Raw genomic sequence first — 72,089 nt, forward strand, 5'->3', positions numbered from 1 at the left:
GCCTTTTCTGATGAGCGCTGCCGCGAATTAAAAAACTGACAATAAGAGTCGCTGCCGAGACAAATGCCTCTTCCGCAACTCTCATTATTGTACAAGCAGCGGCCGCCGCTGCATGTATGTGCCGCTGCCACTGAGTGCCGCGCCAGAGTATTAAAGTAAAGCAATTAGTTCTGATCAATGATGTATCGGTGGCTGAGTCTGGCCGCCGTCACTCACGGCAAAGAACAAAGAGATGGAAAGCCGTGAGTTCTGCTGCTGCTCAGCGACCCTGACCAACTGCTGGTTCAACCGCTAGCCTCAAATTACAGCCAGTCTCTTCACACTGGAGTCGGTCCAGTCCAGTCTAGTCTAGTCCAGTTCAGTCTCGTCCAGTGCAATACAGTCTAGTCTAGTCCATTAGAATCTAGCCTGTTCTAGTCTAGTCCAGTCTCGTGTAGTCGAGTACGGTCTTGCCTAGTCGAGTACGGTCTTGTCTAGTCTAGTCCAATCCAGTCCAGTCCAGTCAAATCCGGTCAAATCTAATCTATTCTCGTCTAGTCCACTCTTCTCTAGTGTAGTCCAGTTCAGTACAGTCTAATCAAATGTTGTCTAGTCTAGTCTAGTCAAGTGCAGTCCAGTCTAGTCTAATCTTGTGGAATCTAGTTTATTCTAGTCTCATCCAGTCTCGTCTAATCTAATCTAGTCTATTACAGTCCAGTCTATTCTAGTCCAATCCAATCCAGTCTAGTCCGGTCCAGTCTAGTCTAGTGCATTTTAGTCCAGTCTAGTGCAGTCTAGTCCCATCTAGTGCAGTCTAGTCCGATGCAGTCTAATCTTGTCTATTCTAGTCTAGAAGAAACCTTGATTGACGTGAGGAGCGAAGCCAGTGGAGGTGAGAGAACTTGAACTAATCTGAGCTGGGGAGGAAGGATCATCTGTCTGTCTGTCTGTCTGTCTGTCTGACATTCTGTCTGTCTGTCTGTCTATCTAAAAGCAAAAACGACCAACAATTTTGACCGCTTTTTAAAAATTAATTTAAAGGCATTGTTTTCACTTCCCTCTTGATCGATTATGACACTTTTGTTGACCTTCACTAAAGCACTTGCGAGGAAACAGGGCCGACATCAGCGTCCCTGCTTAGAGTCAAGTTAAAATTTCCATGGCTGACTTTCAAACACAGAAAACCAGAAAACATGAACATAACGGAACAAACACACAAAGGAGTTCCAGTGTTTGTCTGCAGCAGGAGATGTTCAGGCTCCCAAACTTCCTCTAATATGATGGGTTTCTGTCGGCTTTTATCAGCCACTGCATGTGTTCTGGTCCCTCACCTTCACTAGTGGGAACATCAGACCAATCAGGTTTGTGCTCCAAGATGTTTTTCTTAGAAAACTTTTGCGGCACTTTAAGATTCATAAAAGCTAAAAAGCTAAAACCAGGCTGTAAAAATGCCAGCCAGCCAGCAGATATTCCAGGATGTAGAGGATGGAGAAGGAGCCGCCGACTATCTTCTCGCCTTAACAGCGTCCATAACTCTGTGATCTAATTAACTTGTTGGTTCCTATTTTGTTTTGTCGTCATTTTGTGCTTCGATGAGAGTGTTGGAGTCACCGCGAGTTCACGCTGGCTGCAGGCGGCCGTTGCTTTGGAGGGAATCAGGCAAAATGCCACATTTGCAATTGTCTTCTTTTTCATGAGTCAGAACTTAAAACAGGAAGCAAAAGGAAGTGACAGTAAGTGACACAGAAACAGCGAGCAGAGCGGCTGGGAGATTCACGTCGCAGCTGCCCAATGAAATCTTTCAATACTGTAACAAAAACTATTTTTTGTTGATTTTTTTGTTTTGTTTTTTTATTTTTTCACCATTTCGTTCTTCCAAAGTCTCAAAATAGGAAAAATAGACGTGAGTTGGTCTGGAGGACGTCAGTCCACCGGTGGTTTCAGAAAAACAGTGTGAAGAAAAGTCGAACCTCTGGAGGCGCCGGTGGTGAGGACGTGTCAGACACATTGTTATCACCTCCATCTGAGGCTTCCGGCCAGCAAGGGAGGAGCCAAACATCAAACGCTGCTGCCTTATGCACATTTTTATATTTTTTTATTTTTCTGTTTTTTGTGTGCTGGGAAGCAAAGACTTTGAGAAACCGCAGCTAATCAATGTCACATCTGCAGTGGGGCTATCTATCTATCTATCGAGCTATCTATCCATCTATTTATGTATTTATCTAGATACAGTGGGGCAAAAATGTAATTGGCAGCAACCGATTTTGCATGTTGTCCCACTTAAAACGATGAGAGAGGTCTGTAATGCGCATCAAAGGTACACTTCAACTGTGACAGACTGAATATAAAAAAAGAAAAAAAAAGAAAGAAAAATCCAGGAAATCACATTGTATGATTTTCAAAGTATTTAGCCCCTAAAAACATACTGTTACTTCTTCATTAAGAAGCTCTTCTATCCTCCACTCGTTACTTGCATTTATGGCACCTGTTTGAACTCGTTATCTTCATAAACAACACCTGTCCACACCCTTAAACAGACAGACTGCAACCTTTCCACCATGGCCAAGACCAAAGAGTTTTCTAAGGATACCAGAGACAAGATTGTACACCTGCGCAAGACTGGGATGAACCAGTCTACCATAGGCTAGCAGGTTGGTGAGAAGAGAGCTACTGTTGGAGCAATTATTAGAAAATGAAATAAATACAAGATCACTATACATATATATATATATATATATATATATATATATATATATATATATATATATATATATATACATGTATACATATATATATATATATATATATATATATATATATATACATATATATATATATACATATATATAATATTTATTATTATTATTATTATTATTTATTATTTAAGAAACACTTTTTTTCCTTTTTCTTTTTTTTTTAAAACTTTGTTTTTTTAAATCACACTGAGCCGCAATGAGAAGAACCCCACAGAGAACTTTGTTATGAAAACTAGGCCTGTCCGTTGTACACAAACACACACACACACACACACACACACACACACACACAGAAAGAGAGAGAGAGACTTCACAGAACTCATTTGATGTGGCCTTCGGCAGATTTAACGATAGCACAACATTGACATGGCCAATAGGTCGAAGAGAAATGCCACCACCTTCCATTTCGTCTCCTTTGTTCGCTGTATTGAGCTATTATAGCATCAAAACGACAATCAGAAAAAAGAATTCAGTGCTACAAAATGTCAATTTTTTTTAAGGGGGCAGAGCTCCAAAGACCATCTTTCGTTCGTTCGTTCTGCTCTCGGATGCTCTGGGATGCGGAGAGCAGAGAGCCAATCAGAGGAGGACGTAATCTGAGCCGCCAGTAGAAAGCTTACAAGACATGTTATGCATACATTGCCCATTTTATGAATGGGTTAACTGACTGGATTAAACATATTCATATCAATGATTATATGATTATGCATATTTATATCAGTGAGTATATGATTATGCTCAAGCATCTACATTAAAACATAATGTTACCTTCAGCCCCCAGCGCTTTTTTGAAAGGGACTGAGTGACTCGGTGGAAAAAAATGTGTTTGTGAACGCATCGTTTTCTTGGAAGATGTCCTCTACCAGGGGACGGCAACATTTCCAGATGGATAGAAAGGATCCATCCAGAGGTCTGGCAGGCTGACACAGACACACGCACACACACACACACACACACACACACACACACACACACACACACACACACACACACACACAAACACATTAAAAAAAAAAAAAAAAAAAAAAAATTAAAGCTTAAGCTTAAAGCTCACATCTCAAATGTTATTTCACAAGACCAATCAAACACTTCAATCTAAAACATATCGGTATATCACGTGTGTGCGTGTGTCTGTCTGTCTGTCTGTTTTCTGGGAAATACTAACATTTGTGACAGAGAAATGTCTTAACAGATCAGTGACATCCATCCATCTCTGCTGCAAATAACTTGGACTGGGATTTTTAAACGTGTTTTGCGTGAAGGTTCTATTGTCGACGTGTGAATCAAAAGGATCCGGACTGTCTTTTCGCTTTCAGGTCAACCATGGATTTTTGTCTTATTATCAGCTTTTATACAATATCATATTTTACTGCATACAGAAATCAGTAATACACTGCCATAAAATTTTAAGGGTCTTTTTTAGGATTAAGGGTCCAAAATAAAATAAAAAAAACATGGAAAACGGGTGTTTTTTTTTTTTTTTTTAACAATTGAGTTTAGAAAAGTGACAAGATTTTCCTTTTCCAAGCTCATAACTCCGAACAAGAGGCTGAGGATGACCAGTAACATAGAAGGACTTACTTTTACCAGCGGACTGCTGCCTCATTGTCTGGTGTGACACACAGTTCCCCAGTCGCTTAGCAACAGTCGCTAACAAATCATTTTATTGAGCACCGGCTGTTCAGGTGTGAGAGGTTGCGTTTGATCTTCAAACTTTCAGCTCTTGAAGTATGTTTTATACAGTATATCCTGAACATATACCTCCCGATACAGATTTTCAGTTGAATGAAACAATGAAAACACAAATGTGTGTTGTGTCCTTGCCTAAACTACCACTTCACACCAGGAAGGAAGAAAATAACATTTATAACACGAGTTATAGTTTTAAAGCTCCGTATGAGACTGTTGAGCTGGTTGTTCAATTTTTAATGAAAATATTAATAAAGAACAACAAGATTTTGTTGATTGTTTTACTCATAGCCAATCTTGGTTAGCCATTTAAACACATTGGTGTGATAATATTTCACACTTAAAGTATTTGCAAATTAAGTTGTTCTTTGTAATCTTACAGGAGCTTTTGTTCAAATTGGGGCCACATCTGTCCCAGATCTGGACCACATCTGTCCCTGATCCGTGCCAGATATGGGTTGTAAACAGTTGGTCAAGATCTGTTCCGGATCTGTTACAGAACTGTAAAGAGGATCCACAGCGGATCTGGGTCAGGGTGCAAAAGATATCTGGAGCAGATCCAATTTTAGGACTAGTACCGGATGTTGAACTACATCTGTCGCAGATCCGTCGCGGATCCATTTGCTGTCTGTGGCGCTAGCAAACACCAGAACAACACTCCAGAACAATGTTTGCCAAGCAGAAGGGTTAGTTGATTCTTCAACCGGTCATTGTTGGGCTTGTAGTCAGAGCCAAACTACAAACTACCAAACTACAAACTGTCCAGTCAGCCAATCAGCAGTAGGTTAAAAAACAACAACAACAACAACCTTCAGTGCTGTCAGTTATTTGCTCTTCTACTCAAGTAAACGTTGTCCAGTTGTGATCAGACCGACCACCCAACCACAGCTTACTGTTGCCTGTCAACAGGCTCCGCCCCCGGCTATGGCCCCGCCCCCTTCGTACCCTTAAAGGACACTGTCTCCTTTGGTCCCGTCTGACTCTGATCGACTGACGCTTTTCGTAAAGAATTCCGTGCTAAAATCTCAACCGGTTTGCAGCTGCGTCGGAAGGGCTCCAGGCTCCACGCTTCCACACCCGCGCTGAAAGGAGCGGCAGCCAAAAACAGGAAGTGGCGCCCGCTCAGGCAGGAAATAACCGCCATTCTTCTCAAAGTGTGCTGTGGTGGGACGAGGAGCCGCAGCTGGAGGAGTCACAATGTTCACCTGCGGTGCAAAGTGACGCTTACAGCCAGATTATCTCACGCAGACACAAACACACGCACGCACGCACACGCACACACACACGCACACACACACTGCTCTCTCCTCTTATGTGAACAAAAACGCCACATGCTGATGATGAATCTGTGCAATAAGGGAACTAATTATCTTCCGTCAGCCGAGGCATTTTGGTCCCTGAACGCGTCAGACGTCACTAGCACCAAACAAACCGTTGGTGCCATCAGTTTGTCACCGTGACCACACCCACCCCACCATCTCCACATCCGGCAGGATGGACGCTGTACATCCAGCCAACACAAAAATGGTCTTTTTTTTGTTAAAGTTTTGGGCAGGACTCAAATACAGGAAAACACAAAACACGATGGAGGTGCAGCAGAGATCCGTTTGTTCGTCAAACTTTAAATCTGGACTTGAAGGTGGTTTAAACAAAAAGTAAAAAAGAAAAAAAAAGGTTCTAAAAAAAGGCAGACAAAGGGAGATGATATGAGTTTATACTGGGAGGTCAGAGGTCACAGATGAGCAAGAGGAAATGCACGATGAAGCCTGGACCAACACGACACGACGAAAGGAAAAAATACTAAATACTAACCATCAATAAAACAAACTAAACCTGTTGAGATGAAGCGAGCGACTGATCCAAAAAATGAGAACATCCAAGAAAAAGAAAAAAAAACATACAAGAGACAAGACAGAGCGAACAAGAAACAGGTGTCAAAACAAGACATACGGTGGAAATATGGCAAAATTTTGTGTTTTATTGTTTCCCCTTTTAGAACAAAAATATTGAAGGTTTGAGAGACTGAGGGACGAGTCAGCAAGGTACGACAGGAGTCCTTGTCTGTGTGTGTGTGTGTGTGTGTGTGTGTGTGTACGAATACATATACAGTATATATATATATATATATATATATATATATATATGTGTGTGTGTGTGTGTGCGCGTGTGTATGTGCACCCTGCTGCCATGCCTTGTTCTGTCACCGCCCTCTTCATAATTCATCAGTGCGGCTCTCCGGCCAGCTGATGAATAAGACATGGCTCCGCTCTCATTATTGGTCTGGACCAGGAGACACGTGTCAGAGTCGAGGCCCCGCAGGGCTCAGAAACTGGAGAAAAAAAAAAATAGAAAGAAATAAACGCGTTGACCATGAACTACGTCTCCCACAATGCATGCTGATGATCCAGCAATCCGATGACCAGATGGTCTGACCGTCAACGGGCCTCGTCACAGTTTGCAAGTGAAACAATAAAGAATTTTAGCGTAAAAGCCGTCTTGATGTTAATCGGATTCTAAGAGCAGCAAAAAAAAAATCCCAAACTGTTATTTCTAAAATCTTGACTCAGCCGAGTCCACTGTGTGAACGTAAACACACAATAAGGCCGTCAAAGAGATGCAATACATTGAGTCACCTGCAGGGGGCAACGTGCACGATGTTTTCAGAGGTAAAAACGTGTTTTTACATCCTTTTTTACCTCCACCTCTGGCTCCGCCTCCTCTAACTCTGCCTCCACCTCTGGCTCCTCCACTGACTTTAGCTATGCCTCCACCTCTAGCTCCACCTCCATCTCTGGCTCCGCCTCCTCTAACTCTGCCTCCACCTCTGGCTCCTCCACTGACATTAGCTACACCTCAACCTCTTGGTCGACCGCCACCTCTGGCCGTGCCTCCAACTTTAGCTCCACCTCTAGCTCCACCTCCTCCTCTGGCTCCGCCTTCACCTCTAGCTCCGCCTCCAACTTTCACTCCGCTTCAGCCGTGCCAGAAGCCTCCCGGCTGCTGGGTTTCCCGCCAGGTCGCCGCCACAACAGGAAATGAACAATGATCGGCAGATTTCTTGCACGTTTATATTAATAACTTTATCAGCTCTCGCAAATCAAAGCCACCATTGCTCAATTTCTTTAGGAAATACATAAATGAATAAAGAGTGTCGTCTTCAGCAAGAATGTGCGCTGCTGACTAAACTTTTAGTTTGTTTGATTAAACAAATAAGAAACTGTTTGTTTTTTAAAAAAATAAATCAACAAATCTGCCGCAGTACACTCTTACTGCAATGCATTGCAGTGGATTGAGTGCCACCAGCTGCGAGTTCATCATTAGTTTATGTTTCATGCTTGATGCTCACTCGGTCCACTGGTCCGGCGCCCCCCAGTGGGAGTCCCGTCACACTTCCTGTTATTATTGAAGAGAAGGCTGTCTGGAAAAAAAAAAAATACTACGCAAAACAACACTAGCACAACGTGTAATCTCTGTCTGTCAACACAACTGTCAAGACTTCCATGTCTGCCGAGAGAAAATTCCCGGTCTTGTTGCCGGGCAGAATTTTCCCCATGTGAAAACGCTGAGTGGGGAATTTACCAGCTAGCGTAATGACATTGAGTTCACTGCATCAAAAACATAAGTGCCACCTACGCGCCCTTCCGCATCGTTCTGTGTCCGGAATTCTTGTTTTTCTTTTGTTGTGTGACTTAAGCTGTTCGAGAAATACATTTGTTTGAAAAGAAACACGCTGGAAATGTTGTGACAACAACGCAATTTCTCGGCGCATACGTTTCATTTCCTGTTTTTCTGTGTTTGCATGATTACCGCTATGAAGGAGGAGGACGAGAAAGTGGAAGAGGTGGAGGAGGAAGACGAGGAGGATGGGTTAGACAAAAAGGAGGAGAACATGGTGGGAGGAAGAGGAGGAGAAGGAAGAGGTGGAGGGTATGGAGGAGAAGGAAGAAGAAGTAGAGGTGGAGGAGAAAGAGGAGGAGAAGGAGGCGGAGGAGGAGCATTAGGAGGAATAGGAGGAGGAGGAGAAGAAGGAAGAGAAGAAAGAAGTGGAGGAGGTGGAGGAAGAAGCAGAGGAAGAGAAAGAGGAGGACTTGCAGGAAGAAGAGGAGGTGGAGGAGGAGCAGTAGAAGGAGGGGGAGCCAGGGAAGGAGGAAGGGGAGAAAGAGGAGGGAGAAGAAGTGAAAGAGGAGGAGAAAGAGCAGGAGTAGGAGGAGGTAGAAGGAGAAGCAGTGGAGTAGAAGGAAGAGGGAAAAGCGGAGGAAGGAGTCATCTGCTTCCATCTTTTCATTCTAAACGCTGCATTTATTGGACCAAAATGCTGTTATTTGTTTTTGTTTGAAACTTTTCCATTTGGGCATCGAACACCAAAGCTGCTTTTCCATCTGGCCTGAAAAGTTAAAGCGAAACAATCAACGCAAAACACAATTATTCAAATCTCCTGTTCCAGAGTTCATACAAAACTCAAGTTGTGTTGTTGTTGTTGTTGTTGTTGTTGTTGCTGTGAATTTGAAGGTCAAAGTTTCGCTTCTAAACGTTGTGCATTTTAACATTTTTGTTTGTTTGTTTGTTTTTACGTCATTTTGATTTAATTTCAAAGCGCAAAATCAGATCTCATCCAGTTGAAACAGTGAAAAGATTTCAAAGTTTCTTGATTCAATGAAGACAAAGTTTTTGTTTCGGCTCCCTCCTCCTTTCACTTTCGCTTACAACCACCACTGTCCGCACCACATTTTGTTCTTCTGGGTTTTTTTTTAACAGCAAAGGTCAACAGCCAAATGAGGTCAAATTCATTCAACTCAAATTTTCTTTTGCAGGGCAGAGAGAGATGATGCTTGATCGGGGCGATCGAGCCTCTGCCATCCGATATCAGAAAACAACATTTTTTTTTCTCCGAGTTGCAAGTGTCACTGCAGCACCTGTGGGGACGCAGCCGCGCCTCCCTCCCACTGGGAGTCAAACCGACAACCTCAAACACCACATTGACGAGGCAACAAGAAGCAGCGTAGAGTCTTTACGCACCATCCTGACTCGCAGCCCTGACATACGCATACACACACACGCACATCAAACACGTACACACACACACACACAAACACACACACGCAGAGAGGTTCTTACCTCGAGCACCGGTTGCTCCTCGTCCTCCTGCTGCTGCTGCTCCACCAGCAGCTGCCTGTGTGTCTTTAAGTGAGTGTGTGTGCGTGAAGAGACAGAGGCAGTGCGTAAAGTGGAGTGTGTGTCTGGGTGTGTGCGTGTGTGTCTGTGTGTGGACTACCAGGGGAGCCTGAGCCTGTCGGTACCTGGATGTGTTGTGGAAGATAACAGAGAGGAAGTGTTGTGTGGTTATGAAGGCTGTCTCTCTCTCTCTCTCTCTCTACCTCACTCTCTCTCTCTCTCTCTCTCTCTCCCACTCTCACTCCGACACACACATTCATTACTCCTTTACCGATTTTTTCATTTATGTATTGCTCCATTGTATTGCTCCATAGAAAAAAAGGAACAGACCCAAATCAAAATGAAGATTTTACTCTTTCTTTAAAAAAAAATTGGATGGATAAGAAAAGTTCACGTGCACACACACACATATATATATATATATATATATATATATATATATATATATATATATATATATATATACATATATATATATATATATATATATATATATATGTACACACATCTATATATTTGATATACATCAAGTTTGATTTGATCAAATCAAACTTTATTTATATAGCACTTTTCATACAAACAACATTGCAACCCAAAGTGCTTCACAAAATAAAACAAACTAAAATGCAAAAGCATGCAACAATAAAACCCTCCCTCATCCCTTCCACCCCTGCATATAGACATGCCCCCCCACACACACACACATACGCACACTCACACACACATGTCCACACTCGTACTCACACACATATACACACGAGCCCACACACACAGTAAATAGATTTGTAAGACAGCATGGCACTGAGAATATACACTATATATACTATACTATATACTGAGAATATATATTTTGTTCTGAAAAAGAAGAAGAAGAAAATAGATCATGCAGTGTGTTTAGAACAATGCCTTGAGATGAGCCCAGCCTCAGTCGCTGGTGTTCCCCAGGGCTGCGTCCTCGGTCTCCTCCTCCTCCCTCAACATCTATGGGCATCCCCCGTTGCTCCGACCCAGTCCCCCACCCAGCTGTAGTTCCAATCTTCAACACTTGGCTCCGCTCCGCTCGACAAAGCCGAAACGCCACTGATCTGTGCAAAACCAACCAACCAGCAGCAAGAAGAAACCCAGAGTTCGGGGTTGTGGCTCACAAGGCGCTGAAGGCACGAAGCTCCAAAAGACTCAGAGCTTATTTATACTGTTGGCTTGGTTTTATTTGGAATCCAATGGCAAAATGTCATTGGATTCCTTTAATAAGGGCCATTCAAAGGTTTTTATTGTGACTACAGGGACAATTAGAGATTATTAGAATACCTCAGAAAATCAGTTGCGCCTGTGTGGTGTCTAATCATTTCATTTCATTGAGCCTTACATAATCTAACATAATCCTAACATAATCAAAATAAAAAATGATAATAGAAAAAAAAATATTGTTAAAAAAATAATACATTAAAATTTAATGAGCCAGTGGAGAAGATCATGAACTTCTGGAATCTTCTCCTAATGAGGAAATGACCAGTTGATGTGTTTGGCGGGGAAATTCGATAAGCAACAAGCAGCCAATTAATACGTTTAGAGACAAATAAACAGCAGCTTATAAAAGTCTATTAGACAAAATCAGCAGATGGTCAAACAGATGAATAAATAAAATAAAAAACTGAACACACACATGTACATATATGTATATATATATATATATATATGTATATATATATATATATATATATATATATATATATATATATATATATATATGTATACTGTATATACATACTGTATATATTTAAAAGAAAGACCTCCTTTTTATTCTGTTCTTTAGAATAAACAAGAAAAATGAAATGTGATCTGATTTTTTTTTTTTTTTTAAAGTCAGGAATTTAATTTTTTTTTAAAACATACAGACATTTAATGAACCAATCCTGCCTTACCAGTGAGTCACAATTAAAAAATGGATTACGAGCTTCAAACATTTAATTTCTGATAGAAAACAGTGTATATGTTGTCTGTCTGTATATGTGTGTTCACAAATACAAATATTCGTTTTAAATTCCCGCTTTGCAAAAGGTTCAAATGGCCATAAACTTCAGGCAAGTGTTTCTTCAAAAAAACAGTGTTGTGTTTGCTTTCCCTCTTTTAATCTCTGTCACATCAGTCTTTTAACCATCTTGGCACCCTGCGTGAGATAACCTCCGACCTCTCTCACACCCCTGATTATCATCATAGCCCCGCCCCCATGCCTCTCCCCATCATAAAATCGATTTGACTGATTTGCACCTACGTCCTCCTAAAAAAAAAAAAAAAAACATATACGAATATATGAGTTGTTTTTTTTGACATGCACAAAAGAAAAAAACGGGGGGAGGGAGGAGGGCTGTGACACCTCCACTAGGGGGTGTCCTACGCAACCACTTGATTTCCCTATGCCTGGGAATGCCCCTGCTCACACACTGTTATTATTACACTGTTCATTCTGAATAATAAGCAATACTTTGAGTCTAACTTAAATAAGTACACGTGTGTGTATATATATATATATATATATATATATAACTATATATATATATATATATATATATATATATATATATATATATATAAATATATATATATATATATACATATACATATATATATATATGTATGTATGTATATACATATATACATATATATATATATACGTATATATATATATATATATATATATATATATATATATACATATATATATATATATATATACGTATATATATATATATATATATACATACATATATATATATGTGTATATATATATATATATACATATATATATACGTATATATATATATACGTATATATATATACATACATATATATATATATGTATATATATATGTATATATATATATATATATACATATATATATATATATATACATATATATATATATATATATATATATATATATATATATATATATATATATATATACATATATATGTATAAATATCAATATCTTTGTCTGATTGTGAGAGCTGCATTAATTCACAGACAGTGCAGACAGTGATGAGTGACAGCTGATGAATAAATCAGCGTCACTTCACTCTTTCTGAGCGGGAGCTCAACAATCAGGATCCTCCAAACATGAATTCAGACGCTTTTTTTTTTCTGTGGAAAACTCTGTGGCTTCTGATTGGACAGAGGGCCGGCCTGCCTTTCCCACCTCCTCCCCTCTCGCCCCCCCCTCCTACCCTCCTGTTGGGACACAACAGCAGTGCAATAAAGGTCAGAACCGAGTCCGACTCCCCCCACTTCCCTAACGTCCCACCTGAGGCCCCACCTGAAACTGATGGACGGACATTAAGACGTTCTGCTGGGAGTAGGCGGAGCCACGGCAACGGGCGAGGCCACACAGCATGCTAGGAGGGTGGGGGAGGGAGGGCTGAGCTTTGGGACAGCCAATGGTTGCTGAGAAGGACACAAACACAATGCCCGCGTCTACACACACACACACACACACAAATGTTGTGTGCTAATGAAAAACTGTAACTCATGCAGACACACAGTTTTCTTGGAAGAAAAAAAAAAGTTCTAGCAACTCACACACAATGCAATGTGTGTATGTGTTTGTGTGCAGGCGTATGCACATGCGCACGTGTGTGCGCGCGTGGGTGTGCACGTGTGTGTGTGTGTAATCAGCAGCAAGTGTTCCGCAGTGAGTCGTTGGAAATCTCTTGGTCCATTCAGCTACGACTCTCTGCAGACGGCAGCTGCCTGCTGCGTTTATTAAAAATATAACGGGCCTATTAAACTCATTAGGTTAGTGAGCACACGTGCGCGCACACACACACACACACACACACACACACACACACACACACACACACACACACAGAATAGAGGTAGATAAAGCGACATCCCAAAAAATATGTGAAGAATAAAAGAGTCATAGTGTTGCCGCTCAGTTGCTTTTGAAGCTCGAATCACAAAGGTTGATGAATTAGCGCCCCCTCTGGCTGAGATGTGCCATAAGACTAAACATTTGACTGAGATAGGCATCCCCACAACTTGGCGGAGTAAATATGAGCTGTTTTGATGATAGATCCCTGTCACCGCAGAGACAGCTCTACGCTTATGTTCCCAGTGAAATTACCCAGTAAGAGTTTAGAGGCCGACTATATTTTTAGATTTTTAGTGTATAGATTTTTTTTTTGACATGTGGCATCAATGCAAAATAATTAAAATCTAAAAAAAATACAAACATGTAAAATGTAAAAAAACATTTCTTAATATGAAGCACTCGACACAGTAACAAATTATTTATGTTAATATAATGTGTATATTATTATGTTAATATGTAAAATTGTAAATTCTGATTCAATTTTTGGAAAAATAAACATCCAACATACATCCAACAAAATACGAAACTCATTGTCCAACTAATCAGAAGTGTTTCCATCTAGAGAAAATAATAAGAAAATTCCTAATGAGCCTTTTAGCTACTTTGTATATACATACAATTTATATTAATACAATGTACAACTTAATTTTATTATTATTATCAAATATGATCAAACGAGAGAAAAAAATATGCAATTTTGGGTAAGACATCAAAATCAACGTGAATCTTGGTAACAGGATACAATGATTGACTTTTTAAAGTGATTGTATTTCGAAGCAGGTGATTTAATATGCACTAACTTTAATGCCTTTTCCCCAATCATTTTTATTAATGAACAAACAATTAAACTGGAGAGACAAACACTGACGTCGCAGCCGGGTTTTGCTTTATGACAACAACGGCACATAAGTGTACGACTGCTGTTTACACAGCAGCCAGGGGCCAAGTCTCTCTCACACGCGTGCGCACACACACACACACACACACACACACACACACACACACACACACACACACACGCACAGTTGTACACACAGATACATTTATCAGCATGCTGTGCTTATTAAATAGTTGGTTTAGCTAAGTAGCTGGGGAGTCATAGGCTTCCTGTCTGCTGATAAAAAAGAAACAACATCCATGAGAACACACACACCAATGCACACGCACGCGCACACACACACACACACACACACACTGGCTGTGCTGCTGTCTATGCTAAGTACTGAGGGACTGGGAGGCTCCTGGCTCATAAAGTGGAAATGTAACAAGGCAGACAGGCCTCCATGTAATAACTCTGACGATCAGCCCACTGCACACAACTGCACACCAGAGAGCGAGAGAGGGAGAGAGAGAGAGATGGGGAGGAAGAGAGAGAGAGAGAGAGAGAGAGTGTGTGTGTTGTGGTGAAAGCGATGGGGGAAAGACACACGTCTCACCTCAAACAGAGAAAATAAAGTAGGCTTTATGATTATTACTGGAATTCCCCATTCTTCTGCCATCCAGGCTAAATGAGCGTGACGCGCGCGCACACACACACACCTACACACAGCCACAAACGCACATTCACACACACACACACACACTTGCATACTCACAGTGTAATATTTTGAAAGTAAATAGGCAAAGCTGATGACACACACAATCTGTCTGTTGCACCAACTCCTCCTCTACTGCTTACACACACACACACACACACACACACACACACACACACAGGCGCACTCACACACAAACCAGTATTTGGAGTGTAAATTAGCTCATGACAAGCAGAGACATTCGCTGAAGACAATTATCATCCCTGAGTGTCTAAAGGACACCACACACACACACTACAGACATCTTCCCTGCTGAATGCTGACAGGACGGTCTGTTGTGGGCCTTTGTTAGTTCTGGTTGACCAACCTTATTTGGTACGTGTGTGTGTGTGTGTGTGTGTGTGTGTGTGTGTGTGTGTGTGTGTGAGAGAGAGAGAGAGAGAGAGAGAGAAAGAGAGATTTGGCACTGACTTTCACAGCAGACAAATCTTCTCTATTTTTTTCATTGATAGATACAAAAACATTTGTTAAATTCACATTTTGTTGTGCCAACGGGTTTATTTTAGATTTTCTCCTTCCTTCTCTCTTACATTTCTATGGAAAAAATAAATAATAAAATATTTGAACATTGGATATTATACAATACATTTTAAATGTTGGGCCTGGCATGTAGAAACCCCTAGAACTGGATTCATCCATATATACAATAGAGTTGAAGAAGTCAAAGCTCGCGTGAAGTGGACCCTGGTTTTGGTCCAACGGTCTCTCTTTGTAGGTGCGTGTTTGAACCAAAGGTCCTAATTAGGGCAGAAAACAGGTAATGATACACACAAACACACACACTCAGAAAACAGCGAGTCTTTACTGTAAATGAGACAAATAACAACAGCAGCTTTATCAGATGATTTAATTTAATTATCACTCAGGTTGTTATCAAATGTTTCGCAAAAAATAAATCTGAAAATGATAAATAAAAAAAAAATAAAGGATTGTAGCTAACAAAAATAAAATAACAAAGTTAATTTGATTTCTTTTAATTTCCCACAGCTACCCTTGAATCCATTATTCACCACACTTACTTTTTTTTATAAAAATGAATGTGAGGTTATATTGGAAGGTTCATTAAGCAGCGATTATAATGAGTGATGGGGTTCATATCAGGAATTATGTCTCTAATTTTCTCCCCCTTTAAAAAAGTCATAAAAGTCACAATAGCTTTCAACTTAATTAAAAAAAAAAAAAAAAAATCGGGAGAGTTTGGGTTCTGAAGTTACTTTTTCTTACTTTACTTTTATGGTTTGGTTTCATTTTTTTTTTTGGTCATTATGAAGTTTGCACTTCATCAGCTAATGGAAATGACCCTCATGTTCTTCTATGGACTCATGGATGCGAATTGATCATTGGAATTTTCAGCAAACGGTGAGACAAACAAGTCCGAAAGACGGTTTTACTACAAGATGTGAATCAAAACCTCTGGCACACGTCGGCTCAGACGCCGTCAAGCAGCACATGAGAACAGAAGCGGCTCATCCAGAGAGGTTTTTGACAGGACACAGACATTGACTGGAAGATGCAGACTGACGGGCACATTTTATTTATTATTTTCCAAATTTGTTTAAACATGATTTTTTTTTTGGTAATATTTTCCACCATTCTGAGCGGTGATTTAATATATTTGATAAAGTAAGTTGCTATTGCGGTGGGGCTTTTTTGGTTGTTTTTTTTTTTTTACAGTAAAGAATGGCTGTCTTATATTTTGTGTGTGTGAGTGTGTATAATCTCTTGTTTTGTGCCATAATCAGGACATTTGTTACATAAACACACCTAAGAAGACAGCTTTTCATTGTGCCGCTGTATCACAGTTTCTCTCTTCTTTTTTTTTTGATTAACATGGCATGAAGTTTAGTTCAAACATAAGAAATAGATAGAAATTGTCCGAGTGTGAAAAAGAAAGAAAAATCTCAAATTTTTTTGCAGAGTAATGCAAGATCGAGCGATTTAACAGGAAACAAAAAAGATAAAAAAAGAAAACAAATCATACAACTGCAACACCTTAAAAAGACTCTCATGTTCTTCTGCTCCCTCCACTATGACCTTATTGTTTGTGACACCTGACTGTCAAATCAAAGAAAATCAGTCAGCAAAAAAAAAGAAATGCCAACACCCGAGTACCTTTGAGGCCTCCGACTGCTGTGTCGCTGCTCCAAGTCTTCACGCCTTCATCTTCAAAAAACTGAAGGATTTTTTTTCACTCAAACAATTTATTTTACACCACAAAAATATGTTCATCACAAAATTCATTAGAGCAAAATGTTGTTTCATATTTAAAAATGAACATGTGAATATGAATAATAATTATTGGCCATATTTTAAATTCCACCACAGCCCCTAAACTATATCTATTTGTAAAGGGAAGTTTATTGATACGTTATCGAGATAAGGTGAAAAGTGTTCGAGCAAATGTTTTCAATGATAATTTATTTAAATCAAACCTTATTGGAATTCACTCATCTTGGTTTCGGCCTTCCCCTGGAACCTCCTCCAACTTTTGCCCGCAAAACAACGACAATAACAACAATATGGAGAGTTAAAATCAATTCAAACTCAAACAAAAAACACAAAGAACATTGAATAATTTATATATATATATATATATATATATATATATATATATATGTATTTAATATCTGACATGAAGAACCTGAACCATGATTTTGGTTGAAACGCAATTTCTGAAATAGATGTATGTGTTATTATTAGATAGTAATAATAATAACAATAATAATAATAATAATAACAATAATAATAATAATAATAATAATAAATAAATAAAAAATAATAATAGCTAGCAAAATACACAGTTAACAGTTAACAGATGACTACATACTGTTTTGTGGAAATTCGTTTTCAGTTTTTGAGACAATTCAAAGTGCAAAGTTGCTTTAAAAAAATCGAAACTAGGCGTAATTTCCAAAAAAAACACTGGAACAGCAGCTGTATAGCAATTTTTCTTTTTCTTTTTTTTTTGCTAAGGGCAGATTTCACAATTTGTGGAAAGTGCCACTGATTGCTGGCTGAAGACAGGAGGTGGAGCTTCACTGTGGGACCTTCAAACACCTGAACAGCACCTGTCACAGCAGCAGCAGAGTCGTGGTTCAAATCCCAGCGGAGCTCGTCCCAGATTAATTAAAGATTTATGCCTTTTGACCAGTCATCGATGTGTGTGTGTGTGTGTGTGTGTGTGTGTGTGTGTGTGTGTGCGTGCGCGCGCGTGCCCGCGCTTGCGTGCGTGTGTGTTCTCTGTCTGGTGAGCACAGCTTGTTATACTCTGACAGGGCGAGACCGTTTGAGTGAAATGCATGATGGGATTCCGTGATGAGCAGGAATGGTTTGAATAAACACGGCTGATTTTTCAAGTTGCCCCGCTGTGTGTGTGTGTGTGTGTGTGTGTGTGTGTGTGTGTGTGTGTGTGTGTGTGTGTGTATGTGTGAGAGAGAGAGAGTGAGTGAGAGGGGGAGAGAGAGAAAGCGAGGGAGACCAGCAGGCCTGTCTGTTTGTGCCGTGCTCACCGAAGCTTTTGATCGAAGCCCTCATGAATCTCTTCCCTCCTGAAATATTCCTGCCTCCCGCTTCTTCTCCATCCTCCCTCCTCACCTCCTCCTCCTCCCCTTCTTCCACCTCCTCGCACCTCTTCCCTCCTCCCCACCGCCGCAGTTCAGATGGTATTTTTCTCCTCTTCGTGACAGTCCCTCGCTGGTTCTGAGTCTGCTTCTCTGACTACTACCAACGTGGCATCATCATCGTCCTCATCATCATCATCGTCATCGTCCTCCGAGGGGACGACAGCTCACGTGCATTTTATTCAACTCTATCGGAATAAAAACAAATAAAGCTGTGCGTGTGGAACCGAGGCTGAGTCGCCCCAAGCCCTTCCTGTCTGTGACAGCGCCACCTAGGGAGGGCGTGACACCCAGGGGACCCCTCATTGCCCTCCCCAGCACTGCAGCTAACACTACTTAAATTTCGGAGGTGCAGAGAATAGAAAATAGAAAATCACACACAAAATGAAACCAAACAAAACCAATGATTTAGAAATCAGTATTTTCACTCGATAAATCAGTAAATCAATAAGTCAATCCAGGACTCAACCACTCAAACAAATCAGACTAATCTACAAAAAAAAGAAGGCAAAACTGCAGGGACCAAACCCTACAAAAAAAAAAAAAAAAAAAAAAAAAAAGATCTGAATTGACCTAAAATAGTAAATAGTTATTGTTCCTCCTGGCGCTTCAGCATGTCACCCGCGTCAATCCTTCAAAGCAAGACCTTCGACTACATGTTCCATAAGGGCCCTAAAGGAAGTGAATGCACACACACACACACACACACACACACACACACACCCTGACGGCATATTACCCATGATGATCAGCCTCCCCAAGTCTCAAGGTCATTTTGCACAGACGCCTTTTTTTTCCAGACACAATGCACAACAAAGTGGTTGCAACCCCCTCAGGCCACATCATGAACTTTGACCTTCACCAAGCGACCCAGAAATCAAACTCCTCATATACATTTTCAATGATTAATAAAAACATAATTAAATGTAATAATTTAACATATGTTTACAATTACATGTCATTGTGGTTGTTATTGCTGTTCTGAAAAAAAAAAAAAAATTAACTCTTTGCTGGAGGAGCCGCAGTCCTTCATGAGCCTCCAAGTTGAAATAGAAACGTGATATTGAAGGCGTTAAATCGCTAAAGTCACCATAGCCTCTTTAGCGCCACCTAAAGCATGTTAAGCAAGTGGTGAATTTATCTCCTTTTTTTTCTCTTAGTATATTTGAGGTTTCATATGCAAAAACAACAAAACAAAATATGTCTTTGAAGCCCCACGATATTTAGTTTTTTATTGAAATGAATCTTAAAACACTGGAAAAACGGATTAAATACAACTATTTTTTGACTTACTGAATATAAATATAACTTCTTCATGTTTAGCAGGCCGGATTAAAAAGCTGAATGGGCCGCATATGGCCCCTGGGCCATGGTTTGCCCATGCCTGAGTCATCAGCGGCATCTCTCTTGTTTCATCATTGCCGTTAAATGTGACGTTGGTACAAATTTTTTAAAAGAAAGAGCTTTCAGAGCCGAGGCTTCATTTTTTTGCGGCTAGCGGTAGCGGTAGCGGCCGCGGTGGTGAGGAGATGGACGAGCTTTCCAGCGTCTTTCCGCTGCGAAACTGCCCTGCTGTGATGGAGACGGCAGACTGATTTCTCCTCGTAAGAGCCCTGCTGAGATGTGAACCCAGTTTGATTCCCTCAAACGAGTCCTGCTGAGCTTGTTTGCTCCGGCCAACAAATGTCAGTCGTCGTCAGAGACAAGTTTTGGCAGCTGGCCGGAAATGAAAACATCTCTTTGTGTGTGTGTGTGTGTGTGTGTGTGTGTGTGTACATGTGTGTGTGTGTACTGATTCTTCTGTGAAGACAACAAAAGAAATGAGAAATAAATAAGATTTATAACTAACTGGGATTCATTAAGTCTCCACGATTCACCATTGTTGGTTTATTCTTCTATCGCAGACATGATTTTTTTTTTTTGGGATGTCACTGAGGTAAGATTTATGCTTTGACAGTCTGACAGATGTATCTAGTCATTTGAAAGGTGATGGCTATGTGGGTGCGAGCCTCTCAGGGCGTTTACCTACAGGCGCCCTAGGTAACATCTCGGTACGGTACGGGTCGGTATTCAGGCATTTCCACGGGCCCCAGCACGGTCCCAGGGGTTACGATTTTGGTACCTGCCTCCTTGGGGTTCGAAGCGAGCAGAGCTGACACCGTATGGGTGACGTAGCAACGTGCAGGGCACTGATTGGGTAAAAGTTTTGACGAAAGCCAAAGGCAGTCTCTCACGAAAGACCAAAACCGCCATTTTTTAAATGCCCCACGTGTGGATTTTTACAGTTTCACGTATTAAAAACTGAAAAGCTTACGAAACTGTACCATGGGCGAACGTAGAACTACAGACGTTTCTGTTCTCCGTGGCCGAAGAAAAAGCTCATAGAGAGCTGGACGGACGGAGCGACACGCAGTGAAAAGCCTTCCTGGTTTCGCAGCCGGTGGCCGTCACTGTACAGCGAAACAGTGTCCGCAGAAATAAAAGGAATAAAAATGCTGAGCGACTACCGAAGCACCAAGGACTACAACGGTCGGAGTGGAACGAACAGAGAAAATGTTGGAGGTTTGTCCAGCCTAATGCAGATGCGATGGAACACCGACGCGGTGGCCAACGGGAGTGAGACGGGCTCGACTCGGCCCCCTGGTGGACGACGAGAGAATAGTCGGCCACGACACTATTTGAAAACATGCTTGAGGACTGTAAATGTGTTTTGTAACATCAAGCAACTTTAGTTTGAAGGCTATTTGCAAAGTAGAGCCGCTGTATTTATTTATTTTTATTGTGTTATATATTTTACAGTTAGAGCCACCTGAGTGTGATTTGTAGCTGTTTCCGTGGCTGATCTGATCGAGAGAGAGGAAAAAAAAAAAAAGTCTAAGTGAATCAGCTCTTCAGGCAGAAGAGAGTCGCTCATTTGTAATTTCCTTCCTACTGGCCACTCGAGGTACTGCAGCCAAAACACTGAGGAAGACTTGATCAAAATGTGTTCCTTTGGTGCCTTTCTGTGAGGTCATTATTAAAGAATGTTTTGAGATGGGCACTTGAGTGTTGCAGGCCGTTTCTTGGGGGGGTCCAGCTGTTCTCTCAAATTCGTTGAACCTCCTCGTGACGTCAAAGTGAAATAAGCTTGTAGCGCCCCCTGTCAGTCGCACTTTGAATGTGGTCGGTGGTGTTTAAAGTGTCATTAAAAGGTAACGGCCACCCCAGAGCTAGGCTGACTCCAGACCTGACCCCCCCCCCAAACCCCCCACCCCCCTCCCCCACAACCCCTCCCGGAGTAGAATCAATCACTTCCACAGCGCGATGCGTTGGGAAGTCTGCAGTGCGTGTCGCCACGCCATGAAATATTCCAGGTGGAGATAAGCCAGTCAGAGGTTATTGCCCTCCTGACGGATGTTGAATTTCCTCTCTTTCCATCCAAAGGAGAAGTTATAATAATGGAGGCCAACAAAATTTATTATCCTGTCAGCAGCGGTGGCGGCGTGCTGCGGGGCCGCTGTTAAAACTTCCTGTTCAGCACAGCGGCAAAAAATTCCATTTACATTTGGAATTTTTTTTTACCTCACAAATTTCAGACCCCAATCTTGGTCAAACCTTGGCCAGGAGGATTCCCTATCTCGTTGACAAATGTTTAACTCGCAGTGAGTTACGTGAAGCACCCTTTCATTCATGACAAATAAACCAAATGAACCCCCCCCAAAAAAGTCAAAATACGAAAAACATATTTTTGGATACCTTTTTCGTGCAGTAGTTTAGGGAGAACAACAGCAGACTGGTGGAGGATTGGACTGGACTTCTTCTCAACTTGACCAAATCCCAAAAAGTTTCTCTTTGGAGTAAATTGTTTCTTTTTAATTCATCACCACCCCTGTTGGACATTTCAGTCACTACAGCGATATACTGTACTGTTCAATATCTTCTAGTTGACTACAGCTGTGGTGCTTTGAAAAGATCCTGCACTTAGTGAGCTGTGAGCCCGAAGGAGTCCACCGCCAAGGACCTGAAAAAAAAAAAATGAGCGTGGCAGTACGAAAATCTTGAGAATATCTCTAGATAAAATAAAATATATATTTTGCCCCTTGTCCTGTCTGACCTTAATAACAAGCAGAAATGTGTCTGAATGTCTTTATGATGGCTGACAGATTTATTCTCAAAGGTAGAGCTTGTGACCCGCAGAGTGTGAATCACACAGGTCGGTTCAGGAACTGCCTGGTGAGTGGTTTTATTACATTTTTATGTATTAATGATATTCTGGCCATGACCGGACTGATGGAGGGATAGGGAGTGAGAAAGAGAATAGAAAGGGGATGTAAGTGAGGGGCAAGGGGGGGCGAGAGGGGACAGAGAGGGATAGAGAGAGCAACTGGCAACAATAAGGAAGACAATAAACTGTGTGTATGGGTGCGTGCGCATGAGTGTACAGATGTGTATGTGTGTGAATCTGTGCTTAGGTGTGCGAGTGCACGGTGCACCCCCAGAAAAGCAGGTTGGGAAGAGGTCCGGAGCAGTGAGCCCCCCGGCCAGAGGACACCCGCCCCGCAAAGAGCCAGGGCAAGACGGCAGCGAGGCAGACGCCCCAGGAAGGAGGGACAGCACCTAGGGCGGACAGAAAGCAGAACCCGACCCCCAGATGGGGACCCAAAGGGTGCGCCAGTACCAGAACCATGGCCAGGACCAGAACTCAGCCCCTGCACCCGTACCCGAGGCAGGCCCAGTCTCCCTGAGGCGCCCCCCAACCAAGGGCCGAGTGACGCCAGGGAACAATTCATATGTGAATATATTTTCAATTAAAGATGTTGTATGAGTTGTAATTCGCCTCAGTCTGGTGATCTTGGGGTACCGGCTGATACTGAAGAGGGTGTTGATACATTCCTCAGTCTTCTTGTGGTTGCTGGAGTTTAGCAGGTCTATGTTTATAAACACGGTTTTTAGGGCATATTCACACCTGCCCTGTTTGGTTCGGACTAAACCAAAAAAGTCCCTTTTGCGGACCTTTTGGGCCGGTGTGAATACAAACCAGCGAACTCTGGTGCGGAGCAAACAGCCGGTCCGAGACCTCGCCGGAGGGGTGGTCTCGGTTCGCTTCCAAACGAACTATCGGTTGATGTGTGAGATCGACCGCACCGTGGCTCGAACCAGTTGTGAAATCACACACTATTTTACACGTCACAGGCTTCCGTAGCCACAACCATTATGGGAAATAATGTTTTGGTTAGCATAGTAGAAAAGTTTAGTAGCACGTCGTCGGACCGTTAGGCGAACATGAGTCGCGGTTCAACATGGAGCAATAAGGAGACGCTTCTTGCCAAACGGCTTCGTTGTCGCAAAATGGTAAACATCTCCTCATAAAATCGACGTTGTATCAAAAGCTTCTGATGCTCCAAATGACCTGCAAACGCTTGTGTTTGTGTGGAAAAAATCAAACAAACATGAGCACAACGAATGCAGCCGTTTTACCCCGCCCCGTACCGTTTTGTCCAATGATTTGCACGATCTTTGCGCACATGTGGGTTTGTTGTCAAATCCTGGGACTCTTGCGAAAATTGCAATGTGAAAAGGAACCGCACCAAACCAAAAAGATACATTGTATTTTGGTCCGGACCAAAGAAAGCGAACTAAGGACTTTCCTGGTGTGAAAACGCCCTTAAACACGTCCATATTTGATCCTGGTGTTCATAACAACTAACAGAACAAAAAAATAACAAACAAAAAATAAACTGTACTGTAACAATAATCATACTAATACTAATAATTACAGTAATGACAAGAAACATTCAAGTCAATTTATATACAAACAAGAGATGTGCAAAGGACACTCAGTTGTGCCGAACAGGCCTGCAGGGGGCAACTCGTGGAACGTGGGGGAGCTACCTGGTGCTGACGGACACCATGTTGGGCACCCCTCCCCCCCACACACTCTGTTTTAAAGTCTTATACGTCACGGCCACCTGCGGGAAGTCGGGGAGAGAAAAGAAAACGCTGCGAATTGACGGGCCAGAGAAGACCGATAGAAAAAAGGAGAGGGACTTCTGGAGGAAGCCAGTTGCATCTGAAAGAGAGACAGGAGAGGAGAACAGTGGCAGTGGAGGAGGAGGCTGGATGAGCTTGATGGACTTTGATTCGGGGATTTATTCATGGTGCTGATTTATTCAGCTGCGAAACACTGGCCTCCGACTGCTCGTCCATCAGTAACGCAACGCGGGTGCCGACAGTCCAGTGTGCGTCTGTGTGTGCCTAAATGAAAGTCATCATGCATAGAGCCGTCACAACCCCCCCACCCCCATCCTCCGAAACCTCTGCCAATGTCACACACTGACAACTGGCAATCGGCAACTCCGGCGTTTTGGAGGGTTTTAGTTCCAACTTCTGACCAGGGGGAAAGACGAGCCTCGTCTCTCTCAAGCACACACACAAGTAGAAGAAGTGGGTGACGGCGGGTGACAAACAGTCACTGTGAGCTCAGCAACTCCAGACTGATCACACACACACACGCTCACACACACACACCATCGCTTCCTGCCCATCTCCACAGCCACCGACAACTGAAGCATCTGTCATCTCCCTCCATCTCTAGCCCAAAGTGCTAACCCAGGCTAGCTACTAAGCTAGCCAACGCTAGGAGCCAACTCTAGCTTACACTTACCAGGCGCCCATATTAACCAATGGTGTCGTTCACACCAGACGCGAAGCGCGCACGCCATGCATTTATCGTTTTGGCGTCTGCTCTATTTTGCACGCGAGCCGCTAGCGATCCGCATCACCTGCGCAGGAAGTCACTCAAAAAAAAACGAGAAAATCTGTTTAATTTTCAAAATAAAATATTGCGAAGGACAAATTCGATCATATTTGTTTACGTTATATTTGTCAGTGTCTTGTATATCTTGTATCAGAGTGCGCAGGGCAGGGGTGGGGTTTTGGGTGTCACAAAAAAACAGGGGAAGGGCAACAGAGAAGATGCAGAGAGGATTTGTTGTGAAGTCAACATGGACGATTGATAAGTAAAATTGATCTTGGAAGTGGAGAAGTAGAGGGAGTTCTACGCATGGGAGTAAACAGCAGCTGGGCAGAAGCTCTTGTCGACCGTTTGCGGAGCCATTTGTGTGATTGTGGCGCTTCTGCATCCGGTGTGAACCGGGCGTAAGACTTTATTATGAAATGACGATGCAATGCCTCGGTGCAAAACAGGAACAATGACAGCAATATATACAGAAAGGACAAATATACACCCAACCATCTTCTGCAGCCACTTCCTCCTCCACTCTGGGTCACGGGGGTCTGCTGGAGCCTCTCCCAGCTGTCATGGGGAGAAGGCAGAGTCACACCCTGGACAAGTCGCCAGTTCATAGGGCCACACAGAAAGACAAGCAAACACACACACCTACAGACAACTTTGAGTTCCCAGTTTGACTCACTTGAATGTTGTTGTTTTTTTGTCACTGTAGCAGGAAGCCGGAGAAGCCAGAGAGAACCCACACAGGCACGGGGGAACAGAGCAAAATCTACACTGGAATCGAACCCTCAACCTTCTTTGTTTTGGTGTGTCTCTCGCATCGTCTCCCCTCAACAATGCGCTGCACGAAGGATCAACAGTTTGGATTACTTGCAATGCGCTGCGGTTAAGTGTGCGTAGGGACATTTTTCTCATGTCATATTTTTCTATTTATCCTCAAGAACAGGCCAATATGCAAAGGCTGCAGACAATGGGAGGCGGCGCTGGAGCCTCCAGAGGACGACTGCTTAGCCTCCAGGCAAGCCTAAGAGAGTGTGTGTGTGCGTGTGTGTGTGTGTGATGGCGTGACAGGAGAGAGCTGAGGGGAGGAGAGTTGGCCGACACCGAACTTGACATGCAATTAGAACAAACAGCACACATACACACATACACACACACCACACACACACACACACCTGTCACTGGTAATGGCAGTGTGCGTCGCACAAGTTGTCAGTGCCATCATCAGACAGGAAATGAACCACAAACTGACAGGTGTGTGTGTGTGTGTGTGTGTGTGTGTGTGTGTGTGTGTGTGTGTGTGTGTGTGCGTAGGGCCAAATCAGAAAGATCTTTTTTGGGACTTCATGAAAATTCTTAAATATTGTTGTTTTCAAAGCTTTTGTTGTTGTTGTTTGTTTGTTTGGAACTTCCCCATCCCTCGCCAGCGACGACCTGCTCTAAAGGAGCACGTCATCAGCCTTATAAAGCAGGTTGGATGGCACCAGCACCTCCATGGAGATGCTGGAAAACAGTTTGTGCTGCTTGTTCAAGTTCAAGTTCATTATGTCTTTCTTTACTTAGACATTCTATGGTTTCTTTTCTTACAGATATATATAGTTGGATACTTTACATGTTTCGGCGTTGTTTCGGCGTTGGCTGCCATCTTCACCAGAGTGTCACATGGTGTTGGTGTGACGCCTCCTTGTCCACCGGTGTTTCTGCTGTCCGGTCACCCCCTGCAGGATGCTGCTCCAGGTGTGGGAGAGCGCTCCCTCGTCCCTGTTGATGGTCAACGGACCTCGCTTCCTGATTTCGATGGACTCCCTGATCCAGTGCCGGTGTTTGTTGTCTTCGGCGTGGATGACTCAGGCTTTCTTCCAGTCCATGATATGGTTTTCACATTTGCAATGCAAATGCAAATTCACCAGACAAAGCACAAACACTAAGTCTAAACAAGGTACAACAAGAGCATTGTGGCGCAAACAAAAAAAAAACGTGCTGCAAGACATAAAAACATATGCTTAATCGTCAAATGCGCTGCGAACAGAGAGGCGATGCAAAACACAACAGATGCAAACCAAGAAAACACATGCAAACGGAGAAAAAAAAAAAAAGGAAAAAAGCTGCACAAACCAGGCAGTCACTACAACGGAAGTGCTCCAAACCTGCAGGGGCGCTCTTAGCGGAACAGCAAGCTGCGCCCCCTGCGCTTTCACCGCTGCGTGTCTGCTGACGTCATCGCGCTGAGATCGCATGATGAAGTTCTACAGAATTCAAGAGTCCGGCCGTGGCCAGTGTTCTTAGTTGTTGGCCACTTTTGGCTGTAGTGGAACGATGACGTCGTTGCCGCCAGACTTGAAGCGGCGCGCACCTCCGCGGCCGCTTCCCGCCGTGCAGCGATTGTTTCGGCGTCTGGTCCATTTTGTGTGCGCAGCGGGCAAAACAGCCAGAGGACAATGAACAATTATCCAGCGCTGATGGAACGTGATCGAAAACCTTTGCATCAGTGCTTGATATACGCCGCGACTGGAGCGATATTATGATTTAGCACACGTTAGGCTCAACGTCATCCCGTGCGGCAGGTAAAAAAGGTGGTGTTGTCCCGGGTGTCCCAATTCCATCGCAAGCCGATCGGTGCGGAGCCGATCGGAGCCGATTTTGACCCGGGTCGCTTGCCGGGTCGTTTGACCCGTTTTGTTGCGCAACAGCGCGGCTCTGTGAGCAGATTCCACCGCCACCAAATGCCGATTAGTTGCGGGACAACACCAGGTTTTTTGGCCAGTGGAACTGGGGCTATTGAAATATACTGAAATAGAAGTCAGTCAGTCAGCCGTCCCCGCTCTACCTGTGTGTCTCTCCATGGAGCTGTTCCGCTAAGAGTGCCCCCTGCAGGTTTGGAGCACCTCCATTGTAATGACTGGTTTATGCAGCGTTTTGTTTTTTTTATTTGCATGCGTTTTCTCGGTTTGTATTCATTGTGTTATGCATCGCTTTTATGTTTGCAGTGCTGTATATGTTTTTATGTCTTTCGACACATTTTTTTTTTTTTTCCGTTTGCACCAAGGATGCCTTGTTTAGATTTGTATTTGTGAATTTGCATCGTTTCCATACTTGCAGCTGTTTTCACCAACTAAGGTGCATTAGGCAGTTGTAGGCAGTATTCTAGGCCTATCGCAGCTTAATTGACAGTGGGTTGACTCTAACTTTAAGCTTTATGGAAGAGGAAGGTCTTCTACTCTCAAATAAACTGACTGTATTTGTCCCCTGAACTGAGGCCAGGAGATGGTTCCAAAGTAAAGGAGCCAAAAAGTTTTACCTCCACCTCTAATTTTACTTTAAGGGACTTTATGGGTTACCAAAAGTCCTGCATCCTCAGAGCAAGTAGCTCTCAGAGGATGATAAGGTTCAATAAGCTCCTCAATGTAAGAAGGAGCCTGAGAGTGAAGAGTTTTGTAAGTTATCAGGAGAATCTGAAAGTCAATTCTAGATTTAACTGGATGCCAATGCAAAGATGCTAAGACTGGTGTCCTGTCTCTTCCCAGTTCGAGTTAGTAGACATGCGGCCGCATTTTGAGTTAATTGTGAGGTCCCAAGAGGAGAGGTAGGGTACCCTCATATTATGGAATATGCAGTAGTCTAATCGAGAAGTAACAAACGCTTGGATGATATTTTCTGCATCTTTAAAACACAAGAAATTTCAAATTTTAGCAATATTCCTTGAATGAAAAAAAAACTGTCCTTGCTACGTTTCTGAATATGTGAGTTGAAGGTCAGGTCCTGATCAAAAATGACTCCAAGGTTTCTTAGAGCATTAGTGGAGGCAAAGTAGTATTGTTTAAACTAATTTGACCATTGGAAATGTTACCTCTAAGCTGCCTTAGGCCCACAATAATAACTTCAGTTTTAGGCTGTGGCCCATGAACTTCACAATTACTTTTTGTTTTGTTGTAGGCAAAAAAGAAAATAAAATCAACTACAGTTCCTAATTTGGAAAAATCGTAACTCAGATCAAATTAAATTAAAATTAAATTAATTGTCAAGATTTTACTAAAATTACTAATTCTGTGATTCACTCTTCATTTCTTTGACTTTAACAGGGAAACTTTTGACAGCACTAATATATAATTGATTTGAAATAATGCAGCCTCATCACAAAAAGTTTGTGACGCAACAAACTGACACATGGTAGACAAATACATATTGTTGTTGTCGTTGCTATTGTTGTTGTGTTGTTTTCATTCTTGTTGTTGAAATTGTATCTTTTTATTATTAAATGTCGAATTCATGTGTAGACACATCAGTATCCGGAATTATCACATTGAATGTGTGTGTGTGTGTGTGTGTGTGTGTGTGTGACAGACTGATGGGATTACTCTTGTTAGGTGGGATCAGTTGTGCTCTGTTTGTCAGCTCCGTGTTGCTGTGAGAGGCTGAACGGTCGCGGTCAAAATGTGGGATCACTGTCAGGATTAGTCACAATCAACTTCGTCCTCTGACACACACACACGCACGCACACGCACACACACACACACACAGTGTATTTGTTGAAATACAACAGACTCTGCCCTCCAAACACCTTCTCTGCTGCGTTTTACACACTTTCTGCCTCGTTTGGAGGGCGCAGAGCACAAACAGCCCTGAAGTTTGTCGATGCTGCGAGAAACGCACAGTGCCCGCCCAGACAGCTTATTGGACGGGATAGCACCAAAAACAAACTCTTTGGCTGATATCGCTGAGGGATGCAGGGGGGCAGAAAAAGCTCGTAAAAACAGACCAAATGAATTGATAGCAGTTTCAAACAATATTAGCCTCCTCCCAACCCACCACTCCCTAAACCCCTCCCCCCCGGCAGAAGTTAGGTTCAAGCGCAAGGGAGGATGTCATCGGCTTACTGTCCATCTTCTTCTTCTTCTTCTTCTTCTTCTTCTTCTTCTTCTTCTTCTTCTTCTTCTTCGACAGTTCCTTCCTACCACTTTCCCACGCTACATGTAGTCACACCTGCTAGTTTTGCGTGTTTCCCTGAGCTTGAATCAAGCTGGTTATGGTGCGTCATTAACATGTGTGATTGACAGCTTCAGCAAGTTTGTATTAGCCTTACTCTGTGCGCAATTTTTTTTACATTTTGGAGCACGTTCAGGGGTTACATTTAAAGTCAAAAAGGCTTCAGGAGAATAAGGACAGGAAGAAGATAGTGACCCAGACAGCACTTGGGCTTGGTCCATTAAAATAACAACAACAACAAAACAAACATTGATAGCTAGCAACTTCACTGTACCTGCATCGCTAGCTGTGTGTAGTGTGTAATGGCCTTGAACGAAAGCCAGCAAAACGTTCCTTCCCTGTGCGGGAAGACCTAAACTTATAGACAAGACAAGCAACATGCAAGACGAAGAAGAAAAAGAAGACCTTTATTGATCCCACAATGGGGAAATTCCCTATTATTAATTTGATCTGACTGGCTTGCCTTCTATTCCTCACAAAAAGACCCCATTGCAAAATGTTGAGCAAGTTTGTTATTGAAGAATGTAGCATACCTTTTGGATTTTATACATGAGAAATATGTAAAGATAATTAAGAATATTTAAACGTTATTTCAGATGTGGGTTAGGCTGAAATATATTTTCAAATATTGCCGTGGTCGACAAATCTCTCGTCATCCACTGGCTGAGTTGAGGCCGCCTCCCTCCCATTGCCCACCAGGCCGGCGTCGCATGAGGCTGAACAAACCTCCAACATGTTTTCTGTTCATTCCACTCTGACTGTTGTGTTCCTTGATGCGTTGGTAGTCGCTCTGAATTTAGTTTTTTTTTTATCCTGGCAAAACCAAGAAGACTTTCCCATCGTGTGTCACGCCGTCCGTCCTGCTCTCTTTGATTTCTTTCCTTTGTCCACTGAGAACAAAAACATCAGCAGCTCTTTGTTCGCCCCTGGTGCAGTTTCATAAGCATTTCAGTTTTTAATATGGGAAAATGTAAAAATTCACACGCAGGGTATTTAAAAATGGCGGTTTTGGTTTTCGTGATCCCACTTGGATTTCATCAAAATTCTTACCCAATCAGTGCCCTGCTGTGTGCTACGTCACCGCTATGGTCCCTGGTCAACCCCCTTGGAACCCCAGGGAAGCAGGGACCAAAATGGTCATGGTTGGAACCGTGTAGCGGCCAGTGGGAACGCTTACAAACCAAATTTTAAATTGATTGTATGAGGCTGATCAGAGTTACTTTTAAGAGTCGTTGAGAAATGGTAAACAGGGTCGAGTTTAAATTGAGAGCTGTCAGAAAAACTTTCACCTGTCTTCTCCAGAGCTTCGTAGACTGATCTTTCATCTGGGACCTGACATTGACCTGCTTCGCAAAGATTGTTTGAAGAGTTGGATTGTTATGTGTAACAAAAAAAAAATATCTGTGGGTATAGAGGGTTTGACATGTTTTAGTTAGTTAGTTAACTACACTTTAATACTGGGTATGGTTATGGTAAGGGATTCTGCTAGTTGGTTCAGCTTTTCAAGTCTAACTGGGTGAAATATGGTAGTAATAATGAAATATAATCTAATTGACTCACCTGGACGAATCATCTGCTTAGTTTCTTAGAGTTTTTGTTGTTTCAGGTCTGACCAACAAACGTCCTGAGCAACTTAAATGGAGCAGCCCAGCCTTCTTCCGCCACAGCCACATTGTCCTGATGTCACTTATGCCTTTTACTGGTTTAGCCTTGTGGTCCCACAGGATATCTATTTGCTATGTCCCGCCTTCACTGGCATGCTGAAGGTGCAAGTGGGAATCCCCGACCAGCACTCAATCTGCCGTCATTGCAAAAGATTGAACATGTCCCTTTCCAACGACATCCCATGTGGGAGGATCATGCCTTTGTTAGGGAACCAGCACAAGTGGGAAGTGAGTGAGGTTCCAAGGACAATGTGGCAAATTTGTTCCAAATTGTTGGCAACTAAGTGTGACCAAAGGAATAAAATTCTTCCTGAGGCATCAGATGGAGGATAGAGTACAACTGAAGCTGGTTTAAAATATAAATAGGTTACTGACACGGCAGCCAAACAGCAGTTCAGAGTACCCAATCTTTTTGGAGTCCTTGGGACGGGTGCTGGATAGCGCCCCAACCGAGGACCCCACAGTCCTGCTAGGGGACTCCCTGGGGGATAACCTGGAGGAGGCTTAAGTGGGTGGAACAGCATGTCCAATCTGAACCTGAGCAGCGTTCACTTCTTGAAATTTGATGTAAGCCCCAGTTTGGTCATAACTACAAACATCTTCAAGAGAAAGGTGCGCCTACAAGTGCGCCTGCCACTTGGACGACTATGGTCGATGATGGACTCTGATACTTTCATCAGACCTTCGCCAGCATGCGCTGGACATGTGAAGAGAGGTGCACTGCTGTGAGGTGATTGCCACCTGGTGGTGAGTTGGAGCCGGTGGCGGGAAGTGGGGGGGTTCAAGGGTACCGTTTTTATTATCAGTAATTTATGAAAATGTAAAAAAAAGGTGCTTAATATTAACAGAATCCTCCCCTCTAAAACTGCTTTAATGCAGAAAACTGAAGTTTGACTTTAAATGTGGGCACTGCAGCTGCTGCTGCTGCTGCTGCTGCTGCTGTTTGCGATGCAGCGTCTCGCTGCTGGACTCACCAATCGATGGCTGCGTCCGTCGGCCTGCGTGTAAAACCACAGGGGCGAGTCGTGTTTTCCCGCTTCCTCAACCTTCCCGTACCAGAGGTGTCTGATTGATCCCGGCTGCTGTCGGTGTTGAGGACTCAGGAAGGAGGGGCGCCATGTCACAGCCCGTCAATCATAGCCATGCGTACCACACACACACACACATACACACACACACACTGAGCTGCTTACACACTCCATAGACTTGCCTTTTCCCAACAGGAGAGCAGCTGCAGGAATATTTAGTTCCCCCACATTAGCAGCCAACCACACACACACACACACACACACACACACACGCTGTCTGTCCGATTCTCTGGTGTGTGAAATCTGGGAGATCTTCTGAGAGGAACACAAACACTTTCTCCCTCCGTCTCTTGATCGCGCTCCGAGAACATGACGGCACGCTGATGTCAGACGTCTCCTTCAGAGCGAAACAGCCGTGAAGGAGCTGCGTGTCCAAGAAGAAGGAAAGAGAAAAAGGAAACGCGGACGAGGGAGGAAACATCTGACAGGCTTTCACAGGCTACCGGCGCATTGGGGGAGCAGAGAGGCCAGTCGCTTTGTCAGAATGAGTGGAAATGGAAATGATTCCCAACGTGACAAACAAATTTGCCCATGTGTTTTCAATCATTTTTGTTTGTGTTTGATTGTTGGTTGGTTTGTTTTTTTGTTTTTTGGGAGTCTAAAGACATGTGGACCAGTGTGTTTCTCAGAGTAAAACGCACTGAACCAGCGTCATCAATGCTTCAACTCGACATTAGATCAGTCGTTTGCTCCTGTTCTTTTGGCTCTGTTTGTTGTTTTTTGTTTTGATCAGGAAAACTCTGTTAATCCAACAAACATCACTTATCACTTATTCCTCAACACAGCACTTTGTAACTTTCCTGGTCGGGTAGGCAAGTTGGCATGATGGCGTCACGGAGAGTCTGACCTGCGTTACGGCAACATCACACTTTTATTCAGAGGTAGCTTTAGCCGATGGCTACTCCAATTTTTTTCCCCTAAACCAATGCCATGGCCGAGCCAACCACAATCCAAGAAGGTTTTGTCTGAGGAGGCGAAGCAAAGGAAGAGAGACAGTGATCCAACACGATGCCAGACTAGATAAATATTGGACCAGCTTTTACACTTGATGGCACCGCAAGAAGAAAATGGCTTCAAGACTGACGGTAACGTAGCCTTGATGCTACTGGAGTTGTAAGTCATTTATTACAGATATACATATTTATTATCTTAGCATTACTTCTAATGTGGTGTCCAATGGGGAAGTATTTGTCCACGGTTTGTAACTGGGAGCCAGGAAAATCTAATGTTGCCCGTTTTGATAGTTGGCACATTTTTAAACTATTATCTTAAACAGTTTCTGATTCCTTGGTCCATGCAGACAATTGGTGTAAGGAGTAAACAGTTTGATCGTGAAGTAATGTTAGGATATTGCAGTTATTGGTTCTTACACATAAACACATTCTCACACAAGTGTCATGTTTTGGAAGTAACTTAGTCGGGCCGGTGCAACTCGGCATGAGAGTAATTCTGGCGTGCTAACATGCTATGCGTGCTATATCCTAAATCTAGCTAGCGTAGCTCTTTGTTAATCGGTAGTTTATCAGTAAGTTAGCATGCTAGGTCATGTTGTTAAACCGAGTAGGTTGTGTTTTTTGTAAATAAAGTAACGGACCAATGCCAACTCGGTATGAGAATTAGCAACTAGCATAACAATGTGCTTGTGTAGCCAGCACGCTATGTGCACTTGATTGAGCTTTTTTTTTTCATTGTGACCCACTCGAAGTTTACCCTCTTGGTGTATCATGTTCGATGATGATGTGTCAATGGCCACACATCAGCTGATTATTGGCCTCCCACATCAGCTGACTGCCGGCGCCACCACTGACTATGCATGTCTCCAGTAGATCTTGCGAGGAGACAAGAAACGTCAAGATGACTGTTTGTCCTACGACTCCTCCAAAGTTCAGCTTTTATCTTCACGGCTGACAGTTGCCCGAACCACCACTGGTTCCGCAGCATGATCATCCGGATCTGGCCTTGCTGTGCGTTGGCGTGTCACAGTGGGATAGCGCGCGGCTGACACTTGCCCCCAGACTGAGCGAGTTAAGCAGCGTGATTGATTCCCTGTCACTGAAACAAAACAACTACAAAAAAAATAAAACGGGAGTTCGGTAGGAGTCGGTGCTGAAGTAGAAGAAGAAGAAGAAGAAGAAGAAGAAGAAGAAGGAGAAGGAGAAGAAGAGGAGGGGGAAAAAAATAAACCCCATCTGATTAGAAATGACATCAGGGAGTGCAGGCTACTCAGCTGTGTCACTCCTGGTAGGAGAGCCACTTATCCTGTCTGCCGCCACCCAGTGGACGTGGCGGGACCCTCATTAATAGGCAAAGCTCCACTGGCTCGTAGTGGGTGGGCGACTTCAAATGTCACTGTGAATAAAAACCAAGACCCTCACACACAGGCACAAACACACACACGCACACACTGCTGATGTGTCACTTGTGTGAGATTTGTGTCAGACTCAGGGGGGCGCTCTAACTGTAATCTCAATGGGCAATGCCATAGCTATTTACCATGGATGTATTATAAGAACTGGATACCGGACTGCCAATACGCGGCAACATTTCACTCGAGGAACTGGAGTCAATCTCATGCCGTCCAAAAAGCATTTTTCCCCATAGATCGCAGCGCAAAAATAAATCCTGAAGTAAAACCGGTAACCTGACACATGTTTCAAGATGAATTCTTCGATTGTATATTTTTAAGTCGTGCACTTTGAATCTTTCAACGAAAAAAAAAAAAAAACAAGGCCAGAAAATCCCCTGAAAAAAACGTATTCCTAGCATGACATCACGTGCGCTGTCTCGGCTCGTTCTGTTTGACTGATGCAGCCTATACGCATCACTTGAATTACAGAGGCATGATGGTAAGTGACACTGCTGCTACATGCTCTATGGGAGCCGCGTGTTGCAGAAGTACCCCAGGAAGGCAAAAACCTTTTTCGATGTCTGCGCTGGACGAGCGACTCCAATCAAATGAATGGCCCGCCATGTTGGATCCTGGAGGCCTGGTTTGTACTGACTAGCCAGGCAACAGCGCCGCCCTCCTGGTCTGGGATCGAACTCCCAACTCGCATTCGGATCAGTTGAGAAAGTCAAGAAAGATGTGGCTTTGGTGCTGCCCACTTGTGTTCAAACTGAAGGAATGGTTATGGGTCTTACAGGCTTTATCCCCACCAACCAATCAGGTCATGGTGGGTGGATTTACAGAAATGAAGATTACGTTTTTACGGAGAGTTCAAATTGACTCATATTTATTTGTTGTATACGTGTCTCAAAGGCCTCAATGAACAGTTCATCTACCGATAGAGACAAAAATCCTTCCCCAAAACTTTCGCCACTGAAGAAAGTTTAATTTCATTGCGATTAATTTTCTCCCGTGCCAAAGTCACACACACACACACACACACACACACACACACACACACACACACACACACACACTGCGACATAGCAGAACATTCTCCAGCAAACAGACCAGGTGTTTGAACAATGAGCAGCGCCCCTTAGAGGCATGTGGTGGAAGAACGTGGTGTTCTTCTCTCCGAGGCGACTTTGCTGCGCGCACTTCCAACAACCCAGCAATTAAGTCTGACAATCTCTCCCTCTCTCTCTCTCTCTCTCTGTCTCTCTCACACACACACACACACACATTCGCTCCTTTTGGGGATGCAGTTGAGTCGGAAGCTGAGGAGCAAACGGCGGGAGAAAGCGAACCAATTGGAAGCCAGATGTGTTGACAAAAGCTGTGCGTTCTGCCATTGTTAGGCAGATGGCATTCGCACAATGAACACAATACAGGACCACATATGTGATGTCATTCACAATAATAAAGGAGCGCAGAGTGTAATCTGACCCATTCAATTCTGTCATCCGGAGCGCGTGCACACAAAACTTGGGTTAAAATTAAAACGCTTTACTTGTTAAAAGATGTTTCTTTTTTTTTTGCTGTGAGCACAAATGCACATGCGCACAATGATATACATGCAGGAAGTGGACGTGTCCCAATGTGACAATGTGCTTTGTGTGTTTTTGTTGTGGTCGTGTGTACGTTCATGTGGATAAAAATAAAAGTGCAGTGAGGTTGGAGGCAAGTAGCTTTCTGAGTGTGTGTGTGTGTGTGTGTGTGTGTGTGTGTGTGTGTGTGTGTGTGTGTGTGTGTCTTTGAGAGAGCATTGCTGTGTGACTGAGACAGGTGAGTTTGTGTTGAATAATAATGTGTTTTCCTCCTGAGGGGCCCTCCACCAAGCCTGAGGACATCAAATATTAATGATCAATCACTGCTTTGGGACACACACACACACACGCACACTCACACACACACAAGTACACAGTGTTATTCCTAAACACACAGTGAAAAGTTGCCTCTGGCCTCAGAGTTGGAGAAGCCCGACGTGTTTGTTGAAATGTCTCCAAATTGCCACAAGAGGGAGACACGGAGGGATCTTTGCTGATAACTTCCATCAAGTTTTTAAACCTGCATTCATTTGTCACTGTATGATCATAAGGCAGCACAGCCACTCAGACTGTGTTGGGTTTTGTTGTTGTTGTTGTTGTTGTTGTTGTTGTTGTTGTGATGCCCCCTGCTTGACATACCAGCCTGAGCCTTTCAGGTAAAGCACAGATTTGAAGCTGTAACCACAGAGTTTTGCGCCACCATGGATGGCGAGGGGCTTCGGACAAGTACAGTGGCAAGCCACCAGGGGGCGGTCAAATTCGTTTTGACCTTGTCCACATCTGCAGCAGAGTGCCTGCATGTCCCTTCTTTGAATTACCTGAATGTCTCCTGGCCTCATCATGCATGAAAATGTTGTCATCGAGCAATAACCAGCACTTTATTTCCCCCTACACTTGCTTCCTGTACGGCTCTTTCAAAATGAAAATCTTTCGTAATGAGTTGGCCTCAAGGACAAGTATGAACTCCATTGTCGTCATTGTCTTCATCATTATCATCATCATCATCATCATCATCATGAGGTCAAGTCTTCTTAACATAAAAACAAGTTCAAACTTGTGTGCACGCACGAATGTGCGCGGACGCACGTGCACACACACACACACACACACACATGAACTTGTCAGTGCCATTATTCCCTCCCCCACCCAGCTGTCCCCTTTGGGGAGCGGACCAGTCCCTTGTCATGGGGTGACAATCCATGCCTCTCCCATGGGCCCCTAATGGTCCAGACACACTGTGGATAGATACCTCTGTTCTCAGGTCAGGGGTACTCTGACAGGTGTGTGTGTGTGTGTGGGTGTGTGTGTGTGTGTGTGTGTGTGTGTGTGTGTGTGTGTGTGACAGGACGTCTCCTGGAGCGATATTGTCGTCATAATGAGGCCAGTTTAACGGAAAAGTCTGACTTTTTGTTGTACCGACTCCCTTGCCTTCGTTTAAAAGTAAAAAAATAAAATAAAAAAAATAACGTTTATATACGAAGTAGGACTTCCTTTTTAATTTTTGCAAATAAATCTTACTTTTTTTTGCTCATTTCTTTTGATTTTATCAAATTAATTTAAACATATAATTGTTCCAGGATTGTTATAAAGAAGTGGGATTCATTCCAAAAGTTATGAAAAATTGGCCATCGCCAGCTCCTTCGTTAACAACAAGCTCGTGGCTGATCTACACACTCATATTAACTGTGTCTAAGCACAAGAAACGGCTTTATGAAGTCACAGTTCCAGCATCGTGTTCAGAAGTCAGCTGCTGACTGAGACACAGAGGAAGGAGCTTCTATTCTTTTTGACATCAACAAACAGACAAATGAGCATAAAGACAAAAACAAATGGCAGAGGAAACAACAAGGTTTTGTTCTGGAAGACAAAGACATTGGGCGAGCAGAGCTGGAAGCGGAACAACCGGCATCTCAACACAAGGCCAATATCGTCCCATTGAGTGTGAATGTGCAAAATGACAATTCAATCGTAAAATCAATGTGGCCCCTTTAAACATGCTCATTGGGCAACCAGTCAGTTTAATGCAACAAAAGGGTTTGCGCTGTACCATTCCTTCATACAATCTTTCTAATCCAAACAATATTTGTCCAAACGGCAACTGGATCAAATCCTGACAAATCATTTTCTCTTTCATTTCGGACATTCAATTTATCGGCTCCTTTCCTTTCCAGCTTCAGTATTCATCAAACACGCATCTTTCTGCCAAAAGGTACGGAAAAACCAGAAAGAGCACAACTGAAATGATTACAAAGAACACACATTTTTGCTCTTAGGTCTCATAGTTGCTGTCCAGGGTGCTGAATTGGAAATTGTGTTTTTAAAAAAAAAGAAAAAAGAAAAAATTTAATTAAATATAAAAAAAAAAAACCTGCAGTCTTTATTCCTATTTTTTTAACCATGTTGGTTTTTTTTTTTCAAATCATGAAGACTTTTATTACTAACAATATGAATATTTTCAATTAATTCAATAAATATATTGATTTCCTGTGGTTTGAATTAATTTACCTGGGTGTAAAAGTCATTTTCATGTAGGAGCTATGTCTAATTTCATTTAAATTCATTTTTTATAATAAACCAAACTATTTGTAAACAATATGATTACTGTAAAATGTACATATACGGTTTATGTGTATTTTTTTATTCTGATTAATATTAGTTTCCAATCAAATGTTTTATCCGCTGTGATGAAGGCAAACATACACATATCACTTTATTTCGTTTTTGGAATTTTTTTTATATATATATTTTTTTTTTTTTCAGGGAAAAGCACCGTTCAGAAATGTACCTTTTCCCAAACTAAACTGATATATCTCAACATATTCCCACTAAAATTTGCACTTCATTAAATGTCAAAAAAGCTTTTTATGGATAGTATCTTTTTAGGATGTTGTTTTTATGTGCAGTGAGACAGACAGAGAGAGAGAGAGAGAGAGGGGGAGAGAGACCGAGAGCGATAACCCAGTGACATCAAATGACTCAAGTGCCAAAAAAAAGTTTATTTTTCTGGGCTAAGGAGAAAAAAGTGGAGGAGGAGGAGGAAAAACCCCTGTGGGCTGATGAGTGAGTGAAACAATTAGAGAGACGGCAGTGAGGAGAGTGCAGGGTCGAGGGTGACACTGACACCGGATGTCATTTTAATTGACAGAGAGCGGGTGGGGGAGGGGCAGAGCTGCACGCCCCCTGGGGCCAGTCTGATTGCTGAAGTTAGGAAGATAAGCTATGAAATATTAAATGTATGAAAGTTGAGGTGTGGTGGGAGGAGGGTCTTCCTGTCAGCTCCTGACGGGCCGTAAACACGCCTGGGTTTCCCATTTCTGCACCATAACTGGGAAAGAGGAGGCCACTAAAAAAAAAAAACACAACTGACATAAAGAAATGAGTTTAGGTCAACCTCAAGGTTTTTAACACTCAGGTCAATCTAGACCAAGACGAGAGCAGAACCATGACCAGAGCCTGGACTGGAACCAGGACTGAAACTGGACAAGAGTAGAGCCAGGCTTGGGTCAGGCAAGGACCAGACCAGAGCTGGAACCAGGCGAGGACTGAACTAGAAAGAAACTAGGTTCAGACCTGAATGAGACTAGGACTGGAACTAGGTCAGCAACAGACCAGAAAAGACAGAGAACAGTCCTGGATCAGGCCAAGAGTGGAACCAGCCTAAGATTAAACCATAAAGAAGCTAGAACCAAATCTGAACCAGACCAGGACCGGAACTAAATCAGGAATAGACCAGAGAAGACCCAGAACAGTCCTGGATCAGAATGGACCAGATCTGGATCAGGCCAAGACTGGAACCAGGCTAGGACTAAACCAGAACGAAACTGGGATCATACCTGAACAAGACCAGGACCAGAACTAAATCAGGAATAGACCAGAAAAGACCCAGAACAGTCCTGGATCAGAAAGGACCAGACCTGGGTCAGGCAAAGACTGGAACCAGCCTCGGACTAAACCATAAAGAAGTTAGAACCAAATCTGAACAAGACCAGGACTGGAACCAGATGAGGAACGGACCGGAACTGACCTGGAACAATCCCGGAAAAGACCAGACCTGGATCAGGCCAGGAATGGAACCAGGCTAGGACTAAACCGCAAAGAAACTAGGATGAGACCTGAACAAGACCAGGACTGGAACTAAATCAGGAATAGACCAGAGAAGACCCAAAACAGTCCTGGATCAGAAAGGACCAGACCTGTATCAGGCCAGGACTGGAACCAGCCTCGGACTAAACCATAAAGAAGCTAGAACCAAATCTGAACTAGACCAGGACAGGAACCAGATGAGGAACAGACTAGGTCTAAAACACACACACACACACACTTTCAAAAGTCACAGCGTCGATCCCTATAGGGAAATTCTTCCTGATAAAATGTCACTTGCCGCGTTCACATGCGCACACACTCGCAAACACTCTCTCACACTCTCTCACTCTCTCTCTCTCTCTCTCTCTCTCTCTCTCTCAGACACACACACACAAACACACACACACGTATCGAAAAAGCCTGTATTTGTCCTAATAAAACGTCAAGCCGGCAGCAAAATGAACTGTAATGACTTTCAGCCGGTACTAATGGCCAATAAATCCTGGATTAGGAAGCCTGCACGCACACGCACGCATACACACACACACACACGCATACACACACACACACACACATATGCCGTTGTGCGAACACACGCCCACTCAGGGTCATGTTTCATGACATGCTGCGCCGGGTTCATCCAGAAGTCAGATGGGTAAAGTTTGAGGCTGTTGGCTGCTGCTAATGACTGTTGTGCTGACTTTTATAATAGCAGCAGGGGAAGAAATCAGCAGGAATTAGCATGCCAGGATCATTTCTAACCAGTGATTCATGGCGACTGGGGCTGCGAGCCATACGCGTGCGCGCACACCACACACACACACACACACACACACACACACACACGTAACAACAATGGATTCTGTCACAGATTTTTGCCCTGATGACAGTTCAGTTTTTTTGGTTTTTTTAGATAGAGGAAATTAAATCCTGTGAGTCGAGTTAGCCTCATGGTCTTCCATTATCAACACATATTTACTTGGCCTTTTTTCTAAAAGTCTAAAAGATTTGGAAGAAAAAAAGTGATTATTTTCAGAATGTCAAATGTCTCAGGAGGATCGGCAAAAATTCTCTTTTCTCCTATCTCACACCCTTCATAAGCAGACAGAATCACAACCCAAACTATTGCATATGAAATACGAAGCTCAGTTTTTGTTTATGATAATCAAAATATTTTAAACAACTATTTTTTTGCAAGGAACTTGTGTCCCCACAACCTGGCTGCAGATATCCTTCCCTAATCAATTAGTGAGCTTGTTAGCTCAAAAAAAGAAAACACTGAATCACATGACAAGCAGGATTTGAATCATCAAACTGTTTCCTCATGGTGTTTGTATAAAAGAGGACATACCTTCTCCTCTTTCACTCACACACACACACACACACACACACACACACACACACACACACACACACACACACACACATAAATATATATAATACAGTTGTTTTCCTGCTGTGTGAGGCATAGCGTACAGAGAGGACAGGAGAGATAGAGAAAAGACCAATATAACGTAATGATCTTTGATTACAAAATAATATCCATCCATAATATCCATCCATCCATCCATCCATCCATCCATCCATTTTCCATGCTCTCTTCTTCTCCTCTTCTTCCTGAATTGACGGTTTCGGGAGTCTGCTGGAGCCTCTCCCAGCTGTCATAGGGCAAAGGCAGGGTGACACCCTTGACAAGTGGCCAGTTCATTGCAGGGCCACATAGAGAGAAACAACCATTCACACTCACCCACACACCTACAGTAAATTTAGGGTTCCCAATTCGCCTCACATGCATGTTTTTGGGCTGTGGGAGGAAGTCGGAGAACCTGGAGAGGACCCAAGCAGACACAGGGAGAACATACCCAGAAAGGTCCCACGCACGGAGTCGTACCCTCGACCTTCTTACTGTGAGGCGGCAGCGCTAAGCACTGTGCCATCGTGTTAAAAAATAATATATTTTTACATTTTCAACCCTGTCACTTTAACCCTGTTACCACACCACTGTAATAGCAAAAGAGTCAGAAATTTCTTTGGCAGATAAAAAAAAATAATAATAATAATTTAATATGAACAGGTCCTGTGTGAAATAAATGCTTCACATGGAATATTGTTACTTATTAATGTATTTATTATTACAATTATTACAAGTTATTATTACAATGATTGTATTTTTTGTGAAACAAGCATATTAAAAATGAAAGATATTTTTGAAAAGAAGCAACATCAATGCAAAAGTGGAAATACTGTATGATACTAATATTGGGGAATGCATAACAAAAAATAGGAGAAAAGTATTTATTATTCAAAAATTTGGAGGCCAAAACGTCCTCCAAGTCTGGAGTGACAGTTATCGTCCTTTAATTGGATTTCTTCTTCTTTTTCCACGAGCGCGTGTGAATTTGTGAATATGAATTCCCTCCGGACATGAATAAAGTATCTATCTCGCGATCACGTATAAGACACTGGCAGTGCCAAACGCTGGCACACGCTGCCACCTGGTGCATTATTTGAAAATAGCAGTAGTACATAATGTCTATTGTTGTTTTAGCACTATTAACCTACTTTTTCATCAGAACACTGAATTTTCTGCGCCTTCTCATAAAGGATTGCAACGTGATCTCTGCTGAACTCGCTGGCCGTCTGCCGTCAGAGGTCAATAGGCTGCATGAACAATCCGTGAGGCAAAGCAATCAGCGTGCATGCGCGTGTGATCTAAGCATGTGGTGTGTCCAACTGAAAGACAAATAAATGAGACAAAGTTCTATATATGTCTTCTCTCCCTCCCTTGTTTGTTTTTTTTTTAATCTCTGCTAATAGAATAACATAGTGAAGACAGATGAGAATGTCTCTGTACCAGGGCAGCCGCAAGCTTTCGTTAGCATCACATCACTGCAATCTTGAAATTTGCTCTGTGTACATTTCAACAAGCAGAATCCTTTCTCCAACAATGAGCGAGTCACAGTGACCTGAGTCCAGCCTCATTTAGAACGTGTAGTCCCAGCAGAGCTGTGATTGGCCGGTTGGAGACAGAATCGATTACTGTTTTCAGAAGAAGAAAAAAAACAACTCCACCTAACTACTCTCCAATTCCGGCAGTGTCTCGCTTCAGGTTTTGGCTTCTCGCCAGGTTGTCGTCCCTGCGGCGTGTCGGACGGACGCTGTGACCCAGACAGGAAGGTGGGAGGTGGGGGGGCGGGGCTATGTTTGGGGCGCCTCTGCCGAGCCCCCTCCCTGATTGGGGTGAGCAGGGCCGACTATCCGCTCATGTGTGACGAGCCACGGCCCCCGGGGGCCCCGTCCAGGCCTGACCCGTGCACCCGCCAGCTGCACGCCGGCCGACCCGCCGCCCTTGCCGCTCTCCGACCGCCGTCGACGTCTGCGGGCCTCAACTCCTCTCTCATTTTTTTCTTTTTCTTTTTTTTGAAAGGTGGCTGGTGGCGGCAGCCTTTGGAAACTCCTCCTGCTGAAGGAGAATCGAGTGTGATGAAGCTCCGCTCCCAGGTCGGGGCAGGAACCCAGTCCCAGACCGGGGTGTAGAACTCTCTGGTTCTCAGGGGGGCGAGAAAAAAAAAAAGAGGTGTTGCTGTGACGGATGTCAATTATTGGATCAAAAACATACTATATGAAGTGACTCAGAGAGCAAAGACACAAACACGCAGCTAAAGAAACACACGTCAGTCCCAGTCGGACCCGTTCATCCGGCACTTAACACCCAACGATTAGTAAACCGATCCGTGCACGGGGATTTGTGAGCGCACGGTTACACGGGAAAAGTTGAGACCCCCCGAGAAACCCCCCCCCCCCCAGCGCCTCCCAAACCCCAACCCACCCCCCCCTCTGCCCACCAGCTGTGGTTTCAGACATGTTTTCAGAGCTGCGTCTGTGTGTGTGTGTGTGTGTGTGTGTGTGTGTGTGTGTGTGTGTGTGTGTGTGTGTGTGTGTGCATGTGTCGTAAGGACAGGCAACACTGGCGCTTGTGCGTGCGTCGCTGTATTTTTTATAGTCGGTTTTTATCTTGATCTTGTGTAAATGAATGCACTCCTGGAGGATTGCAGGGCTCAGTTGTGGTTCAGTTTTTAGCATTTTTGGTACTTTCAGGGTTAGCCGACGTAGTGACGGGTGAAATTGTAGGTTTTTGTAGAGAAAAACTCCAGAAAACCCACAAGAAACTTTGTTTCTGTCTTTTTTTTCCCAAAAAGCAGCCAATCAGAGTGCAGCAGCCGCGGCACCAGAACGTCCCTGAGCATCAGCTAGTCCACGCCTTTTCTAGTCGCCGTAAAGAGGACAATGTGAAACCAAATGTGTTCTGTCAATAAACCGAATGAAAAATAACAACGACCTCAGCAGCTCTTTATCGTTCACGAGGTGTCATCACCTTTAAAAACACCTCGTCTTGCGGTGGTGGCAGAAGCTCCACTGACTCGAAAACAACCCTTAAAAACAGGAATTTCCACCCCAGTGCTGCCGGAAACTGGAGCCCAGAGCGCTCGGACTTCCCAGAGGGTCGATTCTCCTTCACTATCGAGTTGTCTGGGTTTCCCCCCTGCGGTGCCACCCGAAGGTCTGAACCTCACATCCGTCCATCCTGCGTGAGCTCCTCAAACGTTTGGCCGTCATTCTCGCAAAGTGCCGGCCAGCGGTCCCCAAAGTGACATGTATTAAAGCGCAGGGTGGTCCCACCTGGGCTGCTGCGCGCGCGCGTGTGTGTGTGTGTGTGTTTGTGTGTGTGCGGGTGCGCATGCATGCATGATCTAAACATGTGGTATGTCCAACCAAAAGACAAATAAAAGAGACGTGTGTATTTTTCTCCCCCGTTTATTGTTTTTTTTTTTCATATTTGCTCATAGAATAACATAGTGAGGACAGAAGAGAATGTCTCTGTACCAGGGCAGCCACAAGCTTTCATTTGTATCACATCACTCCAGTCTGGGCACTTACTCTGTGTACATTTTAACAAGAAGAATCATTACCCCAATCATAAAACCACACCCTGGAACTAAGGCCTTGTTCAGACTGCCGGCCAAAATTCGATTTTTAGCCCATCCGGATTGAAACCGGATGGCTCTTTTGTACTCTGAACAGTCACAAATCACATGAAATCAGATTTTTCAAACACACCGATTGTTTTTGACTGTCCGTGACGTCAATCTACGCGACGCAAGACCAAAGAGCGCCATTGGAGGTGCGAAGCTGTAACGTAATGGAGCAGACAGAAGAAGTGGACAGAGGAGGAAACTCATTGGCTCATCAGTCTGTGGGGAGATGGCTCCATTCAGGCCAAGCTCCAGGGCAATGTATCGCAACAAGTGCTGCTCTCGCAATTATATGACGTCACACACCACACGCGCTGGACGACGCCTCCGCTCCGATGTCGTTGCTAAGGCAATTTGTCACATCGGTCAATATTGTGGCCCAAATATATATGAAGCCATATATATGGCTGAAATATATATGAAGTATATTTTGCTACTGGTGTTTTTTCTTTTATAAAAGACACTTGGCTATTTTAAGATGTTATTTTCATACTGTTGCATAATTATGAAAGAAAAACACTAATAATGATATAGACCTTATGAAGACACAACCTCATTATGAACCTCATTCAGTTAGAATATGTTTGCTCTTTTTGCTTTAGACGTCACAATCCATCTCTTCAAACAGTCATTGTGAAGAAGTCCGATATCAGGTTCCACGTAGAAGATCAAGCCACGAACCTCTTGAGGAAACCAGGGGACAAACGAGAGTCTGGAATCAGAGCCTAAACTTGGTCTGCACACAAAATATCATAATAAGACTGTTGTAGAAACTTGCTTTCAATGATCTTGCTACTGTCCCACTTTCGTTTTTCAACGACTCTTCAAAGTAACTCTGATCAGCCTCATTTAAAATGTAGGCAAAAGGTGAGTTGCCTCACCTAGTTAATCCACGCCATGGTGATGAGTACGGGATTTTCCCCTGCACGTCTGGACCTGGACCTGGAAGATCTTCGCCGCCTGGCGTTACCTGCAACACAGCTCTACAGGCCAGAGATGAAAGTTAGAGTTCAGTGTTTTACACATATGTACATTATGGTGTATGGATGTTGAACATCTGGATTTTTCTTGATAGTCCTTCCATTGTGCTTACCGGAGCACAGGAGTTGCTTTGTTTGGGGCAGAGCTCCAACTTGCAGTGCAGGTAGACGTCATTGCTCCTCCCCGTGAACTCAAACATGTTGAAAGAGAACACGTTGGACAGTCCCAGTCCATTCCCCTGTGACATCAACGTCTCATCATTTGGGTTGGAACATCTGCTCAGAAATAGGAGAGATAAGATTTCCAGCAGTGAAACCTGATTCTGCAGACCCTGACTGGGTCACAGTCTGGAGCTTTTCCTCACCCGTTGACAATGAGGTCGTACTGCACAGTGGCATCCGGGGACGGCTGGTTGGTTGCCCAACAGGAGTCAGTCACCAAGACCACCAAGGTCCCATCTAGACCCACTGCCTTCAGCTCCACCCAGATCTTCTGGTTCAGCAAGACCTCGGTGTTCGGTCCCAACGCGTTAATGAGCGCAGAGTTGTTGTAGGCGTTCATGACCAGAGTGTAATTCAAAACCCCAGATTGAATCTGCTGCACCACGGAGCTGAGGAGCATGCACGCACGCACGCGCACACACACACACACACACACACACACACACACACACACACACACACACACACACACACACACACACACACACGAGTCACACATTTAGACCTCCATCAAGCTCCACTTAGCACATTGACCAGGATCTGCTTCCCACACACCCTTCTTTGATCTTGAAGGAGGCACTCTGGGGCTGTAGAGCTGTGTAGAGGCAGGAGAAGTTGACGAAAACTTGGCCATGGCGGCTGATGATCTCATTTGCAGCGTTGTTCATCATGGAGAGGGTGTTCTTGAAGATAGTTCGGCTGCCATTGGTCTACATGGCATCAGAGGGGCAGATGAACTCACTGACAGCACTGGGATCCTCTGTTCATTGCCAGAAAACAAGACAGAGTGGAGGAGAGAACCCACCGTGACCTCTGACCCGCAGCTGTTGGTGCTGTTGAAGCTGAACTCCACCATGTGACTCTCCTGGTTCAAGTGACCTGTGCAGTTTTTGTCATTGAGGCTCAGAAGGGAGTAGTCAATGTTCTTGTCCTCCAGCAGACAGGCGGCCAGACTCAGAGTGGCCGAGTCCTGCGTGCAGACTGCGGACTCACCTGAACAGCCGACAAGATAATCAAGTTAACTCAACTCTTCAATGTGGATCAATTTCAGTTAAAAAAGACCAGTGACATTCAGTGGTTTTTGTGCTTGCTGCCACCACCCGTTCAACCTAATTTTCTCATTTATATTCACACAACAGCTCAGTGAGACAAACACCTTCAGTTAGGACTCATCAAAACAAAACAAAGAAAAAGTTTCAGATCAATCACTAGCGCATTGATGTATTGTATATAACGTTTTTTGTCAGTACCCAAAGTGTTTGATGAATGGTACTTGGAGGCAAATCCGGCCCGGCAGTAGCAGCCGGTTCCAGTGGAGCTCTCACCACAGAACTCATGGGTGCTGCAATGATGTGTCAGACAGGAAGCGAGAGCCACCGCTGTAGGCAGAGAGTCTGCTATTATTATCAAGTGGTAAAGATTGTTTCCGATGGCACAGATGAATTGGTCACTGGGTAAGTCCACACAGTCCACTGGTCCGGGACTTGTAAAACATTTTGTGCCCTCATGGGATCTGCCAGCTGTCTGTCAGCATAATAACAATTATCGCTGCTAAAGACATACAATTAACCCCTGGATGTCCCAGATCTCTTCCAGCTTAATGAAACTAAGTCTGAGGTCTCCCTGCTTGATGGCACCAACTTGACAAGACATCTTATTTTTATCTCAGGAACCTGTCTGCCAACATTCAGTGCTGTGTAACCCATGTTAGAGGGAACTTTAAATCTGTTTGTTAGTGATTGAAGGACCACAGGAGTGCAGTTTTGTTTTAAATTAAGAACATTGCAAAGGTCCAACGAGGATGTCTGCAGAATTATTCTCTGTGTCAGTGTCTTTGTGGCTTGTGACTGAGATCTTACAACAGTTGGTGGTTGACCTCCAGTTCCCCAGAGTGACATCTGACAGGCTGCAGGCCTCAGCGTAAGACTCCAAAAACTGGCATTGGAGGCCGTCCACCGCTGAATAGTTACACAGAGTGTCTACGCAGGCAGTTATGTAGGATTGTGGGTCAATGAAGTTGTGGCAACCAGCAAAAGATGTATGGTTCATCAAGTTGCAGCTGTTCCAGAGGGGAAAGGGGAGAATTAGCTAGCTGTTCAGTCCCTTAAGCCCCCTTGTGGTCATGTGACCATCAGAATGTGTAAACATAGTCTTTGAATTTGTTTTAATGGGTCACTTCTTACTGGGCGGTGGCTGTGTCGCAGTTGATGGATGGGTTGGCTGTGTCGTGCTGAATTCCACAGCTAGGGGGCGACAGACAGCACTTAATGTTAGAAAGGGCACAGTGTAGCAATGCTCCTGGCATTAATGACCAAATCAGCTTGGCTCTGTTACCCAGCAGCATTGTCAGAGGAGGTGTTCACTGCACTTAGGGTGGCTGTTTGGCTGGGATCAATGGGGTTGCCACACAGGCCCTCGTGTGGTGCTGCTAGTCCAAGCCCTGTTTGATTTCAGAAGACGATTAAGAACAAACTAGTGAACAGGAAGGGTTGGGCTGAAACAAGAAGCAGCGGTTCATACCTGACACGTGAGCCGTGGTGCCGTCAAAAGAGACTGTGATGTTGGCGAATGAGAGTCTGGCTGACACTGCACTCTGGTCCATGGAGAGCTCCACACCATTAAACACCTGAGACGTACTGTTCAGGCTCACTCTGCTGCCATTGACCTACATTGACGCAGAACCAGGACAGACCCTCAGTGATAAAGCGCAGCAGCTTTGACATTGTAATGCCTCAAAGCAAACCGACAACTGAGTTCCTTTGATCAACCTGGAACATTCCCCGTAAAAGGAAGGATCGTCCCATCAACAACAAACCTTCAAGACAGTTTCCTCCTTACCCAAACTCTTCCACCTTGTTCCACATAGATTGTCACATTAGGGTTTTGCACTGAGAGTTTAAGATAGTCCAGAAATGGCACATCCAGACGGCGTCGTTCCCGGAAACCAGCCAACACTTCAAATCTGGAGCTTCCCTGAGACTTCACCAGACTGTAGACACAGCGATCAGGGATGGAGTGGACTCCACCATTGAAGTCAACAACAGAGGAGCCTGTCACAGAGCACACCGGGATGCACCTGTTGAAGAGGAAAGGAAAGTTGTTTGGTCTAGATATGCCATCTTATTCAAGTAAGTTTAGATGAAGAAAAATCAGTTTTACGATGAAGGGCTGCTATGTTTTTGAACAAGAGAGACACATGGGAGACATGTTATGATCACAGTTGACTCTGTTGATGGGGAGTGCTGACTGAATGAAGTGAGATTAATGAGCAAAGGTCACACTTTGATAGAATGGTATGGTCTGCATTCAAAGAAGAATTAAAACTGGACCCAAAATATCTTTACATGTTGTTGCAAAGCTCTCCGTTTCGACACTCGCTGACATATGTTGATTGTCCAGACACAGCATCACAGGTACGATTGAAACAGGTTCCATTTACTGGTCCTGTAAAGCCATAGGTGACTCCATAAGGGGGTTCTAGGAGGTGAGGAAAGGATCATAAAATGAGTTTCATCTGTCAATCAAACTGAATACAGACTGAAATGCAACAAATTAACAACAATAATATTTTGCTGTGATGATCCATTTAGATCCATTTTACCTGAGATTCTGCACCCACTTAAGTCATAGAATCCTTCAAAAAGTGCTTTTGTCTGACTAGATTCAACTGCCAGCACATTGGATCCCTGGACTGTCACATTAAAACGCTGGAAAGCAATCAAACAAGAGGAAGGTGAATGATGAGATTCGAGAGTGGGTGAAGTTCTCTCAAATCTGCTGAATATTTTTAGCCATCTATCAGTAAATACAATGACTGTTGTCACTTCGACGATGTCACACTTTGGATGTCACTTACAACACGAGATGCAGTGAAAATATAAAAAGGAATGTATTTCACAACAGTCTGAGAACCGTAGCTTTGAAGTCTGTATTTGATCTGAAAAGAGAAAAGAAAAATATGCTTCAAAATGTAGTATTGCTTTGTTAAAAGAATCTCATGTAAAATTTAAAGTTTGATAACTCACAAAAGCATTAATGGTTTTATATTGCTCAATGAAGACTTGACATGTTAAACTCTGTTTCACGTTTGGGAGGGATGCAGGAGGACTGCCAGAAGAAATGTCTATTTTCAGCTCTAAATGGTCGGCGTTTGTGTATCGCTCCATGAACAGACAGTCTTGTGTGACTCCAGAGTCGTCTTTGAAACAAACGCCTGTAAAGGGAGCGTTGAAGGAAACCTATAAAACAGAACAAACAAGTTGTTGGTTTTCAGTCAGTTTTTGAAAAGATTTGGTTTGAGCAATGGTGAATTGACAGGAACTCTGAAGTTAATCCTGGATTGTCTCAGTAATTTTAGTAATCCGAAAGTTGGTAGAGGGAAACAGGCACGGGCAGTCTCGCTGACGGCAAATTATATTTTCAATTACTGATGGAGATTTCTAGCTGCCACCTACACTTGTCTCAGTACCTGCCCATTGCGCCATCTCACTTTGCATGCTATACCACAGTTCCACACTCACCTGTTGCCAGATTGCTCCTCTTCTACAATGCATGACTTTCCAGCAGTGTCTGAGCCACAGTAAATCTGCCTTCCTTTCGGACCCGGACACAAGTGCGAAACTCTTCTGCGCTATCTGTTTTCAAGTTTGGCTCAAACCACCGTCCTCGTGTGGAACACACTGCTTTAACAGTGCTTACTGACTCTCCTAATTACACCCACTCAGTTGATAAAACAAATTTTTTTTCTCCATTATTTTGTTGTGCTTGGGTCTCTCCGAGCCTTACATCATTTTCACTCTCTGACATTTCCTCCTATTTTGCTTCTGAGTGATTACAGACACATTCAACTACAGCCACATGTTAAAACTACAACAAAAAAAAAAAACATGCAAAGTTCCTTGTCTAGGTAGGTGCATGTAGGCTCAATAACTAATCATAAAATAAAGTAGTAATCTTTGACCTTTTAACAGTGTCTTTTCACATGAATGGGACTTTCCGCTAAGCATCAGTCAGCATTAGACAGCAGCAGGTCTGTCTTATTGGTGTGTTCTAAACAAGTTCACCTCGGGCAAAGAATGTCTGGAATAGACAGATGTCCTTGGAGAGCAATGAAAGTTGGAGCTGAGGGTGCTGTGTCAATGGCAGGTTTGCCATTCTTTCTGTTCAAGCTACATCATGTGGGCCTTCCTGGTCTCTGGCACAATTGTGTTGAGGGATCGATGGCTGACAGGTCTGGCAGAGGGGACTAACCTCCACCTATCTAAAATATAACAAAAGGATGTCTGTCAGACTTGGAAAATGGTTCTGACAGACGTTTCTACTCCTTGGCAAATACGCCATCAGGGAATGGGAGATGACACTGTGGTTGGTTCATTGCATGTTACGCCGCATGTTACGCCACAGTCGAGATGAGTGGGGAGATCAAGGACAACCTCTTTAACAACCGTGGGCCTGGTGCATCGACCATTTTTCCACTGTTAAAAAAGCAAAGGTGGATTTGGACACACCCTGAATGCAAGTGTGTCCATACACTTCAGTCTATGTTCTTTACATCGTTTACATAGGGCGCCCACTTTGACTGTACTTACCTGCAGCAATTTGTACTGACGACCATAGAAGTTGATGGGACAGCTGGAGATGTTGAAATCTCCTGTAGAATTAAACTTAGTCTGGGCCTGAGAAAGATCCACCTGGATGAGAGCAGCTGCCGTTGGAAGGAAACAGACTTCAGTCACCGTGAGTCAGTGTGTCCAGGGGGCAGTAATTGAACCCTCTTCATCTCTGTGGCTTTGTGCACTGCCTACTACCCAGTCTCATATGTATCAGAAACATTTCATCATCAAATGCATTCGAAACGAACCATCTCACTGGCTGCTCACCTGCCACCAGGAGCAGCAATGAAGTTGTCTTGAGCATGATGGAGCTGCAACAGCAAACAATGACAGACAGAACCAAAGTCAGTTGCACTGCTTCCGCATCCCCAGTAGAGCCCATAGGGTCTCGACTTTACTACTTTATTTTACGTTTAAGTACTGATGCCTAATGTGTCTTACCTTCTGATAATGAAGCGGCAGCAGGTAAAGCCTTCCGATGTGTCGGTTGGAGCTTTCTAGATGCTCTGCTCTGGAGTCTTGTGGTCTCCCACTTTTTATGTCAATTTTCACACGCTGAAGAGTCACGTCACTCACATTCTCTGAACGTTTGGACTCCACAAACCGGCTTTTGATTACAATGTTTTTCTGTTCTTAGTGTTGAACGCACGCACTTTGTGCCTTCAACCTGGTATGTGTTTGGATTCAATTAGGGCAAGGCAAATGAGGACTTTTACTATATACAACGTATATGTCCCTCTTGGTTAGGTACATGTGTAATCACATGAACAACAGAAAAATGTTGCATGTTTCTGTACCAAAGTGTTGTTGGATTGAATAATGTCTGAAGGAAAGCTAATGTTTTAGGGAAGCGAAAGAAATGACTTTTGGCTCTTTACAAACTGAAAACAATCCATTCAAAAGGAGGGATAATAAACTGACTCAAACACTGGGTTATTTTTATTTTTTTTACTACAGCTGAAACAAACACAGCTGTAAAAACACTGTAAAAACTATTTAACAACAGAACAGTAACCAGTGTTTCCCGTACTTTGGCTTTCTTTGAGCTTCCCACCCAAGGTGGTTGACACCTGTCAGAGAGGATGAAACTAACTAAAAAAAAGAACTACCTCAAATAGATACATTACCAGCTAACCAACTAACAACTAGCATGGCACGATAATGTCTGTGTCAGTCGCTTGAAGATGGAGAGAGCTATGAGTGCTTTGTGAAAACTAGCTGAATCTAAATTAGTGAGGGGACATGCGTAGGTTGTGGTGTACAATCCAACTTCCATTCATCAATCCATTTTCCATTGCTTATCCGGAGTCGGGTCGCGGGGGCAACAGTCTCAGAAGAGATGCCCAGACTTCCCTGGTCACCTCCTCCAGCTCATCCGGCAGGACCCTAAGGTGTTCCCAGGACCTGCCCAGAGACGCAGTCCCTCGAGCGTGTCATGGGTCTTCCCCGGGATTTCCTCCCGGTAGGGCATGACCTACTCCTGGTGAACATGTTTGAGTAAACCTCTCCAGGGAGGCGTCCAGGAGTCATCCGAAACAGATGCCCGAGCCACCTCTCGATACAGAGGAACAGCGGCTCTACTCCAAGCTCCTCCTGGGTAACTGAGCTCTTCACCCTGTCCCTAAGGGGGCGCCCAGCCACCCTACAGAGGAAACTCATTTCGGCCGCTTGTATCCACGATACCATTCTTTCGGTCATTAAACAAAGCTCATGACCATAGTTGAGGGGAGGAACGTAGATCGACCCGTAAATCCAGAGCTTTGCCTTTCGGCTAAACTCCTTCTTCACCAGGACAGATCGGTACAGCAACCGCATCACTGCAGACGCCGCACCGATCCACCTGTCAATCTCACGCTCCATCTTTCACTCATGAACAAGACCCTGAGATACTTGAACTCCTCCACCTGAGTCAGGGTCTCTCCACCAATCCAGAGATGGCAAGCCACCTTGTTCTGGTCGCAATCTAACTTAGAGAGATTAATTCAAGGGGACATTCATGAAAAATACAGTTAAGAATGTCAACCTGAAGCATTTAATTCCATCAATGAACATCAGTGGTGCACGCATGGAACTGATGAATATTGTGGCGAGGTCTGCTTCAGCGCATGATTGATTGAAGCCAGTCTCAAGGTGGCATAATGCTTGATGGTTGATTCTTTGGTGATTAAAAAGTGAATTAATTGTCGCGATGAATCCCCTAGCAAAACAAGCAGGCTATTTGCAAACTCATTTTTGATTTTCCTTTTTATAATTTATTTAAATTTCGTTTTACGTTAATCCATGGAATCACAATTTTATTTTTTCTTTAAAAATAAATTAAAAACAAATGAAAACTACCTGGATGTCTTGTGTCTCATTTCTTCACACAGTCACTAATTGCCTGCTGTTTTAAATAAGACAGGATCTGTTCTTTGGAGGGTCAAACTACAAATTCAGAACTTTTTAAAAAGCCTCTGAATTTCTTTGTGTTTAGTAGCCCTAAGTATGTCAATTAAAGACGTGAGTAATGTTTGGTGACTTGATTTTCGCCGGCGCTCTGTTGTGCCATATCTGGACTTAATGGGCGTTTACCCACAGGTAAAGCCCTAGGTAACATCTCGGTACGGTACGGGTCGGTAATCAGGCATTTCCACGAGCCCCAGCACGTTCCCAGGGTTCCTTCTCGCAGGACTCTTGGAACTTTATTATTTTTATTGAATTATTTATTTATTTATTTATTTTAGGTGGCCAAAAGGTGATTGTTAAAATCAATCACCAACCGGTGACTTTTCTCAACAGCCAGCGCATCAGGGAAGGTCTGGGGCCCTGCAAAGCTATACCGCGGAAGTGCGCTACACACAAAACAACAAAACCCCACTGGGTACTAGGTTGGCAAACTGTAGACAATGCTCGAACGATGTCCCAGCTCCCAACATCGAACACCAACCTGCCAAACCCGCGTCCTAGTTGAACTCTCGTCACCACTACTTCGAAGAGAATGTGTGCCAAAAAATGGATACGGCATATGTGGATGGCTGTTCTTTTCACCAAGAAACTCAGGTCCGCACCAGGGTGGGCATCGTTTGGGTCAACGAGAAACTCTGCTAGCCTCAAAACTTCAATCTCGGGTCGCAACCCTCCCAATATGCAGAAGTCGCTGGGATTCTTATCATGTTCCAGAAAGTTGTCGCCAGCAACATAAAACGGTGATTAGGGGTGTAAATTGTAGCCTTCATGGCGATTCGATTCGATTTAGATTTCTTAAGCGTCCGATTCGATTATTTTCGATACCTCAGAATTCCCCCTCGATTCGATTATATATAAATATTAAACTTTCGAAGAAACCAACCAAAGGAATATAAAACTTGCATTTTATTAAATTTGATTCACACAATAACAGTGCAAACTGCATTTAAAAAAAAAGAAAATAAAGTGAAGTCTAGTGCCTACTATACATAGACAGCAAGTCTTTTTTTTTGTTATAAAAAGGCTGATCTTTAAAGTGCAAGTACATCAATCCTACTCTTGCTTTTTAAACAAATTATTATATTTCAAAATCATCATTTTATCTCTCTGAGAATGAGGTAATTGTGGTCACACGTGGTCTAACTCTGACCTATAGCAGCAGGTGCACAGTTACTCAACAAAAAAGAACACAACTGGTAAACTATTATTATTCACATATTTTTGAGCTATAGCAGGAAATGCAAAACAGTTACTCAGCAAAATTAGTAATAGTGCAATAAGAACAAAAAGTAACATAAATCAAGTTTTGTTATTAGAATAGGATTTTGTTTACTAGTCAGTCCTTTTTCCTCCATGCGAGTGATTTTGATTTTGTTATCAGTGAGAATAGGATTCTTATAGCCTGTTTCATTTGAGCTCTCTGATCTGCGGACAATTGCTTGTGTGAAATAAATTTACTTGTTTCCCATTAATCCTCTGCATCTGAGTCCTGCCCCAAGTCCCGGCCTGACACATGGGAGCTCTACTATCACAATAAGTTGACATATTTCACAGGAAATAATTTTTGGCCTTTTGGGGGGACTACCGTGATGTCGATGGCAAAGTTGTAAACTTTGCCATTTAAGTCAACCAACTTCTCAAAGACCCATCTGTTGATTTCTTTTTTTAAGTAAACTCCTTTGAACAGGAATATCAAAGTGTGCTGCAATTAACAATAAATTGTCTTTACGACATGCATGAACCTGCTCAATCGAAGGATTGTCCACAAACTTTTGCAAGTTGAAACTCATTTTGTCATGTGCTCAACAAAGGTCACAAGTAAGTGGGTGGCAACAACCCTTAACCTGGTGAGTTTAACACTTTGTGACTCTACGTGCATGAATGTATGGGTTACCCCGTCCTTACCTTGTTCCAACCTTCCCTCCACAAACCTGGCTGTCCAGTGCAGAAGTCAAAGTGAGAGAGCGAACAAAGAAGGAGGAGGGTCTTTAAACTGTGACGTCGCTGCTGACTGGCTAAGTTGGTCGGTTGAATGAGCCAATTCTAGTTCTAGTTCTTCGAGTTCCCCTCGGTGTCCACAGGTGGCAGCTAATCTTCTTGATCACAAGCGTCACCTGCCTTTCTGCATTCCCCAGCTCGCCCCGTAGCCTCTAGGTGGCGCCAATCTTATTTATCTACTAATCTTACACTTATCGCGAACCCTAATTCAATGCAAGTCTATGAGGGTCAAAGGTCAACTTTGTCCTAGAGACATGGGGCCATTGCTGCTCCATCAGGATCCCCTAAGACACACCCACGCCAAATTTGGGGCTTCTAGTCCATGAGGAACCCCGAAACCCTAACTCTAATTCCAACCTTATCCCTAACCCTAATGTCATACAAGTCTATGAGGGTCAAAGGTCAACTTTAACATTTTGATTTGGGCTGCCTGAGAGAACTGGTTTCCCTCGGCTATCATGTTTCTTTACTTTCATTAAAATCGCGAGTAAGGGGTTGTGTATGTGTGTGAATTTTTGACGATCTGCGGACGGCAGCGAAGTTGCTGTTCGCTAAGGAAAGCGATGGTGATTTGGAGAGGCAGACAACGGCGTGTGCTGTTGGAGGGCTACAACAAAACTATGTCTTCGATTCTACACTTTGTGCTGTAACTGTGGTGAGAGATCAGGACCATTCGTTCTTGGTGTATACGGGTTCGGATAACAGACTGGTGGGAGAGGGTTTTTAATCGTAGTGTATGGAGCTTCAGTAAAGGCAATGAAAAGTATCTACCGACTGCTTTTATTGTGTCTCCAGTAACTATGAGCTGCAATTCCACTCGAGGTGAGAAGCGCCATTGTTGTGTATGAACTCGTGAGTTGCACAGAGCACCGTGTCGTTACTTTTTTGGGGGGAGAACACAAATTAAGTAAAAAGGTTCTCGGTTGTGTCCTCAGTTATACACAAACTCGTAGAAGCGCCACACATTGAAGGAGATCGTGTCTTGAATGTTCCGGGAGCACATGCTAGCGAGGGTATGTGGAGCATGCGCACACGCATTGTCCAGTTATACTCCGACGAAGGCACATACATGGCAGAGAAATTCGAATTCCAATCGCATTATCTGGGTGTCTCAATCGGAATTCTCCAATTCCACTCGGAGTTCTCAAACTCCGATTATAGTCGGACTAACCGACCTTGACACGCACGTGAGTTGTCCGATCATAGTCGGGCTAAGGCAATAATTCGATTTTCTCGAGTGTCACGTAAACGCACTGACTCGCTCTCAGGTGCGCCATTCTGACCGAGCATCTGATACGACTTCCATAATCATGTCCACTCTGCCCACGTTCACTGACTCTGATCTTCAAAATTTTCAGGCTCTGGATCCCACCATTAAAGCCATGATTTTGCACGTCTCTGACCCTTCAACTGGTCATGTCACCCCGCAACTGCTTGATTCCGTGCCAGGGTTGAAACCCCCGTTCAATGCTAGGGGGTCACTCCGTGTCGTCAAGGGCTTGCTTATTCATGTCTTCGAGTTCCAAACTTTCTCCTGCGTTCATTGTACCCCACAGTCACAGTTTTGTAAATAAGGATTTGTTCTTTATAACTTGCCTGACTAAATAAAAGTTTAACTAACTAACTACCTGTTAGGACATATGAGCAGCCCACCCGAAAAGTTGAACCTGGAATTACAAAACGTGCAAGCACACACATCGCACACTCATTCACAATTACACATAGAGGAAGAACTCCACACACAGCTCCACTTTGTCTGTGTGCCCCCCCCCTTTATCTGGTATTCGCTTGAATTTAATTAGTTTTAATTGAGCAAGGACTGTCAGTACCTTTCAGCTGGTTAAACCTGTCACTCAGACATGTTGAAAACTTGTCAGCCCACAGTCTTTGCTCTTCATGTTTTAACTATGTTTCCTTTCCCATTATGTCTCAATAAATTAACCTTGGTCAGTAGCCCTGACACCACAAAGAGGGGGAGAGAGTAGGGCAGAAAGGAAATGTAGAACTTTTTCTCTGTGCCTAAGTGTATAATGATACACTTTGTTTGTGTGCAGCTACTCATCATTTGAGTACGGATCACAAATTTTTCCTGCTCCTGTGTAAAGTGTTAATGAGTTTGCAGTCTCAGCCAACTGTGTTGGGGTTGTGTTGCAAGTGTTTGTTGAATCTTTGCTGATGCTCTGGACCGGAATCTCACGTTCTGCCACCTTTTGCGCCAACTTTCACATGCTGAACAGTTACGCCACTCACATTCACTGAGAGCTTGCACTCCTCAAACCGGCTCTTGATCAGAACATTGTGTGTTTGAGCTGGTGCCAGTACATACCTTTTGGGCTGAACCTAGTGTTTGCGTGGCACTAATTAAGTGTTAAAAAGATTGCATCTTCTCAATTGTCAAATCCAAGTCAAGTATGATGGGTTTGACCTGATGTGTTGAAAGCACTGTAGGCCTTCGTACTCCATGTTCTATTCATCTGTTGTCTGTCAAGAGGTGTCTTACCAGAACTACCCTTCGTTAGGTACTGGTGAAAGGTGAAAGTATTGTACCATTGTGTTGCTAAATTGAATAATGTATTGAGGAAAAAAAAATCTATTAAAGAAAACTAAAGAAATGACTGAAGGCTTTTTACAAACTGACAACAAGCCACCACATCTTGGTATGATCAATTACCTCAAACACTGGGTTTTTCTCTTGGAGATGCAAAAAAATGGTACTCAAAGACGACAAAGTTTCTTTGCAATTTCGCCTTCTTCTTCTTCTTCTTCTTCTTCTTCTTCTTCTTCTTCTTCTTCTTTGTATTTCTTTTTTACTTGAATTGACAATTTGGATATCACAGCCATCTATTAAAACCAAAATCAGAATCCTCTTTACCTTTGTATTAACAGAGCATTCAGCCTTGGAGTAAAATGAAGTCTCATGAGAATTTCTACAATGTAAATAACAAAATAATGCCTCACAACATGTTTATCAGTGACAGTGTGAGTTAATCCTCACACCTAGGTCTCAGCATGTTCTTTTATTGTGAGAGCGCAGCCAGGCAGTTGGCGCTTCGTAATTGTTTTGACCTGAGAGCAGGAGCCACCTGCTTCTATTCCAAAACCATGCCAGGTGCCCAGGAATGATGCCAATGGTCCAGTGCAGCACTTCTTTAGAAATGTTACATTTAAAAAAAAAAAAAAAAAAAACACTAAAATACATCACAGAGTGTCTCACAATACATAACAAAATACAATTGTTAAAAACTCACACCTCATAATATGAATGTGTGCGCGCGCATGCATTTGCGCGTGTTAAAAGCCAAAGTAAAATGTGAGTATTGAGCATTATCTGCAAAATACCAACAGGCTCTGCAGTTGTGATGCTTTGCGTTTCACAAGGCTGTTTCATAAGGCTGTGCGTGTGTGTGTGTGTGTGTGTGTGTGTGTGTGTGTATGTGTGTGTGTGTGTGTGTGTGTGTGTGTGTGTGTGTGTGTGTGTGAAAATACACATGCAAAATACATGGACGTGCACACACACTAGTTGGTGCCTGGCTGGTGCAGCAACCTGTTATGTCATCCTGCTGCACCAATCAGGCGTTTTGCTATTTCGGGATATTTGTGTACTCCCCATATTTGCCTTGCCCATTGTTGCTGTTTGCAGCCATGGCCCCTTAAATCTGCACATCAGCATCCCAGTATAGGTACAGAATCTGTCCGGGGCTACGGAATGTGTCCGGGTTCCAACGGCAACTCTATTAGCACAAACCACAAACTACACACACATATATATATATATATATATATATATATATATATATATATATATATATATATATATATATATATATATATATATATATATATGTATACATATATATATATATATATATGTATATACATATACACATACATACACACACATATATATATATATATATATATATATATATATATATATATATATATATATATATATATGTGTGTATGTATATGTATATGTATATACATATATATATACATATATATATATATATATATGTATATATATATATATATATATATATATATATATATATATATATATATATATATTGGATAGAACAAACGACCAATATATAGATTGATAGATAGGTAGATGGCTATCTATCGTTCGTTCGTTTGTTCGTTCTTTCGTTACTTTTACTAACTATTTATCCGACCGCTATGTAGTTTGACCTAATAGAGTTGCCGTAGGACGCCGGACACACTCCGTAGCCCCGGACAGATTCTCTACCTACACCGGCTCCTCAGCTTGTCACCGCTTTGCTGTAGTTGAGTATTGTGGCCACAAGATGGAGGCATTTCGCCGCGTCATTCGTCCCAGAGCGGCAGAGTTTCCAGAGTGTACGTGAACGCGAGGGCCCTTTAGTGCTGCAACTCCTCTTTCAGCCAGCAGGCGACTTCACCCCACCCTCCTCTCCAGTGTGTGAAGAGAGAAGAACATTTGGACAGAGTTTCACGCTTGTTTCCTCCACTGTGGCCACACAGACAGCAATGATCTACAAATCCCTTGTTTGTGTCTCGAAACATGGCCAATCAATGTTTTTCTTATTCTGACACTTTCTCTGGCCATGCAACTCCTCCACCTTGCTTTTACCTGTCTGGACCACCTGCTTCCTGCGCCCATGCGTCTCAGCGTTATGAGCGCTGAACCAAACCTTCTCATGAAAATACTCTTAGACGCAGCTTTGATCACGTCAGGTCAGCGGCCTTTTGCTCAGGTTCAGGACCCCGTGGAGCATTAATACACTTGAAAAACAAATATACACATATATATATATATATAAATATATATACATATATATATATATGTATATATATATATATATATATACATATGTGTGTGTGTGTGTATATATATATATATTCAGTGTCCTGGCCCACCTTCTTCAGGAACAGATAGTGTGTTGTTGTTGTTGGGTTTTTTTTCAATACACGCACACAACTGCACACTGCAGAGGATCCAGCACGTCACATCTACAATATGTTTGTCTTTGTCTTTCTATTTTACATTTGAACAAAACTGAAAAAGTTCAATTTTCTCTTCGTGGAACCTTCCTGTGTAGCAACTCCTGGGGTTTGATTCTACACAACACGACAATCTCGACCTCTTTTGATACGTACAATAATCTTTACCTTTACTCTTTTGTCTATAATGTGCACTTACTTGCTTTGGTTTAATTTTTTTTTTCCCTTCCACAAAATCGGTTCCTCTGGGTCTCAGCGGTTAAACTTATTTTTTTCTCTCTCCAAGCCGAATTTTATCTGCTGCAGTCAATTTGACTGAAGAAACACTGGAGTCGCAGAGTGTTTATAGAGGCCACTTCCTTCCTAATGCAGCGCACACAATATGGAATAACACCAACACACACACACACACACACACACACACACACACACACACTGCTCTGGTACCTCAGCAGCTGACACGCCCACTAAACACAGCTTCCCTCCTATTAGCTGCAGTATCGCCTCCATCACCATCTCTTTGTCCATCTTCATCCTGTGGCGCGCACGCGCGCACACACACACACACACGCATACACGCACAGGTCATAAGTCAAAAGGACTTTGAATGGCAGGAAGGGAGTGGGGTTGTGGAATTGTGAACAGGGTAATATATGGTGTGAACTGCACTCTACTCTGACCACACACACACACACACACACACATACACACACAGGTTGTTCCAACATCTAATCTCATCATCTGCAGGTCCTTGCGGCTAATTTACCTTTACTTCCTGCTTGGGAGGAACCTGAGGTGTGTTCATGCTCCACCTTCACTTCCTGGATACCGAAACAAAGTTCATACGCTGACAATAAAGAAACACTGCATGAAAAAAAGAGCTGGACGCTGCAACTGTTTTATTGGATTTCTGCTGAGGAAAACTACTTCTGCTGTGAAATGAAAAAAAAAATTGAACAAAAAACAGTTTTTTTTTTTTATCACCAGTGCTTCAAAATCCCACCGAACTCAGTCAGTCACTCTGAGATAGATCTTTTTTTTTTTCTCCTCCTGTGTGGATGATCTTGTGTTTGCTCGGTGAAAGAGACCAAGAGGTCTCTCTGCTGGGCGTGATGCTGAAAGGTGCCAAAGGTTTAAAGAAGAAGAAAACTAGAGAGGGATAGAGAGAGCAACTCTCAACTATATACAAGTACTGTGTCGAAAACAGATATTAGCTTACATAGTTAATTATCCGGTAATGAGCAAATTCAAATAATAAAAACAGATTAACTCAAAAAGAAAAAGAGTAAGATCAATACACACACTGTAAGATAACCATAAATAAGTAAGGCAATGAACTGTGTGTACGTGTGTGCGTGCGCGCAAGTGTACAGATGTGCGTATATGTGTGTGAGTCTGTGCTTGGGTGTGCAAGTGTGTGTCTATATGTTTGTCTATGCGTGTGTGTGTGTGTGTGTGTGTGTGTGTATAAGTCAGTGTTAGTGCTGGTTAGTAATTGTCCCCGCCCCCCAGTAGATCGACCCACTGTATTCAGGGGTGCAAAGTGTATGTGTATGTATGTGCACTTGTGTGCGGATTTGACTAAGTTGCAGCTGAAATCGGGGGTAGCAATATCCCGGGGCACCCAAGCCGCTGGTGAGCAGGGCGGTCGCAGTGCACCACCTACGTGTCCATAGTGCACTTAAAATTGGAGAGTGTCCGGATGGAACGGCGTAGCAGGCCGATAGAAGCCCTCATCCAAGGCCCTAATGAAGATGTCAGTGGATCACTGACCGCGAGGTAGCCAAACCATCCCCGGCTATGGGTGTAGCCAGCACCCCAGAACAGCGGTCCATCGTTGGAGAACCTGGGCTGTTTCAGGCAAGGCTCCTTTGTGCCAGATGTGACGTCAGGAGGATTCAGTCCCAACCAAAGTAAGACACACGTGGAGTTTAAATGTTTAAAGGCCGCTGCAAATGTGGGATAATTTAACGGCAAAATGAACAAAAAGATGTAAGGAGTTGTGTTGCGTTAATGTTACGGTAACAATTACGGTGGTGGTATTCAGTATTCCGAACAGCTTTTCATTGTTCGGCATTGTTCGGCAACAGCAGAAGATCAGAAAAGAAATGCTGCAACAGGGGAGGTCATTCGAGCACAATTTGTTTGTTTTTGTTTTGTTGTATGTGTATGTAGTTTTATTTCGTTCAATAATGCAGGTCAAGCAGGCTATGCAATATTTAGGTTGTCTGCTACTGGTAAGCTGCTAAGCAATCCCACCTGTCAGAGCCGGCTGGATGGGCTCGTCAACCTCGGGAGGTAGCCCATCTAGGAGAAGGAAAACTCTCAAACCTCCGCTGCCCTGCGACGGTGCTGGTGCCACAATCTTTGTTACCCCGCTGGCAGATGGCCCCCACACAGCGGCAGGTAATTATTTGAAGCATTAGCAGTGCAATGTGGGCAGGTCTGAGAGCCCATCTTGAACATCCGCTGTCCAGTGTAATGAGTCCTCTAAATTCTATCAATTGTAGGTTGGGATGTTTTATCATTGAGAAGGTGTTTAAGCAAATCGTCCTCCAGAAATTAGGGTGAGGCTGGAGAGACAGGTCTCTTTCCCACTTATCAGTTGGGACAGATATATGCAATCTGTATTTGCAAGGATTTTATATCTATTGGAGATTACTTTGGGAGGTGAGAGACAGCAGGGGGATCATCCCCATGTGTCCTTGTTCAAGTTTGAGTTTGAATCTGAAGGCGTATTCACACCAGGAAAGTCCTTTAATTTGCTTTCTTTGGTCTGGACCGAAATACAATGTATCTTTTTTGGTTTGGTGCGGTTCCTTTTCACATTGCAAAGAGTCCCAGGATTTGACAACAAACCCACGTGTGTGTGCAAAGATCGTTCAATCATTGGGCAAAACGGTCTGGGGCGGGGTAACACAGTAAAATATGGAAATTAAACAATCATGGCTCTCCAGCGTGCTGCACTCGTTGTGCTCATAATGGGTTTTTTTTCCCAGACAGTTCGAGCGTTTGCAGGAAATTTGGAGCATCAGAGGCTTTTGATGCAACGTCGATTTTATGAGGAGATGTTCGCCGTTTTGCGAGATGGAAGACGTTTTGCAAGAACCGTCTCCTCATTGCTCCACGTTGAACCACGACTCGTGTTAGCCTGACGGTCCGACGACATACTACTAACCTTTCTACTATGCTAACCAAAACGATAAGTGAAGACGGACGGGGAAATTTCTCCAGGAGAGTTTTTGGGACAGCTTCACTTGGAAGACGGCGTTGGCGTCGGCGTCTTGCTCGTATTCCCTATGACTCTCCGTTCAAAGATGTGGTTTATATATTTCTCAAGATCCTCTAGGTTCTCCTCGATTGCACGACACATCCCACAGTTCGAGTCTGAGGCCTGAGATGTCAGATTCAGAGAGTGAGAGTAGGCGGGGCTTAGACTGACCCGTCACCCTCGGCCTGACGCGGGTTCAGTCCGTCCATCCTATATCGAACACACGTGTTGGAGAGTCCACTGAGTCAGAGCTTCGCCTTCGTCACAGATTAGAGGTTTTCCGTACGCACTCTGAGAGGATGAGCGTGCTTGCCTCAAAGACAGAACTGGAGAGTGGCCACCACTAGGGGGCCCCAGCGAGCCCACCAGTGGGATGTTGAGACGCCTTCGCACTTTGAGCAGATCTTGGGTTTCTTGCGGACGTGAAATAATACACAGATCTCCATCTTGATTTATTGTGATGTCTGCCTCCACTGGTGAGACGACACCAGACAACAGTGGAAAAGGTCTGTACAAAACAAACATGCATGCATGTGCACGCACGCACACACACACACACACACAGACACACACACACAGACACACAGTGGAACATTTATTTGTTTGACATGGGAGGTTATGGTAGTCCAGCGGTGTTCTACGTTCTACATCTGGAGTGGATTATAAAGTGTATCAACTTCTGGAGCAATGTGTGTGTGTGTGTGTGTGTGTGTGTGTGTGTGTGTGTGTGTGTGTGTGTGTGTGTGTGTGTGTGTGAGTGAGTGAGAGAAGGAGAACAAAAAGTCTGTAGGCATGCAGGTTGTGTGGTGGTGTACTAAATTTCTGCCTTTGTGTCTTTCACTCGCCATCATCATGATCTTTTTTTTTTGTTGTTGTTTTACTGTTTTTGTTTTTTACATTTGAACCTTTTCCCACTTCCCCCTCTGCATGTTTTACCTTTGGACTGTTTCCACTAGGGTTCACGGTGTGAATCCCGACAGCCCCCACTGTGCTCAGAGGGGATTGCGGCGTCCCGCCGGCCCGGTCACTCGATACGCTGATGACACGAAACTGTATCTCAACGCCGACACCGATGTTTTATCTTCGCTCTTCAACATAAATCAGTGATCACGGCGGCCTCCTCATTTCCTCCTTCTTCTCCCAGCCAGGGGAGCCAGAGAACTGGCTCCACTCACACCTCGCAGGAATGATAACACCTCAGCTCCACGAACAAGCTGATGAATGTTTTTTTTGTTGTTTTGTTTTGTTTTATTTTTCACCGGTGGCGACGTTCTAACCGTCGCTCGCAGCAGACTGTTTGGCAGCAGGGGGCTGCGGAGGAGGAGATGACTCATGGCTGAGAAATGTCCAGAAGAGGAGATGAAGAGGGAACAATAATAAAGTGATACAACTGCACAGGAATCTCCTGAGTTTCGTCCGAGCGTGGCCGGGGTATGGGGTTCTAGAGGGTGTTGGGGGTGAAGCAAACACGTTGCTACATCACAGCGCTGCGCAGGGCTTTGCCCGCGTTGCAAAACGGCCCTGGCCGCAGCGGCTCCCCCTGGTGGAGAAACTTCTCCGAAACTGAGGGCAGTTTCTACAAAGTTCTGGTGCGGTTTCCTCATGTTGAAAAGATCTTTGCAAGATTTCAAGACCTTCAGACGCCAGAAGGCTTCCAATTATATAGCTTTATTTTACTCACACACACACACACACACACTCGCACACACGTACACACACACACACGCACACACACACTCGCACACACACACACACACGCACACATATACGACTCATGATACAAAATGCTGATCACAGTGTATTTTCATAGAAAAAAAAGATTGAAGTTGCTATAAACAGATAAAATAACATTTAATAAATTATATCATCAATATCTGACATAAGAATACTGTGACATTAATGCAAGTCACCCCCCCCCTCCCCCCGCCCCCAACCACCCCCCAAAAAAACAGTTGAAGACAGAATGATTTAGACAATATTTGACAACGCTGACTTGTGCTGACTTTCTCTCCTCGCACTCCTTCATCTGGTTCTGGGCCATTCCGCCATTCCACCTCTCCACCCCCCTGACAAACAGCCGAGTCCTTCCACATTTCAAACTTCCCCAGAAGTTCCCCCAGTGCGGTCTCCCAACAGGGTGGGCCGGGGTCCGCACACTTAGCTGCCATCACCGCCGGCCGACGGAGGGGTCAGCAGGTCTACCAGTGATGCGCCATGACTCCGCCCCTAACCCTCGGGTTCCTTTGGCTCCTCGCTGCAGCTCGTCAGTGATTGGCCGGCAGTCTAGTCTAGTCGCCTCCAGTGAGACGGCACGCAGCGGCACACCTCCTCGCTGAAGACAAAGCCCGGCTCACAGCGCCGCCTCCTGGCGTCGCAGGGAGGTCGCAGGCAGCTGTGTGGGGGGGGGGCAACATTAGCTGGTTAGCTTACAGGAACATGGGATTGCCGTGAAAAGGGTCATTTGGGGTCAGGAGGGATTATTAAAGAAGCAAACGTGGTTCTGCAGGTCAACCTGATCCGACCTGTGCTGTGCACATTTCCAACCGCGACACAACAGTTTAGCAATAGCGTCTACAGTTCAACTTTTGTCAACTTTGCAAGCTGTGCAAGCTTCTTTACGTAAGTTTGCATCATACAAAAATGAAGTGACGTCAGAGTTTGTCACGAAACATCAGTTCTGTGTGGAGTAGTTTCAACACGTTAATGCTGTAGTTTGTTCAGAGGAGCAGTTTCTGCCGGTCACGTGTGGGGCTGCAGTTTCGCACCCATACGAGAACTCTGAAGGCCGCGTCCAGACGACCAGACGGATACATCTTGCTTCGATGGTTCAAATCTACATGCGGTCCAGCGAGCGACGGAATGTTTTCTTGTGTGGCAGAAATAGGCCTCGTCACCAACACCAAAGAATTGCAAGCGTATGCGCGCGCACACACACACACATACATATACACACATACACACCGTGAAAGATCCCTGACACCAGATTTAGACAACGATGGCCTGCTCATAAATCACTCCGCAATGCGGTCACAAAGGGTCAAGATTGGACAAGGTGTGTGTATTTGTGTGTGTGTGGGGGGGGGGGGCGTCTTTCCTCCTGTGCCCGGACAGGAAATGGTTCAATGACAGCCAAGAGAAGTCATTAGCACATCAAGATCTTGTATTACACACTGAGTTCACTGTGGCAAGCACTTACTACTACAACCATCTGTGTGTGCGTGCGTGTGTGTGTGTGCGTGTGTGTGTGTGTGTGTGCGTGTGCACGCGCGCACGTGCGTCTTCCGACTCCCGCTGAATGAGATGCAATCGCACTAAACCAAGCAGGCGCGGCAGGGAGGCGATTCTTTCGTTCACTGACCCGATGTCCCCTAGCTAGCGGAAGGTTAGCACGCGAATGGTTAGCATGGCTACTGGTGTGTTTGCATCCTCACCTGCAGGTGCCCTGGTGGAAGCGACGCCCCCTGAGGAAACACTTGTTGGGCGACTCGTTGCACTCGCAGGAGCACTTGGTCCGGTCGAGCGGCTGGTGCCTGGGACACGTCTTGGCGCAGGCGCACTGGCAGGTGTCCTTGTTGAAGACATGGCCCGGCGGGCAGGCCGACGGCGCGTTGCACACACACTGGCAGCTGACGGGGTCCAGGTGCCGGTGGGCCCCGCAGTCTCGGCCCGGGCCCCAGCGCTGACACACACACTGGCAGGTGTCCACGTCCATCTCCTTGTCGGGGCCGCACACGTCGGCCCAGAGCAGGTCTGCGGAGGGGACGAACACACGCACACAAACACACACACACACACACACACACACACAAACACAAACACACACGGCGGAGAGCCGATCACATCGCTGCACTGATGGAAAGATCAGAAAACACAGGCGGAGGAGCATCGATGTCTACGGCAATTCAAGAATCCATTCGTTCTCTAATTGCGACACAGAACCTTCTCATCCACACACTACTGAACTACTGAGCTTCCAAACTGCACGACTCAGAGCTTGAAAGTAAAGAGAAGATGGTGCTGCTAACCGTCACCGCAGTCCAGTTAAGGGGCAAAACCTGGATTCTCAATCCGATGACTGACCGATGCTGCACCGAGGCCCCTCCCCTGATTTCCTTTCAATTGAAAGTCCGACATTGGTAGTTCATTTCACTTTCCATCGTGCATCTGGACCTCACGTGACGCATCACGATGCATCAGCCAATCAGAACGAGCCGAGAGACGGTGCGTCGCTGTGACGTCACGGTGGGAATAAACTCTTTCCAGGAGATTTTCTGGCCTTTAGAAATCTTTTGGATGGATTAAAAAAAACCCACGCCACAAAAATATACGGTGGGAAGTTTTATCATGAACCGTGTTTCAGGCCGGAAGCGTCCTGTCAACCGTTTCACAGCAATGTGTCAGACGCCGACGACGGCGGCGACTTTTTAGACTTGAACATTTTCTCCGTTCTCCTTTTTCCTTCTTTTTCCTTCCAGTAATGTTTCCATTCGAGCAGCGTTGGAGTTCCATGTAAAAGTGGCCTCCGAAAGCATTTTCTTGCAACGCTGCCTAGTTTGCGGGCATGGAAACAGCCTCTAAGGAGCTTCATCGCCGGAGGTGTGATTGAAATCTGGACGTCGCTGTGAAAACGTCGAATCCACACAAAACACTTCATGTCCACAAACTTCAGCCAATTGGAGGAGAAGCCGTCGGACCTTTTTTTTTATTATTATTATCATTATTTATTTTATTTTAGAAAGAAAAAAAGAAAAAAACTGCCCAGGAAGACCTTTACAGTAACTTCAAAATCTCAGACATTTCTTGCTCCAACGTAGTTTTGTTGGGGTTTTTTTTCTAATCAGGTCGATGACTTTGTGTAACGTCCACTTGAAATGCATAAAGTCAAGACTGATTCTTGGTGCCACCCTCTGTGAGCCGAGGAGCGAGTCAGAAAACCAGGCGCTGCTCCTGGTGGGGTGTTGGATGGCGGCTGGACGCCACATGATTTATACTCCCCAGCGAACGGCCGGGGGGGTTTGGAGGAGGTGGAGGGGGGCGGGGGGGATATTTCTTCTTTGGTGCCAAATTCTTTCTGCTCTGCGCTCCGCTGTCACTTCCACATCTGGTTTCGTAACAATGGACGTCTTGTTTAGTTTGGTTTGGTCTGTTCCTCCATCGCACCGGGCGTAGAGTTGCATGTTTTTACTTCAACACGAAGCATCGAATCCAATGTTATTGGGGTCATTCTTCTTTAACATCCTGCCGGCTGCTGTGGCTGCTTATTGTTACTATGTTATAATCATAAATGAATTAATTACTTAAAAAAATTCAACAACAATAAGTGTCTTTTTTAGCTGCGGAAAAAGGAACACAAACAGTCCTGAAAGCAATGTTGACGTTCTTGGCTGCAAAGTGTAAAAAGAAAAAAAAAAAAAAAAGTCTGTTTTTTTTGTCTCCAAATTTCCCCACTGTGGGATCGATAAAGGAGTTCTTTGTCTTCTATTTTTTGAAATAATAAAAAAAAAAAAAAAACATTGACCAGAGTGCGGCCCACTCTGTTAACTGTAGGGTGGGCAACACATGAACTGTCTCCAGCTGCAGCCAAAACAGTCACCAGACCAGTTGGCTCGCCGCGAGTTGGCGGCTAGCCTTTTTCTTCAATGGTGGTGGTGGTGGTGGTGGGAGCTTCAAAGGCATTCGGAGGGATGAGATTCGGACATTTTCACTCCTTCAAAAGACTTTTGTAACAGTTGGAATAGGTTCAAATGTTCTTCACCGAGATGATGTTCGTCCGTCCGGCATATCTGACGGCTTCCAGCCGGCTGAGCTCCTCTGGCCGATGCTTCTGCATCTGCTGGTGAAGCAGCTTAAACTCCTGTCAGTCTGTCTGTTTGTCTGGAAGATGGACCAACAGACGGATGGACGGACGGACGGACGGAGGCTCCACACCGCCGCTCTCTGTTTGTGTGCACGAGCATCTCAGGAATCTGCTACTCCGGGGTCACGGCATTCTTCTTCTCTTTCTCATTTGTTTACTCAAATCTAAGAGTGGAGTCATAGGCCAAGCACACACGCGCACACACACACACACACACACACATGCATGTGCGCAGATTCTAAACAAACACATTGGAGTTATAAAACCTGCTCACATTCTACCGTGACGGACTGAGTTACTGTGCGTGTGCGTGTGTGTGTGTGTGTGTGTTCGCCGATAGGCCTCAGTGCCACAGCATGGTCACATGACTCGGGTCTCGTTTCGTGCGTATCGAAGTGAAGCTGCTCCTGCTGCTGCTTCTGTGCTCCTCCACCTTGCAGTCACATGAACTGCTGTCTTTCTGTCCGTTTTCTGCCCACATGTCTGTCTGTCTGTCTGTTCCGTGTTAGGCAAC

At 43.9% G+C, this 72,089-nt stretch overlaps 2 protein-coding genes across 2 annotated transcripts in view; both read right to left on the bottom strand.

Annotated features, from left to right (window-relative positions):
* Positions 1-46,701: 46,701 nt before the first annotated feature.
* On the bottom strand, positions 46,702-51,225 carry LOC142904915 (alpha-tectorin-like). The gene is made up of 14 exons (XM_076051314.1): positions 51,008-51,225; positions 50,751-50,883; positions 50,245-50,482; positions 49,927-50,071; positions 49,741-49,846; positions 49,590-49,649; positions 49,266-49,465; positions 48,657-48,785; positions 48,212-48,399; positions 47,962-48,116; positions 47,550-47,795; positions 47,298-47,460; positions 47,086-47,187; positions 46,702-46,887 (listed from the first exon to the last, which is right to left on the bottom strand). Coding segments are annotated over exons 2-13 (1,734 nt in total). The 5' UTR covers positions 50,753-50,883; positions 51,008-51,225; the 3' UTR covers positions 46,702-46,887.
* Positions 51,226-67,370: 16,145 nt separating this feature from the next.
* vegfc (vascular endothelial growth factor c) overlaps positions 67,371-72,089 on the bottom strand; it is a 21,277-nt gene continuing 16,558 nt past the window's right edge. The window contains exons 6-7 of the mRNA XM_076051319.1: positions 69,150-69,468; positions 67,371-68,110 (exon numbers count right to left, since the gene is read on the bottom strand). Of these exons, the coding sequence (XP_075907434.1) occupies positions 68,002-68,110; positions 69,150-69,468 (428 nt within the window). The 3' untranslated portion in view covers positions 67,371-68,001. The remainder of the gene's footprint in view (positions 68,111-69,149; positions 69,469-72,089) is intronic.

The sequence above is a fragment of the Nelusetta ayraudi genome, unplaced genomic scaffold (assembly GCF_046127955.1).
Source record: "Nelusetta ayraudi isolate G7.1 ecotype Tasmania unplaced genomic scaffold, CSIRO-AGI_Nayr_v1 ptg000134l, whole genome shotgun sequence".
Classification (NCBI taxonomy): domain Eukaryota; kingdom Metazoa; phylum Chordata; class Actinopteri; order Tetraodontiformes; family Monacanthidae; genus Nelusetta; species Nelusetta ayraudi.

Coding starts and splice junctions, on each gene's coding strand:
- LOC142904915 (XM_076051314.1), bottom strand. Junction 48,786..49,265: donor GAGGTCAACCACCAACTGTT/GTAAGATCTCAG, acceptor CTCTGCCTACAG/CGGTGGCTCTCGCTTCCTGT. Junction 47,796..47,961: donor TCCTTCAAGATCAAAGAAGG/GTGTGTGGGAAG, acceptor CATGCTCCTCAG/CTCCGTGGTGCAGCAGATTC.